Source organism: Lytechinus pictus, chromosome 2 (genome assembly GCF_037042905.1).
Source record: "Lytechinus pictus isolate F3 Inbred chromosome 2, Lp3.0, whole genome shotgun sequence".
NCBI lineage: Eukaryota > Metazoa > Echinodermata > Echinoidea > Temnopleuroida > Toxopneustidae > Lytechinus > Lytechinus pictus.
The window spans coordinates 38,198,185-38,270,273 of NC_087246.1; the positions used below are offsets into that span (position 1 = coordinate 38,198,185).

General features: G+C 35.5%; 2 protein-coding genes across 3 annotated transcripts; one reads left to right on the plus strand and one right to left on the minus strand.

Annotated features, from left to right (window-relative positions):
* The first annotated feature begins 20,121 nt into the window (after positions 1–20,121).
* LOC129254265 (basic salivary proline-rich protein 2-like) lies at positions 20,122–44,713 on the plus strand. 2 transcript variants are annotated; one of them, XM_054892718.2, is made up of 8 exons: positions 20,147–20,326; positions 25,587–25,663; positions 26,365–26,446; positions 27,870–28,242; positions 34,951–35,358; positions 37,226–37,669; positions 41,646–41,702; positions 42,476–44,713. In XM_054892718.2, exons 1-8 carry the CDS (start codon positions 20,258–20,260, stop codon positions 42,820–42,822), a joined length of 1,857 nt encoding a protein of 618 aa, XP_054748693.2. In that variant the 5' UTR covers positions 20,147–20,257; the 3' UTR covers positions 42,823–44,713. The 2 variants fall into 2 exon arrangements, with proteins under 2 accessions (XP_054748694.2, XP_054748693.2); XM_054892719.2 differs by lacking the exon at positions 41,646–41,702 and having other exon boundaries at positions 20,122–20,326.
* Positions 44,714–50,199: 5,486 nt separating this feature from the next.
* Positions 50,200–59,301, minus strand: LOC129254264 (nuclear transport factor 2-like). Its single transcript, XM_064115713.1, has 4 exons — positions 59,025–59,301; positions 55,250–55,321; positions 54,134–54,232; positions 50,200–53,202 (listed from the first exon to the last, which is right to left on the minus strand). The coding sequence occupies exons 1-4, from the start codon at positions 59,121–59,123 to the stop codon at positions 53,092–53,094; spliced, it is 381 nt and encodes a 126-aa protein (XP_063971783.1). The 5' UTR covers positions 59,124–59,301; the 3' UTR covers positions 50,200–53,091.
* Between the last annotated feature and the right edge of the window lie 12,788 nt (positions 59,302–72,089).

The window sequence follows — 72,089 nt, forward strand, 5'->3', positions numbered from 1 at the left end:
CACACACACACACACACCCTCTCGCTAACAACGCAAATACATTTGAACACAAATCCACACACACTTTTCTCCTACATGTGTCTATTCTTAGCTTTTTTCATATTTCCCTTTCTTTACTTTTTGACTCTTATTTGTAAAGTATTAAAAATATTATGTCTAGTGATAATATTCAAATCTGCCGGCAACTTTTTTTTCAAAAAATAACTTGTGTTTTCCCTGCCTGATAAATTGACACTGATTTAAACATTAAATATTTTCAAACTATTTTTCTTTGGTAGTGTAAGTAACATAATATATTTTCTTAATAACATAGTATTATTTCTACAAATGTATACATTGGTTTATATTTTTTTTTAATGGAAGTTTTCGGTCGCGGGCTGCGCGTTGAACGCGCAGTGCATGCGCTAGCCCAGCGCTAGCCATTCGTTCAACACGCTCGCAATACGTGATGCATTCGTTGGGAGGTTTTGTATATGCGCTCTGTGTACGGTCAATATGCGCCCAGTATACGCGCAGCGCGTTAGCAATATGTTATGTATTCGATGCAAGTTCGCTAACCTTTCAGAAATTCTGACAGGAGTTGAGCGCACAACGACGCACTGGTCCTATTTTCCAATTTTAAATGCGTGGGTCGTGCGTCGGGCTATATGTGACCGGGCCTTTAACGAGTCTACGCGCGGACCGCGTACAAAACTGAAAAAACACCCCTTTAAACGCGTTTTTTTTGGTCACGCGTGTGTACAGCAATATATTTGACTGGCCCCCCGGGGCTGCACTCTATAAGCTCCGCTTTTCAGCAGCCTCCTACATTTCCAACCTGTTTGAATAGTTATCTTGATTATTGTAATATACATTTTCCTTGTTCTATTGATTATGTTTCAAGATGTATGGAACAAAACATAATTGTAAATGTTGGAGATGTGAATAAATGAAATGAAATGAAAAAAAAAATGAATCCCCACTCTGCCATTGTCTCCTCTTTGATAAAAGGCCCGAGAGTAATATCTGTCGTCTATAAGGTCAGCCAAGGTAATTGGTTATACCAGCTTGGCGTTTACCAGCAACATGCTGTCCTGCCGAGTTCCTATATGGGAGTTACCATAAACAGAAACACATAAACAGAAATATCGGTATTACCGACGTCCGACGACCATGAGTTATTCTCCTCGGTTTTTTCCCCTCTTCTCTCCCACCCCCTTTCTTCTGTCTATCTCCATCTTCCCTCTTCCCTTGCTTTTCTCTTTTTTCTACATCTCACAATCCATCTCTCAGCTTTAGCTATCTCTCTATTTCTCTCTTTACAAACACACTCACTTAAAGGAATGGTCTGGGCTGAAAATATTTATACCTAAATAAATATAGTGAAATTAACAAAGCAAAATGCTGAAAATTTCATCAAAATCGGATAGCAAATAACGAAGTTATTGAATTTTAAAGTTTATCAATATTTTGTGAAAACAGTTATATGCACATCGTCATGAATATTCATGAGGTGGGCTGATGATGTCATATCCCCACTTTCCTTTTTCTTATGTTATACATGAAATCATAATTGTTTCATTTTTCATACATGTGTAAATCAAGTGTCTCCATTATGATGAAATAAGTTGCGGCAATACATAACTAATGCACTTAATCAGTTGTCAATCCAATTGTTTTAGTTGTTGGTATAAAAAAATTTGAATAAACCTAATTTCATACAAAAGAACAAGTGGGGATATGGCATCATCAGCCCACTTAATGAATATTCATGAAGACATACCTAGAAACATCATCAGCCTAGAAAGATCATTAGCCCACCTAATGAATATTGAAATTAAATAATTTCGTTATATTTTATCCGATTTTTGATCATATTCATAGCATTTTGCTCTGTGAATTTGTTGAGATATAAATATCTCCAGCCTGGACGATCCCTTTAAACCCACATCACATTTTTGTATTATTTTTTTAGATTTAGGTTTAAAATCGGACATTCCATGCAGTTTTTGTAATCGTGAATAGAAAAGGTATATCATTGAATGATGCGATTGTGAATCGCGAGCTTAACATTTTGGATATTTTTACTTGAAAACTAAATGTTTTTACACGTTTTCATTTAAAGAACAAACTCACACTCCGCGTATGTAATTGAACAAACTGTGATACCCACTAAACATATGAAGTGAGCGCGAAGCGCGATCTGAAATTTTTGATTTACTGACCCGAAAGGAAACATCATCCGCCCACCTAATGAATATTATGACATTTAGACCTCAAACTGGGACATTCATATCACTGTCGGTACAGAGAGCTCCCCACGTTCGCATTGCGAAAATAGTCAGTTATTTTTAACGATCAGAGTAGGCAATTTGATAATTATCGACAAAGATAATGGAACTCAAAGACCGAGCACGAACAAGGTACATGGAGCAGTTGGAACAGCCCTGCGTGACCCAACAGTTTGTCAATTTCCCGACAGGCGTCATTCTAACATTCATGTGCTTGCGTAACCATGGTAACATACAATTTGTCATTTTCGAACATCTCAGACTCCGCACCTTTGATCACACCGACACAAAACCTCGTCTACCCCGTGCCCTTCTCTCTCTGATTTTTTTCCTTCCTTTTGTTTTCCTCTCTCTCTTTGCCCCTTTCTTTCTTTTTTCTTTCTTTCTTTTTTCTTTCTTTCTTTCTTCCTTTCATTTTTTATTTTTCCCTTTCTATTCTCTCCATTTCTTCTTTCCTCTTTCTTCCTTCTTTTTTTGTCCTCTTTCCCTTTTCTTCATTTTTCCCGACGGCAGCAAAGATTTACCTGGCGCCATATTACAGGTCGTCATCAAAAGGCAAGAGTGCACCTGTTTATTCTTTTGTACTTCTTTAGAAATCGAAAACTACATGAATTAATATGCATTTCGTTGTCATTCCATCTTTTTTACCTCCATGGTTTAATCACTCAAAATGATTACGTAGGTTTATTTTTTACACATTTCCATTGACTGTAATATTATAATAGGGGATTCAGCGAATGTCCCTATTTGACTCTGTGATATTGGGACATTATGTTTAATTTGTTTTAAAGGTATGAATTGCTGTAACTGTGCTAAGTGCTTTTATTCTTTTCCCGCTAATATACAGTGCGTCCCACAAAAAACGAAACCGAGGTTTAGCGATGAATTATCATAACTTAGACCCCTGTTAAAATAGACAAATGTCCTGTCATTTTAAAGCTTAGAATCTCTTCTTTTAGATGGTATAATATACGAGATTTCTCATCCACGTATGACTGAGTAAAAACAATTGAAGAAAGGATAACAAAAAGTCATTTGGCGGGGGATATCAAAATTTCAAAAAGAAAATCACATGCCTAAAAAGTTAATTAACTTTAATTTGATAGCTAAATCGTAGAAAATGGTCAAGAAATAACAAAGCTATGTTTCTTCAAAGCAATGCATAATTTCATGAAACATACATGTTTTCACCGGTTTCTCACCTCTAGTAGGCTATCGCACGGTTAACATATTGTAGATAAACATGGTGAACTTAAATCAAGTACTTATTTTAGATCTATGGGTCTAAATGACGACGAAATAGTAACAATTAATGAAATATTTGCACATGTGCCTGTGCAATGGAAAGTTGAATTAAAAAATAATACTTTAGTTGATGGTTTGAAGATTGAATTTATTTTCTTTAAAAATGTTTTTAGTATGAGTCAGTTTGTTCAAAACAGTTGTATAGATCATTTATAAAAAAGATTGCCGACACTCCTGTCAGTTTTTACAATCTCGAATCGCCATATAACATGTCTGAAAAAAAAATCGAAAAAGTATTTTATCGTCCAAGATTTTGCACATTAGATAATAAGCTAAGAGAGTTTCAATATAAATTATTATACAATATTATCTTTGTTAACCACCATTTATATAGGTTTCGATTTATATAGAGTAATGAATGCTCTATTTGCGGTAAAGATGAAGAAACTTATAGACATATATTTTATGAATGTGAAATGGTTAAAGTATTATGGAGATTGTGTAGCAATATATTAAAATTTCCGATTCTTAAAAGCTTACAGTGGAAGGATATCCATGTTGGATTCATTCATTTCATTTAGGTTTTATTTCCACAAATCCGTTATGTTACAAAACTTTGATAACTTAACTGACATAAATAAGCTGAGCAACCATTACACACGTAGACTATATAAGTATAGATAGCAAGCATTCTTAATCACTACATATTAATACATGTTTAAGTACATAAAAAACGGAAAAGTGGAGGAAATCTTAGAAGCAGAATGCTTGTAGATAAGGATCCCTTTTTTATACATTACATTTGACATTACTACTTAGTAATAATAATACACGTGACAACATTTTATCAATTAAATTACACCCACAAAAACAACACAACACAGAAACGTGACAAAAAACAGAGAAAGAAAGAAACGAAGAAAAAAATAATAATAAAGAAATAAAGTAAGCAGCTGCCATCCAACAGAATTTAAGAAACTTGTGGATAATAAGCTCTGTGGACAAAAATGCAATAGAGCATGAAAAAAATGCAATAGAGCATGAAGAGACAACAGAGGATTAGAAGAGACAACAGAAAATAGACAATTATTAAATCATACTATTTTACTTATCAAATTTTTAATATATCACGGAAGGGGGAATCATAAACTACCAACTGCTGAACAGATACAAGTAAAGCTTTTTAAAAGTAAAGAAGAAGAAAAAAAAATTGCAATAGAGCCAACACAGCACTATAAAAAGTGGGAACACCTAAAAAGCAATTAATTAAGAAGGATGAGGAAGGGATGGCTTTACCCGGTTTGCACACGTGCGGGGTTGACTGATCTGTCTGTCACTATGAACTGTCCTCTTTTCTTTACTTTGCATGTTACTTCTCTTTTCCTTTCTTTCTTTTTCTTTTTTTCTTTCTTTTTTTTTTCTTTTTTTTTTTCTTTCTTTTTTTTCTGTCTCTCTCTCTCTCTTTCTTTCTTTCTTTCCTTCCTTCTGCTTTTCTTTCTTATTTGTTTTGTATTGTTTGTTTTTTATTACTGTCTAATTGTTTTGTGTCTTGTCTGTGTGGGGGGGGGGGGGGTCGGGTGTGAGAGCGATTTCGTTAGTGTGTGTGTGTGTGTGTGTGTATAGGGGCGTGTGTGGGGAGCGAGCACTCGAACCCTTTTCCGTTTTTTATATTATAACTTCATTCAGTTTCATCAATGTTGAGCAATGAATTTTTTGCATAACTATTGTATGATTTTGTGAATTTATGTTTACTCTTTGTTTATTTACTGTATATGAATATGTTAATACTATGACATTTTGTACGATTATTTGTATTATGGATAATTATTTGTCTTTTGTGAACAGTGTTTTGTTAATATTGATATTGTAATATTTTACAATGTACCATCACTTTGATTTTGAACTGAATGATTAATAAATATTATGACAAAACAAAAAAAAAGACTTTATGCATGGCTGATCGTTAACAAAACGTAGTGTCGAGTAAGTCTGAAAGTATCAAGTAAAACCTCTTAATTTTATGTAATTATTGGAATTCAAGCCTTATTTCAAATAAGCAGAACTTCGTTACTTCTTGACCGTTTTCTGTAATTGAGGTATATCAAATTAAAGAGCAGATATTGAACTTTTTAAAAATGTGATTTTCTTTTTGAAACTCAGATACCGCCCGCCAAATGACTTTTCGGTTTCCTTTCTTCAAGTTGTTTTTGCTCACTCATGCATGAATGATAAATAATCTAAGTTATTTTAGATGAAAGAGAAGACTCTCAGCTTTACAATGGTAGGTCATTTATCTATTGTAATGTATTCATGATTAAGTTATGACAAATCATCAATAAGTCCCGGTTTCGTTTTTTTTCTGGGAAGCACTGTATATCACTTTCGTACAGATGGGGGGCGCTTGGGGAACATGACTGCCAAAAAGTTCACGACCAAGATTTGAAAAAAGAGGAAAGGAAATTAAAGTACAGAACAGATTGAAATATTTCAAATCAGTGGTGTAATTACGGGGGACATGGGGGGAACGCTACGTGCCACCCCCCCACCATCGGCTGGCAAAACAAAAACAAACAAAAAGAGGGAGAAAGGAAGAGAAACGTAGTGGGAAAGAAGAAATTATTGTTCATTATAATTTTATATTACATTATAATTATGTTATGTTATATTACATAAGAAACCTTTTTTTCATAACTTTATGAAACATAATTTGCTCAGGGCCTATGTCTTCATTGTTCTTGGTGCTTGCATTGTCTGTTTAATGAGATATATAATCCTGTTGAACTAAAACCTCCTGTTTTCAAGTCAAAATACACCAAATATATTTCCTCGCACTTCGAGTTATTATTGTTTTATGTAGTGACATATGCTTCTATTTCATAATTGCCCCATTTTAGGGTCTTAATATAAAACATTTCCTGTCCGTGCTTACGGTCGCATGAGCATGATTAGTGGATTGGTGAGATATGTCTGCTCTTCATGAATTCCTAAAATCAGTCCTTAAAATGTCCCTTTTTCTGATCTGAATATAAAAAAATTTCAGCTCACGCATCGCGCTCGCATCATTTGGTTAGTGAAATGCGTATGATAATCGTGATTACAATGACTACAAAAAGTGCTTCATGTGTTTAGATGTAATTCTAACAAAATCAGCAAGCGCTTGGCACTCGCATTATATGACTATGGTGAGATATGTATACTCTTAATGGATTTCTTTATAAAAAAGTACAAAAATTTCAGCTCGCATCATTTAGTTAGTGAAATACGTATGGTCTTCGTGAATTCCTACAAACGAGCCTTAAAATGCCCCTCTTCAGGTCTGAATTTCCTAAATTTTCAGCTCGCGCTTCGCGCTAGCAATATTTGATTAGTGAGATGCGTATGTTAATCATGATTACAATGACTACAATTGCTTAATGTGTTAAGATGTAAATCTAACAAAGTCAGCAAGCGCTTGGCACTCGCATTAGATGACTATGGTGAGATATGTATGCTCTTAATGGATTCCTAAACTATAGTCCTTAAAATGTCCCTGTTCGGGATCAATATATACAAAAATTTCAGCTCGCATTGTTTGTTTAGCGAGACAGGTAGGTATCATGATTACAAAAAATGCTTATAATGTCCCTTTTTATGTCTGAATATCAAACAAATTTTAGCTCGCGCTTCGCGCTCGCATTATTTGATCAGTGAGATATAACATAGCACTGTCCTTCAAATTATTATTATCTATTAGGTCAGTATGCCTGGCAACAGCGCGCTCACTAAGTGACTCAAATTTTTTGCTGGTGCCCCCCCCCCCCCCATGCCGCGACCCACGGTACGCCACTGTGTCAAATACTATCCTGGACATGGGGGGAACGCTACGTGCCACCCCCCCCCCCCCCCATCGGCTGGCAAAACAAAAACAAACAAAAATAGGGAGAAAGGAAGAGAAACGTAGTGGGAAAGAAGAAATTATTGTTCATTATAATTTTATATTACATTATAATTATGTTATGTTATATTACATAAGAAACCTTTTTTTTCATAACTTTATGAAACATAATTTGCTCAGGGCCTATGTCTTCATTGTTCCTGGTGCTCGCATTGTATGTTTAACAAGATATATAATCCTGTTGTACTAAAACCTCCCGTTTTCAAGTCAATATACACCAAATATATTTCCTCGCACTTCGAATTATTATTGTTTATGTAGTGACATATGCTTCTATTTCATGACTACTTAAAGTGATTGTCCCATTTTAAGGTCTTAATATAAACCATTTCCTGTCCGTGCTTACGTTCGCATTCGTGGATTGGTGAGATATGTCTGTTCTTCATGAATTCCCAAAATCAGTCCTTAAAATGTCCCTTTTTCTGATCTGAATATCAAAAATTTTCAGCTTGCGCTTCGCGCTCGCATCATTTGGTTAGTGAGATGCGTATATGATAATGACTACAAATAGTGCTTCATGTGTCATTTACATGTAATTCTAACAAGATCAGCATGCGCTTTGCACTCGCATTAGATGACTATGGTGAGATATGTACTCTAAATGGATTCCTTAAAAAAAATAGTCCTTATATCCCTGTTTTGGGTCAATGATATGCAAAAATTTAAGCTTGCGCTTCGCGCTCGCATATGTTTGTTAGTGAAATACGTATGATCTTCGTGTATTCCTACAAACAAGCCTTAAAATGTCCCTCTTCAGGTCTGAATTTCCTAAATTTTCAGCTCGCGCTTCGCGCTCGCAATATTTGATTAGTGAGATGCGTATGTTAACCATGATTACAATGATTACAAAAAGTGCTTCATGTGTTTAGATGTATATTATTATAATAAAATCAGCAAGAGATTGGCACTCACAATAGATGACTATGGTGAGATATGTATACTCTTAATGGATTCCTAAAATATAGTCCTTAAAATGTCCCTGTTTGGGGTCAATATATACAAAAATTTCAGCTCGCGCTTCGCGCTCGCATGGTTTGTTTAGCGAGACAGGTATGCATTATGATTACAAAAATTTGCTTATAATGTCCTTTTTAGGTCTGAATTTCAAAAAATTTCAGCTCGCGCTTCGCGCTCGCATTATGTGATCAGTGAGATACATATCCGTTTAATGACACTGTCCTAAAAATGTCTCTATTGTGTCAGTATACCTGGCAACTGAGCGCACTTCGCGCGCTCTTTAAGTGACTCAAAATTTTTGCTGGTGCCCCCCCCCCCAATGCCGTGACCCACGGTACGCCACTGTTGGTACCCAGATCGTTGCCAAACTTGCAACTCCAAATAATTCTCAATACACGCGGAGTCCTTTCAGATGTTAAACTAATGTCTGATAAGTCTGCAGCAACCTCACTCCAGAATTTAGTTGTCACAGTGTTTGTAAATTGCAGTTTTAATTCAAGTGTAAGTCAACAAACAACAGAAAATCTTAAATCAACTGACTAAAAGTCTTCAAAATCTTAAGTCAATTAAATCAACTGCTCATATAAAAACAAAAAAAATATACATGCGATTTGTAGAGTGGCTTGATTTTGTGTACAATTCTCAATGACTGTATGAAAGCCCACCCCACCCCTCCTTCTAGAGAGTAATTTGATGTTGGACTAAGATTTCCGATATTTGTAATTAAATGTAGTTTAAATTAATTTTCTTTTATTGATTAAAAATCAAATGAATGAACAAAAGCTGCTTTATAATAAAGTGTGGTTTTAATCAAATAAATCAGATATTTTAAAGATTGTCAACCCTGCATTCCACCCATCAAAACAGTGGCATAAAGATGGGGGCTTGGGCCCTTACCCCCCCCCCCCCATTTTTAACGACAAAGTAAAAAAAAAGAGAAAAGGAAAGAGAGAAGGTTCAAATATATTTATTTTCAGAATATTGTGTTAAAATCTATCACAAAATTTGATTTTTGTAATAGAAATGTCGAATTTTTGTCACTGGCCTTGCTCGCTTGTAAATGTTTATAAATTTTGCCCGATGCGCCATATCTGGCTTCTAAATTTTTTTCTGCTCATTACGCCACTGCATTAAAGTAAATCTAAAATTAATTTCAAATTATTTTCTTGTTTTTCTTTTTATTTTTTTAAAGATCAACGCACTTGCTGGAGCGTGTCACTCTCAAAACTCTTGGCATTATTCTGGTACAGCAGTGGACTTCCAGATATATACTGGCGATCCTTATTCAACTTGGATGAGCTATTGTTCCGCCCATGGAGCTCAAGAGAACCTAGGTCCGGGTTACGCCGGGCATGACACTCATACCCACTGCGCCTTCTCATCATAAAATGGGCAAAGAGGCCTGCTGGCAAAGACCTTCATGAACGCTAAAACATCTAAAAATATAATCACGGATACAAGGTCCATGATATAATCAACAAATGCTTAACGATTCAGACGAGGATTCAGTCGTATTAGACAACAAATGGAAAATAATTCGTATCACCTTTATTCAAAATGATCATCATGATCAAACAATATAATTTCCTGTGATAGTTATTATCAATCCTATATCAATTGTGAATTATTCAAATGTGTTCTATCTTGGTTGGTATTTCTTGTACCAAAATCGTTTCCCAGTGAAGGAGGAAGGAAGAGGGGTGTACATTTTAATTATCATTGCTTGGGTTTAGGTAGTCCTGATTATGCTTATTCGGAAGAATTTCAAGGGGTTGCTCAATGTTCAAGACCAGAGCTCAGTCTTATGTAAATTGGCAATGACCACTTTTCCCCATTTTAGGGCATTTATATTGTCTCGTCGTTTTAAAGGGTTATGTTATGCCCTGTATACCAAAAGAATTCATCTTCTATATTGCAATGATCAAGGACTGTTAATTAATTATATAATTATTGCAAGATTGTAAGACTTTATTGACTCTATCGACCCCCTCTCGGGGTATAAGTGTACGAACCTAACGTGAATTAAAAAAAAACATAAGTGATAATAATATATACATGTACAACCTGTAAATGTGAAAATAACATACTTACAAGTCACGGTGTTTAGGACGTTTGACTACTCTATACCACTATACGTGTACACATATTCTCATCTACTTAACTTTCTATAAAACTACTGTCTGTCTTCTTTGGCTTTGAAGAAAAGTTGAACATAATTATGATATAGGACTGCCAATGCCTACTCTGATAGTTTACCAGACTACATGCAAGCCCCACCCAGGTGCAATATACATGTACTTTCAAAAGTATACAAATTATTAATATATGTGATTCCTTCTTTAATGATCTTACTATTCATAGTGATAATTTGTGAAAATTCCTGTATTTAATTTTAAATATTAATGATCATGATTAAAGAGTCAAAAGAAAATGATAATATTGAACGAGTGATATTAAATGAAGAGTCGCCTTCAAATAACATTTTAAGTAAGAAAGCAGTTTGAACGAAAAAAAAAAGTCAAGTCCACCCCCGATTAAAAGTTTATTTGAATGAAAAGAAATAATCAAACTAGCACAATATCGAATATTTCATCAAATTCGAGTGTATAATAGGAAAATTATGACAGTTTAGAATTTCGCTTATTTTCCACAAAACAGCTGCTTATGTACAACACAGTGATAAAATGAGAGAGACGATGATGTCACTATTTCTTTTGTATTTCATTGTTTAAATTATACATTATTTCATTTTTTTTTGGGTGCAAATATGGCAATAAAGAGACTCTTCCTCAAATCACAAAGGGTTACAACAATGGTATCAGGGAGGAATAACATTTTTTGTTTCACATTACAATGAGGAAAGAATGACAAATTTCATAATTTATGAAATAAAATACAAAAGAAGTATATTGGTTACCTCATCAGTTCCCCTATTCGAACACCGACTAGAACGCTTTGTAATATTCAGTTAAACTTTAAAATGTCATAACCTTCTTGTATGGAATGTACAGCTTGTTTGAATTTTCTCTTTCTATTTGAATATTTTTTTGTTGTTAAGGTGGGCTTGCACACCAGAGAGACAGTATTTTCTGGGGGGTATACCTTCAAGCCTCATCAACATCGAAGTAAATTAAACAGACGAGGATGTCAGAGAGAAGAGAGAGAGGGGGTAAGAGTAGGGTAGGGATGGGAGGGGAGATGGTGGTTAAAGAGAAAGAAAGACAGATACTGAAGGAGACTAGTGGATGAAACATTTTATTCAAAACAAGATCGTGAAAGGGAGTGAGAGTGGGGGTATAAGGAAAAAGGAGAGAGAGAGAGAGTGAAAATTGATAAAAGCCGAAGCTTGACAAGGAATAATGTAGAAAAATAGACAAAAAGCAGGATAAAGTTTAAAAGAAAGACAGAAGAGATTGAGAATTTGATAATAATAACGGTATAGGCATCATGTACATAAATTATTGATGATGACGACGATGATGATGACGATGGTGATGTTGAAGGTGATGATAATGATGATGGATGGTGATGAAGACGATTACGACGATGATTACGATAATGATAACGATGATAACGATGTTGGGGAATGTTGCACCCACAAATGTAATAACGCCCACAAATGTAATAACGCCCACAAATGTAATAACACTTTACCCACAAATGTAATAACGCCCACAAATGTAATAACACTTTACCCACAAATGTAATAATTTCACCCACAAATGTAATAATGCACTTTACCCACAAATGTAATAATTTTTGATCGCCCACAAATGTAATAATGACTTTACCCACAAATGTAATAAATTTGAAGGGATTTTTGGCGAATCCGTTCTAAACTAAAATCCTGTAGTAATGCGTTCATATAGCGATTGACCTATTGTAATAGGTGCATGATATAGCACAAATGTGCAAAGTCTTTTTCCAGACCTGGTTAATTAAAAGATTATAATATAAGTCCAAAGTCTTTTTTCCAGACCCGGTTGATTCAAATTATAATATAAGTCCAAAGTCTTTTTTCCAGACCTGGATATTTCAAAAATTATAATATGAGTCCAAAGTCTTTTTTCCAGACCCGGTTGTTTCAAAAATTATAATATAAGTCCACAGTCTTTTTTTTCAGACCCGGATGTTTCAAAAATTATAATATAAGTCCAAAGTCTTTTTTCCAGACCCGGTTGTTTCAAAAATTATAATATAAGTCCAAAGTCTTTTTTTCCAGACCTGGTTATTTCAAAAATTATAATATAAGTCCACAGTCTTTTTTCCAGACCCGGTAGGTTTCAAAAATTATAATATAAGTCCAAAGTCTTTTTTTCAGACCCGGTTGTTTCAAAAATTATAATATAAGTACAAAGTCTTTTTTCCAGACCCGGTTGTTTAAAAATATATAATATAAGTCCAAAGTCTTTTTTCCAGACCCGGTTGTTAAAAAAATTATAATATAAGTCCAAAGTCTTTTTTTACAGACCTGGTTATTTAAAAAATTATAATATAAGTCAAATGTCTTTTTTCCAGACCCGGTAGGTTTCAAAAATTATAATATAAGTCCAAAGTCTTTTTTTCAGACCCGGTTGTTTCAAAAATTATAATATAAGTCCAAAGTCTTTTTTTCCAGACCCGGTTGTTTCAAAAATTATAATACAAGTCCAAACTAAGATACGATAATGATATTCAAGTGGAATAAAAATGAGAATCAAGCTCAGTCTTTTCTCCAGACCCAGTTAATTAAAGCTGGAGGAATAAATGTCTTTGTTGTTGTTTGAACTTATATGGTGCGTATTGTGAATATATGCGCTCAGAGTAAATTCAGAACCAAGCGTAATCTTTTCTCCAGACCCGGTTACTTAAAACTACAAACTAAAACCCTATAGTAATGCGTTCATATAGCACAAAAGTGCAGTCTTTTTTCCAGACCCGGTTAATTCAAAAAGTATAATATAACTCAAAGTCTTTTTTCCAGACCCTTTTGAGTAAAAAAATTATAATACAAGTCCAAAGCCTTTTTTCCAGACCCGGTTGTTTCAAAAATTATACTATACGTCCAAAGTCTTTTTTCCAGACCCGGTTATTTAAAAAATCATAATATAAGTCCAAACTAAGATACCATAATGATATTCCAGTGGAATTAAAATGAAAATTGAGCTTAGTCTTTTCTCTTAACCCTGTTATTCCAAAATTATAAATAACAATACAACAACAAAAACAGTATAAAGACTCCATAATCTTGTTAATGCTGGATAACATGGATATATAGAGTAGTCTTTCAGCCAGACCCAGTTATTTTTTTCAAAATAACGCAAATAATAATAATAAATAAACTACAAATCTAAGACCAAGCAATCCTTCAACCTAAGAACCATTTTTAAAAAGAGGTTAAAAGCGTTTTCTTTATTCCAGACCTAATCATTGAAAAAATTACAAAAAAAATCTTCTAACGTAAGACCCTATCATATTCTTATTCTTGTGGAATAAGACGAGATTTAAAACGTACTCTTTCCTCCAGACACAGTTATTTAAAAATGAATTTATAAATACCTCAAATCTAAGACCAATTTTCAAAAGTTACGCCCAGAAAAAAATACCCCACTCCCATTTTTTTTAAATAATACTAAGACCCCTACAAAACATTGTAATAATGCATGGATAAAGCAATCATCTTTTCTCAAGACTTGGTTATTATTTGAAAAAATAAAATAGTTTTTACAAATATTCTAAAACGAATACCCAATAATCTAATTACTGTGGAATAACATGAAGATCGATTGTAGAATTTCCTCCAGACACAGTTATTTCAAGAATAAAAAAGCAATAAAAAATCCAACCCCCAACAACGAATCTAAGAACCAACAATCCTCCAAATTAAGACCATGTAGAAAAGCACATGTTTAAAGCGTTGTCTTTATTCCAGACCCAGTCATTTAAAATAATTTAACAAATCTTAAAAACTTTGTCATATTCCTATTCCTGTGGAATAACACGAGTATTATGCTTAGTCTTTCGTCTAAACCCGGTTATTTAAAAGATAAACAAATATTTTAAAAAAAATCAAGGCTAAGACCAATCTTCCAAATTAAACCCAGTTAAAATGCTTGGGTTTAGAGTGTTGTCTTTACCCCACACCCAGTTCTCTTAAAAATACAAATTAACCCAAACTATAAAAATCATGTGATAACGCATACCACAAAGACAACAAATTAATCATAGGCGTAAATATTCATATGATACGCGCCTTAAAATCCAAGATAACAACGTTATTCTACATCAATGATATTGTGGGGTCTTTACTGATACTGTTTGTTTGTTTTTATTGTTTCTTATGATTTCCTATTTTGAAATAACTGGGTCTGGAGCAAAGGCTACACCATATTTCCATGCTATTCAATATTGATAAGATTGCAGGGTTTTTGTTTTGTTGTTGTTGTTGTGTTTTTTAATGATTTTTATAACTGGGCCTGGAGAAAAGTTCACGCTATATTTCCATGCTATTCAACATGAATAGGATCGCTGGTCGTTGTTTTTTATTATTATTATTATTCATTTGTTATTTGAAAGATCTGGGTGAAAGACTACGCTATATTCCCATATTATATAACATTAATAAGATAGTGGGGGTCTTTGTTTCTCGTTGACTCTTTAAAAAATGATTTGTAATTTTGAAATAAGTGGGTCTGGAGGAAAGACTACGCTATATTTCTATGTTATTCAACAACAATAAGACTGTGGGGCTTTTGTTTTATTATTATTATATATCTTTTCTATGATTTGTTATTTTGAAATAACTGGGTCTTAAAGAAAGACTACGTTATATTTTCAAGTTATTCAACATCAGTGAGATAGTGGGGTTTTTGTAAATAGTGTTCTTTATGATATGCAATTGTGAAATAATCGGGGCTGGAACAAAGACTACACCATATTTCGATACTTACTGGGCGTTGTGGCGTGCGCCTGTAATCCAAGCTATGTGGGAAAGTTACAAATTGATGCAGAGGTTCGAGCCCTTGTCACGTGTTTCGGATGGTGACGTTAAAGGTCGATCCCAGACGTAAATAATCATATCTGATTGATACACGTCTGACAATATTCAAATACACACACACACATGCTATTCAATGAAAAGATTGCGGGGTCTGTTTTTGGATGTTGTTGTTGTTGTTCTTTTGTTTTTTTTAATGATTTTTTTTATAACTGGGTCTGGAGAAAAGACTATGCTATATTTACATTTTGTTCAAAATTAATAAAATCGTGGGGTCTTTGTTTTTTTTAATCATTATTTATTATTTGCTATTTGAAACATTTGGGTCTGGAGGAAAGACTACGCTAAACTTCTGTGTTATTCAACAATAAGAAGAATTTATTTTGGGATCTTTATTTGGAAGATTGTTTAAATGTTTTATATACCCGGGTCTAGAGAAAAAAGACTGTGACTTTGCACTAAATGAACGCATTACAATAGGGTTTTATTTTAGAACAGATTCGCCAAAAATCCCTTCAAATTTTGTAACATATGTGGGTAAAGTCATTATTACATTTGTGGGCGATCAAAAATTATTACATATGTGGGTAAAGTGCATTATTACATTTGTGGGGTGAAATTATTACATTTGTGGGTAAAGGGTTTTAGTTTTTAGTTTTAAGTAACTGGGTCTGGAGAAAAAACTACGCTTGATTCTCAATTTACTCTTAGCGCATATATTCACAATAAGCGCCGTTTAAGTCAAAACAACAACAAAGACATTTATTCCACCAGTTTTAATTAACTGGGTCTTGAGAAAAGACTAAGCTCGATTCTTATTTTTATTGGCGCAAATATTCACCACTGGATGATACGCGCCGTATAAGCTAAAACAACAACATTTTATTCCACTGGAATATCATTATCGTATCTTCGTTTGGACTTATATTATAATTTTTTAAACAACCAGGTCTGGAAAATAGGCTTTGGACTTATATTATTATTTTTTAATCAATCGGGTCTGGAAAAAAGACTTTGGACTTATATTATAATTTTTAAACAACCGGGTCTGGAAAAAAGACTTTGGACTTATATTATAATTTTATTAAACAACCGGGTCTGGAAAAAAGACTGGACTTATATCATAATTCTTTAAACAACCGGGTCTGGAAAAAAGACTTTGGACTTATATTATAATTTTTTTAAACAACCGGGTCTGGAAAAAAACCTGGACTTATATCATAATTTTTTAAACAACCGGGTCTGGAAAAAAGACTTTGGACTTATATTATAATTTTTGAAACAACCGGGTCTGGAAAAAAGACTTTGTACTTATATTATAATTTTTGAAACAACCGGGTCTGGAAAAAAGACTTTGTACTTATATTATAATTTTTGAAACAACCGGGTCTGGAAAAAAGACTTTGGACTTATATTCTAATTTTTGAAAAAACCAGGTCTGGAAAAAAGACTTTGGACTTATATTATAACTTTTTAATCAACCGGGTCTGGAAAAAAGACTTTGGAATTATATTATAATTTTTCAAACAACCGGGTCTGGAAAAAAGACTTTGGACTTACATTATAATTTTTTAATTAACCGGGTCTGGAAAAAAGACTTTGCACTTTCGTGCTATATCATGGACCTATTACAATAGGTCAATCGCTATATGAACGCATTACTACAGGATTTTAGTTTCGAACGAATTCGCCAAAAATCCCATCAAATTTATTACATTTGTGGGTAAAGTCATTATTACATTTGTGGGCGATCAAAAATTATTACATTTGTGGGTAAAGTGCATTATTACATTTGTGGGTGAAATTATTACATTTGTGGGTAAAGTGTTATTACATTTGTGGGCGTTATTACATTTGTGGGTAAAGTGTTATTACATTTGTGGGCGTTATTACATTTGTGGGCGATTATTACATTTGTGGGTGTAACAGGGAAGCTGAGGGTTGAGGAGGATGAGGAAAAAGATGATAATGCAAGGATGGTGAGAATTAAGGATGAGAAGGATTATGATCTAAGAGTAGAGCCTTTGGCAGGTTCACTTTAACTGATGACGTCCCCAACTTGTTGAAGGACTTTTTGTGATACGAGTAGAAAAACTATCCAGTCAACTGAATGGATGCACGAGCAACGATCTCGGGGGTGGGTGGTGGGGTTCTCCTTAGAACGGGGGTCCCAAAATAAAGGAAAAGGCCGCGCATGACATGGACAGCTCCATGCATGATAAGCGGTTCTTCGGTCGACTTGTCGAATAGGTTTTTGACGAGTACGAATTAAGTCTCAAAATGATGAAAATCGACCAATAACGATATATGGGTTATTATAATATTCCCATACCCTATACCTTCAAAGTAAATACATGGAATTTCAATATTAACCAATCAACAATAACTTGACAATACCGTCGTATATATTTGAGACAACAACCATGATCATGATAATGATAATAATGATAATATTAATAATAGTAAAGATAATAACAATAATAATAACGATAATAAAAACAATAATAAAAGAACAAAAAATAAAACAATAATAATAATCATAATGATAATAACAACAATAGTAATAAATAATAATAATAATAATAATAAAGACATAACTACATGGATTTTGTATATTGTTCGGACCCCAAGAACAGTAATACATTATTAATGTTACTGAATAGGGCTATCCTCATTTGTCGTCATTTTTTTCTTCTTGTTTGTATTTCGGCATCGGTAATGATATTATTTTGATTTGAAAAATTATTTGTCCCCATCCATATTGTCACGGGATTAATGTCAGTCATTTTGAATTTCAAAATACAGCATTTATCGCATATATGGCTTTATATGGAGTTAGAAAATCGTGTTTTCAGATAATATTGTTCTCAGAATCAAACAGTGCTCACTCTTGTGAAAATTATGTTTTTGCCATTCACATAAAAGGCCGGGGCCTATTATGGCAGCTATTTTGAATTAAGAAATACAGCATATAACATACACACGACGTGAAAATGATTTATTGCGTTAACAATCATGTTTTCAGATTTCACTCACACAGACATGGTCAATATGTGTTCAATTTTGTGATCTCCATGGCTAATTTGTATATTTTGGCGGCTAGCATGGATTTTGCCAATTGTGAAATAAAAGGTTCAATGTTAGACCTATACGCAAACCGCATCATACAGATTTGGAATCACCCCAATCGAATTAAAAAGAAAGAAAAATTATATCGAAAAACTAGGTTGGACCCCTTTTCTATAGGACATAGCCTGGACTAGTATGTCATTCATTACAACGCTTTACTCCTGAAAATGGGATGCATACTTTTTTCATAACTTATAAATATTAAATTTCTTTAAGAGATTTAACTTTGGCATTCCAAAATCATATCTATTAAATTCAAAATGTTGGTATAGAACCATCTTTAAGAAAATTATTCGAGTTAAACAATCTATCAGTATTTTAATTTTCCTTTATAAAGTAGCACAATTCCAAAGCCTCCAAAATGAGAAACTATCAACAATTTCATTAAAAAAAACTTTAGAGTAACATTAATTATAAATCAACCATTTTGAGGCCACCGTATATCGATAAATACTTCATACAATCTCATTTGTCCACTCCATAATGAATGAATACAGTAAAGAAGACAGTAAACATGGTAAACCCCTTTCTACATTTTCTTTCATTATAATCAGTTGAGTATTAGATATGATTTGAGAATGTTTTAATTATAAAAGTATTTGTCCTATTAATAAAAATACTCATTTTGATGACAGCTGCATAGTTAAGCTTGATTTTAAAATGATAACACGGAAAGCAGCCCCCTTTTTTGGCCTAGAAAGAGTTCTTTACAGGTAGATATCAGTAAAACACAATGATATAAGATTGCCATCATTGCCATATTTCTAAAATGCAGCTTTTTCTAAGCTGCCCTTATTTTTTATTATTTTTTTTGAGATACGAGATAATCAGTCCAGCCACCGTGACCAAAGCCTCTTCTCGGACAGACCAACACAGTTTTGAAGTTGCATGGTGTTTGAAAAATGAGCCAATACTCCCCAATATATGAGCCCTGTTCCTTGAATTGGACCAGCCATCTTGAAGAGGATGAACTGAATAAAGGGGCGCACATGTAATATGCCTGTGTACAGCGTGATTTTCCTCCTGTATCTTTTCTAACGTTAGATAGCTATTTCCTAGAAAAATAATAATGTGCTTAAAGGGGAAGTTCACTCTGACAAAAAGTTTATTATAAAAACAGCAATAAAAATAATTGAAACATATTGCCCAATTTATTTAAGGTTTGAGAAAAATCCATCAGATGTAAAAACGTAAGAAGTAAAAAGATATTAGAATTTTGATTATTCGATTTGTGACGTCATAAGCGAGCAGCATTCCTACATAGCGAATGGTAAAATATTAATGAATTGTCATTTTCTCAGAAAATTGAAAATGGTATTTACTGTACCTTTTGTATATCAATAGACAAATCTTTTCACACCCGATCATAAAAAAACAAAAATAATTGAGGCCTATAGAAGTCATCAGGAACCATTAAAAAGTAACATTCGTGCTTTTTGTATTACATAACATATGGGGCAGCTGCTCGTTTATGACATCACAATTCCAAAACTTTAATTTCTAATAACTTTCTTAATCTTTAACGGATTTTCCTAAAACCTTTTTTTTTTCTACTATTTTTTAAACAAACTTTTCTTCAGGGTGAACTTCCCCTTTAACGCTCTTTGCTCGATGAGGGCGGCACAATATATTTTTGCGCACAAAGAAAAACTTAACCACGGTCGCTCGCGGTCGAATCTGACTGAGAGAAGAAAAAATATCAAACTTTTTTTTAGTCTTTGGATGTGGAATAATTGAATCCTAGACATGTCTTTAGCATTCATGCCTCCCCGTCAGAGGGGAAAATCGGTTCCCGATCAAGCAACGATCCAGAAGGTGAGTGATTTGAATGTGGTATCTGTACTAACGTTAGGTGTAGGATGGTCTGTCTTACTCTTAGTGTCTAGTCCCATCTGTAGCTTTTCATGAAAGGAATCCAAACTTAGGTAGAGGCCACTCACACAATTAACATGCGAGGTTAGTATGGAAGTGGATCGTATTACCGAACACTTTTCATGAATTCAATCATATCAAACACATTATTCTAAAAAAATTCACCAAACTTTCACCATAAATACACAATTACCTACAAAATATAAATATGTAACAATTTTGCCGAAATCGTTTTTCTATTTTACAATATGAATATCAACTTCCAATCGGACCCCTCTTCGGACGTAAAATTTTTTGGTCACTTGAAAAGGTATCGTATTACCGAACGTGTGTTTTCTATGGGAAAAGTTAAGAAAACAACAAAATCACTAATGAGCTATTTTGACCATATTTTATTATTTTTAGAATATTAAGACTTTGAAAATGTGTATTTGAGCATTTTTCATCATCTTTCTATTCATGTTCCCTTTGGAAGGATGTTGCAAAGTTTTTAGCGTATGAAATTATTTTCTGATGCATACAATGCGCGCGTTCGGTAATACAAGGCCGGTCGGTAATACAATCCCTCACTATATACTAACCTCGCACAACGCATGTCATTTCATAATGAATTTTGACGTTTTCATTCATCACATGAATGTGAGAGAATGACACACGCCAAAATCTTCACAATATACTAAATTTATTCATCTAAATCTGTTCATTGAATTAATTTTCAAACTATGCTCCAAAATATTCATAAAAAGGGATTTTAAACGCTTACCTTCAAATCTCAGCCAAGATACTCCGTCGGATCCTTAATACTGCGGTGGAAATTACGCAAACAACAATCGAAATGCGAATTTTTCTTATCGAACAGTCTAGATTCAAGTCGCCGGCGCATAATGGGAAATTGTACCAAAAAAATCAACAGGCTTCTCACGTATAATCGCTGATGGCGCTACATCATAAAATAACGCTGAACAGCGAAAAAAATGCGGAGCGCCTAGAACGCAACCAGCAGTACAGCTGATCTGACGTAAACGACGTAAACAAGCAAGTTTATTGAATAATATCGCGCGCCCTCTCTGTGCGTATAGAGAAAACCAGCGAATTGGCCGCATGCCTGCTTTGACATCAAGTAAAATCATCGATATAAAGTACCAGAAAGACAGAGAGGAATTGAAATTGGCTTCATATCGTTTGGTAAGTTTCATATCCAAAGCTTACTTCATGTAAAATGTAGATAAATTTCACATTTTTACATAAGAATAAAAAACTTATTGCAAGTGCCGTGCCAGCGGTTATCCTGTGCACGGCGGCGGTAATGTACCCATAGGTGGGTAGAGGCACTCATCCTACGAACGAGGTTATAATATATAACCTAGTTTTGGGTGTATACACTAGCATGGCCAAAAAAATCATTGACTATTTTCCTCCCCTTCCCTCACCCAAACATCATGACCTTATCGAACTAGATCAAGTGTGATACTTAAATGAGTAATTGCTGAAAATAATATGAAAAATTACTAAAAACTCACCGATTTTTCCACCTCCGGTGACTTCTTCTTCTTATGTTGGTTTGAGTGGCGATTAGTCATAATTGACTATTGTCGCCATTAGTCATATTTGACCGTCACTACTCTTGATTCGTTCAATGGTGTTTGATCGTGACAAATCGAAAAAGAAAAAAATATCACGAAGCCATAGAGGTTCATCCACCCGGATGGATGACACACTACTCGTGATGCATTCTGGTAAACATGTCTCGATAGCCAGTCCGAAACTGCATTAGCGCCAAATATTGTTTTCAAAGTCAGCACTGCTGCTATTTTGGATCACGTAATGCATGCAAGAATGCCAGAGGCATTCGACTTGTCATAATGATTTAAACTAGGGAGTACTGTAATTATTAGGCAAACCACAGTGGCAAATTGTCCATGGACTGTGTACAACGGATAGACCATCTCTGCACAGCGGTTCGGAGACCGCTGATTGGCCCATATCCCAGATCACGTCTTGACTACATGGTCGGCAAAATAATTCCTTCGGACCACGTGTGAAAGTATCAATAGCGATAACAATATCAGGTCACATTGTCTATGCGTGACATGGTCTTGGTTCATGATCGGATCGCTCCAGTATCGATAAAAATTTATCTAGATTTGGCAATTTCATGCACATTCACGTGACGCTCTGAAACCCGGAAATCAATTGACGAACACGATGCCATATCGACGCTACTTCGTAAGATTTTGACAGAAAAGCAAGAAGTAATCGAAATTTGCTTTCCTGTGCGGTATGATATTGGTGAGAAAACAGATCCTCCAAGAATAGCTTTCATAATTCCTATAAAATATAGGAAAGTGAAATTCTAGGTTGATTTTGGTACGAGGTGATAGAGAATTGCACTCTTGTTTTGATGGAATACTGTGTGGGGGACTGGAAGGCTTGCATTGCGCATGCTTACTATATTTTCATTCATAAATTGGCTCTCGGCAGTGGCTAGATGACGTCATTTAATAATCAAAGTGTACACACCCGCTAGCGTTGAACGCTACGCTATCTATTCTATACAATTTGCCACTGTGCAAACAGTAGGCTACCTCTCTTCTGAAGTGGAAAGTTTCCTGACCAGACCCTATTTGAAAATCCCATGCCACAGAACACTGCATTTCATGTGCGAGGTTTATAGAATAGCACACCCAGAATTAGACATGGTACCTCCATTTGACATGGCAAACTTATTCATAAGCCAACACAGTCAATCACCACAACACACACTTAACGCAGATTTATACAAAGGCATTATCAATCACCACATGCAAGTCCCGATTCGAACTAAAAAATCCCCTTTAAAAAGTAAACATTTTCCATAAAAATGCAGATACTGCCATATTTCCAGAGCTTAGCTCAGATTTAAGAAGTGGGGTCACCGAAAAATGCGGTAAACGCGAAGAAATCTGTGAGTTTGTTCCAAGTTCACAAACTTTTTCACAAACTTAGGATCTTCAAAACGACCAATTGAAATAGAAAAAACTGAAAAACTCTACTGCATTGAATTTGCACAGAAATCAAGATGACGGCATGCTAGTGCCGTAGGCCTCCATTCGACACGTGGTCCGAGTGAATGCAGGAGCGAATGGCCGCTGCAACTTCCAGGTTGTGATTTAGTGGTGCTCGCGAGCATTGACTTTTTAAAGTATGTCGAACGGAGGCTGTCGAATGGCAGGCACAAAAAATGGCGATACATTTCAAGATTTTATGAAATATTGAGATCGAAGAAGAAAATAAACATTGCAATTAAAAAGAGGCAAATATTGGTGCAAATTTTCTTTTTTTTTAAAGATATTTTAAAACAAAAATATTGCAAAAAAAGCTTAACGTGTCAAATTATAGGCAGCTTACTCTATATGATCCTTGCGTTAGTGTGAGTGGATGCAGGTCTCTATTAAAGAAGCCTGAACTCAAGATTATGGACCCAGTGGCATTGCTCAAGTTTAAGATACATGTATAACCTTGTCCCCAGTGAGAAATAATTATAGTCCCCAGTGAATGAGAATGGCAATATTTTGACAAATTTGTTTTAGTACAAAAATCTGAAAAATAATTTAGTTCCAGTAAGAATATTGCATTGTCATTGAAACTACTGTAGATTTCATACAATTTTTATAGGGGAATTCCACCCTGACGATTAGTTGGTTTTTAAGCAGAAATTATATTGGTGAAGGGTCGTTGAATATTCCATCAAAGAATCAAGAGTTATGACTTTTTGAATTTTCTAATATGTATTGTTACATTATATGTGAGTAGATTACCCATAGGGCCCATACATTGTATATCATGTGATATGAATTCCATAAATTCAAAATATTTAATGGAACACAACAAAACTATTTCTTCTTATAGAAGAGCATACCAAATCACGTGTTTGATATATCCTCCGCACTGGTAAAACTGCTTTCAATTTTTTTAAGAAAAATGTAATTTTAGGGAATTCATATCATACAATGTATGAGGGAGCTGCTCATCTGTGGGGTCACAAAATCAAAGCTTTAGAAATTCATAACTCTGTTCTTAAATAGATTTTCATCAATCCTTCACCAATGTTTTTCTGCTTTTATTAAAACTTCCCCTTTATACAGGTGGCTAGGATTGTTTTAATAGATATAATAATGATACATTATTGTCTTCCAATTGTTTCACAACTCAGAAATGATGATTTTTGTCTCACCTGCATAGCAGAGTGAGACTATAGGCGCCGCTTTTCCGACGGCGGCGGCGGCGGCGACGGCGGCGGCGGCGTCAACACCAAATCTTAACCTGAGGTTAAGTTTTTGAAATGACAGCATAACTTAGAAAGTATATGGACCTAGTTCATGAAACTTGGCCATAAGGTTAATCAAGTATTACTGAACATCCTGCCTGAGTTTCATGTCACATGACCAAGGTCAAAGGTCATTTAGGGTCAATGAACTTAGACCATGTTGGGGGAATCAACATCAAAATCTTAACCTAAGGTTAAGTTTTTGAAATGTCATCATAACTTAGAAAATATATGGACCTAGTTCATGAAACTTATACATAAGGTTAATCAAGTATCACTGAACATCCTGCATGAGTTTCACGTCACATGACCAAGGTCAAAGGTCATTTAGGGTCAATGAACTTTGGCCGAATTGGGGGTATCTGTTGAATTACCATCATAACTTTGAAAGTTTATGGATCTGATTCATGAAACTTGGACATAATAGTAATCAAGTATTACTGAACATCCTGTGCAAGTTTCAGGTCACATGATCAAGGTCAAAGGTCATTTAGGGTCAATGAACTTTGGCCAAATTGGGGTATTTGTTGAATTACAGCCATAAATTTGAAAGTGTGTTGGTCTAGTTCATAAAACTTGGACATAATAGTAATCAAGTATCACTGAACATCATGTGCGAGTTTCAGGTCACATGATCAAGGTCAAAGGTCATGTAAGGTCAAAGAACTTTGGCCACGTTGGGGGTATTTGTTGAATTGCCATCATATCTCTATAAGTGTATTGGTCTAGTTCATAAAACGTGGAAATAAGAGTAACCAAGTATCACTGAACATCTTGTGCGAGTTATAGTAGTTTTCAAAATCAGCACTGCTGCTATATTGAATCGCGTGATGCAGGTGAGACGGCCAGAGGCATTCCACTTGTTTAATTATGAATCTATTTTTATTTTGATTCCAGATGTTAGATGAAAATAATCAGCTTATCCAGACAATCTGTGATTACCAGAATAAAGGAAGAGCATCTGAAGCTTCACAGTAAGTATCATATTCTCTTTTTTATTTACTATAATTTCCTATGTCATTTTGAGTACGGTAGGTTCTACACCAGGGGCAATACTGGGCATTTTAACACTCAGGGGTGTGAGAGTTCAGATTTTTTTGTTTTGATTTTCAGCTGAATTTCAGCTTATATTTGGCTCTCCTCTGTACAAAAACTATGGGAGCTCTTTCTATTTCAGAATTTTTCAATACTCTCAGCTTTTTCAGATCTTTTTATTTGTGACCACTCACACCCCTGAACACTACATGCATGTGCTGTCGACTAATTTGCTTTCAATATTGATATAGATGTAATCAAACCAGATTGTAAAGTAATTTCAAGACAGATCTGTTGTTGAATATGGAATGATTTGTTTCTTAATTCATATTGACAATCAATTTGCATTTCAAAAGTATTGCTTTTTTTATTGCTTGCTTTTATATTTTTATCAGAATCTCTGGTTTGAGCATCTTCTAGTACTGATGTTATGAAGAAGCAGAATTCAAATACATGTTCTTAGATTAGTTCCACCTTTACCATCAGTCCTATAACAATTAATGTGATATAGAAGTCAGCTATGAAATTATAGATTTCTAGCCCACTTTGAAACCTATTTTAAAGAAAATTGTGTACCTATTTTTTATTTTTACATATTATTTTATTTTGTTATTATCTCTTTTCCCCTCTCTCTGTACAGGTATCAGCAAATCCTCCATCGTAATCTTGTCTACCTTGCCACGATAGCTGACTCTAACCAAGGAATGCAGCAACTTCTTCCCGTAAGGATTATTGTTCCAGGTTTTTAAGTATTCTCTAAAGTCTACACCAAACGCATGTACATACACCGATGTGTTGGCTCAGTTGGCAGAGCATCCGTCTCACAACCGGGAGGTCAGACCCTGGCCGTGTCAGACCAAAAGACGTATAAAGATGGGAGTTGCTGCTACCTTGTTTTATGTTTAACATTCAAGGGATAGAGCCTCGTTGATCTGGCGCTGCACAGTGGCTGCCGGGTCCCCGATCAATTGGGCCAAAGTGAATTTTCAGAATATTTCTATTCTCAGATTTCTATTTTGAAAAATAAAATATGGATTTTTATTTTTCATGTATCTTCATGTAATGTGATTGTGTTGAGGCACAATCATTTGAAGGACATTTAAAAGACTAAAAATAAAATTACTAAAAGAGCATGGAATAAAAGTTATTAGATTGCATGTTATGTTTTTCCTGTTTGCAGGTGAAGCTAGTGAATACAATTTTATCAAAAAATTTGTCATTGAATTTGAGAAAACCTTTTTTGGGAGGGGGGTCAAGGAATATGATTTTCTCTCATGTTGGGTTGATATTTTATTGTCCTAATTTGCTAAACTTCACTTATCTCGGTCATTATACATGTATGTGATATTACAATAAGAGTATTAAAGGTACGCGTTCCCTGTATTCAGAGGGTGGTGTTGGACATACGTATTTGCTGCTGACAGAGCCAGCTACCCGATTGACACAAATGTTATGTGACGCTCACTCAGATGCCATGTTCCAAATGCCCGAGCCCTGACGATTCTCAGTTCACGCTTCAGCTACTGTTTGAAGATCTTGGAAGGTTGGCTCCGCCTCTTTCTGCTGTGTGAAGTGACGTCAGCAGATGTTTGGGTCAATGCCGATGTAGCCAAAAGCAGCATACCGTATGTTTAGTGTGAATGTGTGCACATGCTGTGCGATTGGCTGATCTTTGACAGTTGCATCAAATTATGTTGATGATCTTCATAATGAAGATGGCGGGGAGTAAAAAATCATTCAAGTCTATCTCTCCGGTGGGCGATTTCAAGTCCGGTGTTGGCATTGGTATTGGTGTTAGTGTTGGAATTTGGATTGCTTCCCCTAGCTCCAAAATCTATTCTGAGTTTGTAAAATGGATCCAGATCACATTATTGACATCTCAAAAACTAGTGAGTGACTTATCAGAACCATCTTCATTTTATGTTTGGTGTTATAATCGTGTAAAAATTGACCTAACACCAACACCAAAAGGTCAACACTGAACTTGAAATCACCCAGTATGCTCATTTTTTGTATCCAAAGCTATTATTTCTTAAGCATGCAAAATTAATACCTCTAATCTATTATTCATTTTCCTGTTCTCTTGTCATACCATCTCTTTATTTCTTTTGATTGTCCTTCTCTCTTTTCAAAACTTTGCTATAGGCTCCCAATCAAGGCAATATGCCTCCAAACCAACAGTACCCAAATTCAATGCAAGGAGGAGGAGGAGGCAGTAACACAAACATGCCACCTGGCCCTGGACCTATGGGAATGAGTGGTGGACCTGCTACTGGGGGTAATAATAGTAGTGGTGGAGGTGGTAGTGGAGGAAATAGTGGTGGTGGTGGACCCCCTACTAGTGGTGGACCTACACCCCCAGGTCGTACCCCTGTGAGTAGCCAGTCACCGTCTACCAGTAGCGCACCTCCACAAGGTGCTACTCTAATGCAGACACCGCCCCCGCAGCAGATGGCTAATGGACCCATGCAACCTCCACCAGTCACGTCAGCTAGCGTCAACTCGCCACAAATGCAAGGTAATCACCGCTTTGATCAGACATAACAAAAGTCACGGCAGTGTCTTTCACCTAGTAATCTTGAAGTCTTTCCATTGCTATTCCCCTTGTCAATCATATGAATGAAGATTGTGGGAATGACGGTGAGAGAAATGCATGTTACCTGAATATGAGTATGAAGTGTGCTGTGCATCTTTCACATTGACTTTCCGAATCTTTTGTTGTTGTTTTTTAATGGATGCCCGGTTTAGCAATGGAAAGACACCTTCAGGACTCGTGCAAGAACGATACAGTTCTGAATTTTGTCAAGTAGCATTGATTTTGCTGAGCTTAAGAATTCTCATAATATTTCATTGGGAGCAACTAGTATTGTAAAGCTTTATGATCCAGGAGCATAGTTTCCTTGAATATACTGTACTTAAGAATATATACATGTACAAAGAAATCACCTTTATTATTGAAAAAGGTTACATTTGTTTAATACTTCTAATAGCTCATACAATATAATTACTTTGTAAAATAAACATTATCTGGTTTAAAGGACGATGGAGATAAAATATCATTTGATCAAAACCCTTTAGCAATAAATAAACTTGTATTTCAACACAACTCAGAAAGTAAAAGTAATAAGTTTTATCCAGTATGATCACATTTTACTTCAGTTGTGTTTCAGTGGCCGATATTCTGAACTCGTGTTTAAATCAATCCCTGGTTTATTGTCTCGCCTGCATAGCAGAGCGAGACTATAGGCGCCGCTTTTCCGACGGCGACGGCGGCGGCGTCAACATCAAATCTTAACCTAAGGTTAAGTTTTTGAAATGACATCATAACTTAGAAAGTCTATGGACCTAGTTCATGAAACTTGGCCATAAGGTTAATCAAGTATTACTGAACATCCTGCCTGAGTTTCAGGTCACATGACCAAGGTCAAAGGTCATTTAGGGTCAATGAACTTTGACCATGTTGGGAGAATTATTTTCAAAATCTTAACCGAAGGTTAAGTTTTTGAAATGACATCATAACTTAGAAAATATATGGACCTAGTTCATGAAACTTGGGCATAAGGTTAATCAAGTAAAAGTGAACATCCTGCTTGAGTTTCAGGTCACGTGACCAAGGTCAAAGGTCATTTAGGGTCAATGAACTTTGGTCAAGATGGGGGTATTTGTTGAATTACCATCATAACTTTGAAAATTTATGAATCTAGTTCATGAAACTTGAACATTAGGTTAATTAAGTACCACTGAATATCCTGTGCGAGTTTCAGGTCACATGACTATGGTCAATGGTCATTTAAGGTCAATGAACTTTGGCCGTGTTGGGGGTATTTGTTAAATTACCATCCTAACTCTGAAAGTTTACGGATCTAGTTCATAAAACTTGGACAAAAGAGTAATCAAGTATCACTGAACATCCTGTACGAGTTTCAGGTCACATGACCATGGTCAAAGGTCATTAAAGGTCAATGAACTTTGGCCGAGTTGGGGGTATTTGTTGAATTACCATCGTAACTCTGAAAGTTTATGGATCTAGTTCATAAAACTTGGGATATAAGAGTAATCAAGTATCACTGAACATCCCCTGTGAGTTTCAGGTCACAAAACCAAGGTCAAAGGTCAGTTAAGGTCAATAAACTTAGGCAATGTTGGGGTAATTGTTGAATTGCCATCATAACTTTGAAAGTTTATAGATAGAGTGAATGAAATGTGGACATGGGTGTAGTTGACAGTCTTAAGTCTCCGTTCAAATGTCATTTATGGTCAATGAACGTGGTATTATGTCATTATATGAATGATGTTTTTGTGAATGATTATTTTATAGTAGTTTTCAAAGTTAGCACTGCTGCTATATTAAATTGCGTAATGCAGGCGAGACTGCCAGAGGCGTTCCACTTGTTAAGTTGTGGTTTAACTATGGAGAGCCAATTGGGACACAAATCTGTGAGAGTACACATCCAATTTATTAACTCACTGACACTCAAATTGTTCATAACTGTCTGGGAATAATAACTGAACTATTTTGAAGTATTGTTCTTTATTCTGAAAGCATCAGGAAAAACAAAATAGTAAGCATAAGAGATATACAATATAAACATAATTTTTTATCTGAATTAAACCTGACTTCAGAATAAGGGCCATTGGGTTATTTGTTGAGTTGGCGGTCGTTGTTTTATTATTTGTGGGGAAAGGGTCGTAATCCACTAAGAAGTTTACTTTACTAATGACTGAAACATGTTATTGTGCTAAATGACATACCCAAAATTATCCCTGGTGCTCTAATAAGGGAGAGCTGAATTTGCAACATTCCTCATCAATTTTCGGCAAATAATAAATTTTGCATTGAAGTGCTTGTTAAAGGTCAAGTCCACCCCAGAACATTGTTGATTTGAATCGATAGAGAAAAATCAAACAAACATAACGCTGCAAATTTCATCGAAATCGGATGTAAAATAAGAAAGTTATGACATTTTTAAGTTTCGCTTATTTTTCACAAAACAGTTAAATGCACAACTCAGTGATATGCAAATGAGAGAGTTGATGATGTCCATCACTCACTATTTCTTTTGTTTCTTCTTGTTTGAATAATACAATATTTCAATTTTTACAGATTTGACAATAAGGACCAACTTAACTTAACCATAAACTGTTAAAATAATGGTAATTCCACATGTTCAGGGAGAAATAAAACTTTGTTTCACTTGACAAGGAGGAGAAAATTAGAATATTTCATACAATAAAATACAAAAGAAATAGTGAGTGGATGACGTCATCAGGCTGCAAATTTGCATACCGACCAAGATGTGCATATAACTGTTTTGTGAAATTAAGCGAAACTTTAAAACGTCATAACTTTCTTATTTTACATCCGATTTTGATGAGATTTTCAGCGTTTTGCTAGTTTGATTTCAAATCAACATTTTTCTGGGGTGGACTTGACCTTTAACAACAAGAGCTTAGATTTACTCTTGGGCTATTTCATGGCTTAATGGCTTAATGCATGACTTGTCGTACAACTGGTGACCCTTTCTGGTGATAACAGACCTGCCAACCAGTACGTTTAGCCGTATTTAGTACGTTTTTGCAACCAAAATACGGCAGTACGTTTTTTCTTAGAAAAATACTTTTTTTTGTTTTTTTTACTAAATCGTAATTTATTGAGAAAAATAATCTCTCTATGTCTCTATTTCATAAAACGTACACAAGTATGGTTATTAGATCAATGTAATTTCAGGTAACTTGTTTTTTTTTCAATCATTTTGTTAAACCCAGGGTGAAGATATACACATGCTTTAATGTTTTTTTTTCATCTGCAAGAGCAGTGCGCATTTTAGCTTGCATGCAGCTTATGCCCCGTGATGAGCGAGTGCACAAAGCATTTTTGGGGGAAAAAACAGTTTTTTTATCACAGAATACAGTTTTTCATTCACAGAGGTTGGCAGGTCTGCATATTTATCTCACACGGTAAAAATACTGATTTTTTTTTGTCAAAATACTGATTTTGGGGGATAAGAATACTGAAAATGCAAAATACAACTTGGCAGCTCTGTGATAGATATTGTATTCCTATGTAAAAACATTTTCCAGTGAGTTGTGCGAAAAATTGTGCAGAACTTAACAAACGGCTTTCTGAAGCCCTGCCCAGGTCATATTTTAATTTTAGCTGATGGGAGTTGATCAAGAATCCGATTTAACGTACACCCTTTTTTGTAAAGTCATGCTAAGTTTTACAAACGGTATTACGAAACAGCCTCCAGTATTAAGAATAAGTATTAAAGGATAATCTATAGATTTCAGATAACTGTAAATATGGTTCCATGATATTTGCTCCTGCGACATTTGCTCCTACTGAAAATGCACGCATTAAGCCAAACATAATTCAGAGCTCCAAAACTTACCTTAACCTCAGTCCTTATCCTCGAATAATTCTGAATAAAAAACCCGATCAAAACTATAACTTTCCCCTTATACCTTCAAAGAAATTCGCGGAGGTGCAGTTGTCGTAAGAGCAAATGTCACTTCATTTGAAAACATGAGGATTTCTATTGACTTTGATGGTGGTATCCTGATGAATTACATACATCAGAGGAAATTTTCTTTCCCATTGATGATTCTATTTCTAGTACCTAGCACTCGCAATGATCATCTGACCACATCTAATGCAGTAAGCGGGACTAGTCAATCAAATACACCCAGTGAAAACTTTCTCTCTGCCAACACCGGAAGTACCAGTGGTGGTGAATCCAGCAGTACTTCTGGTGGTAGTGGCGGTAGCAATGTTTCTACCTCATCTTACAACACTTCACCATCCGGTGGCTACCATCCAAGCAGCAATGCAATCACCAGGCATCAATCTCAAGGCAGGACACAAAGTTGATGTTGTTGCTTGATTTATCTGTCGTGTTGCCTTTCAAAAGCCCATTATGTTATCCTGCAATAATTGGACTCCCAGCTACTTCTAATTGTCAATAGTTGCTCCCAGTTTTCTATGTGTGTATTTATTGAGATACATGTATTACAATGTAGGAATGTCAGTTTTAATGCCAAGGCAAGTCAGTAATGTATACACACCTGTTGCAGAAAGCTTTTTATCTGCTAGGATTATATAAAGAAAAAATTCAACCAATCATATTCCACAATTTCACGAGCATCTAGCTGGAGATTTTAAATTGGTATCAATAACAAGTTTAATGAAACAGAATGTAGGGTTGGTATTCTTGGGAATATCACATCTTTTGTCACAACTTCTGCTACAACTCTTTGATTGTCATAAATCAGTATTATGGAAATTGTCTTTTTCTCTTTTCTTTAGAATCTATACATCTGCAAGTATTTCCTTTTTATTCAGAGATATGCTTAAATATCTCTCCCTTCGTCGAAATACAAAGTGTTAGAGTAAGAATCATTTTAGATTCTATTAGGAGCCTAAACCATGGTCTGCATTCTTAGAGTAGAAATTGAAAAAATTTGAAGTTTATTGAAGTAGAAATTAACAAAAAAGTGTTAAACCTTGTTACAGCCCAAAGGACGCATCCTGATCATTTTTAGAATCCATACAAATTAAGGTCAAGTCCACCCCAGTGAAAAGTTGATCTTACAATTAAAAAAATATATATATATATTCAAGCATAACATTGAAAATTTCATCAAATCCCATGTGAAATAAGAAAGTTCTGATATTTAAAAATTGGGCTTGTTTTTCATAAATACACTGTATGCACAACACAGTGATTTATGTAGGTGCTAATGAGAAAGTTGATGATGTCACCTTTTTTTTATAGATATTGCAGATTTGAAATTAAAGAGACTCTTCACAAGAGGTTACAACAGTGGTAGTGCCACATTTTCAGAGAGGACTAAAACTTTTTTTGCATTATAAAGAGGAGAAAATAAAAATATTTCATATTTTACAAAATAAAAAGGAAATAGTGAGAGGGTGACGTTTTGGGTTCCCATATTTACATTATGAGCAGGATTTGCATGTAAATGTTTTGGGAAATTCAGAAAAACTCTTAAATGTTTTTTTACATCCGATTTTGATGAACTATTCAGTGTTATGCTTGTTTGATATTTCTTTTATACAAATCAACTTTTTGTTTGGATAGATTTGCCCTTTGAAGATTCTCTAACTTTAGCATTTCCATCTGATTTCAATCAAAATTTGCTATTTTATTTATTTATTCATTCATTCATTCATTCATTGCTTTGATGTTGGTCTTCTCTAGATTCGTTCTGGAGGTAGATTAACCCTATCTATCCCCTTTGGTCTCTAATTTTTGTGTTAAAAAATCTTGTTTCATTTTCTGAAAAGTAAACATATATTTTGCTTTATTTTTTATATTATTTTTAATACATTGTAGATTGATTAATTTTGTTAATAGAATTGTATATTGTACTAGGACTGTGGTATTTTATTTTAATGAATTCCTTTCTTTTTTCAGAATTCTATTATCTCGTCATGAATTTTATGCTTTCCTTTCTTCACATGATTTTTTTCTTCAATCATGTTATGAATAAATTGTTGTGGGTTTTTTTGTGTGTAGCAGTTAGTGTATCTACTCCATGTACTTTTGTCCCCTTCAGTCAAAGATGGCTTTTACCAATCCTCTTTTCTTTCAACTTTTCTAAATATTTAGATTTCATTTGACAACGAAGTCATTATTTTTCATTTTTTGTGTAATTGTGTTTAAGTATCCTTAAAACCTAATTTTATGAAATTTTAATAGCTGCATTGCATAAATTATATGCGTCCATGTATGAACAATAATTTCAGTGATTATTAGTTATTAATTTGATAGTGATGTGATTGTTACCCCTATGGAGTAATTGTGAAGATTGGTTTCCTTGGCAATTTCTAATTTTTATTGAATTGTACATTTCATTTTTCACAATGGCCTCATATTCGTCATTTTAGCCTCTTCCATTACACAAATTAATGAAAATGAACCAGAAATATAGATCTGAATTTTTTTAAATACATATCTTGTGAAAAAAATAAACCAGAAGCCTATGAACTTATTGATAATGTATTTATCTCAGATGAGAAAGAATTGCATAAAACTACATTGTAGCTCTGTCTGTAGTAACTGAATAAGATGTCATTATATACAAGATTTTTTTTTATCAATTTATCATAAGAGCAATTCTTTCCCCAGTTTCAATTCGCATACTGAACAATGGGGGATCATGGTTTGATTTAATGTTTTAAGTATCAAACCATATATTTTCACAGGAGGAATGATGCCACCAGGTCCAGCACCACCTCCACAGTCTCAGGTTGAGCAGCCACCCCAGCAGCAACAGCAAATGCCACAACAACAACAGTTGCCCCAGCAACCACAACAGGCACCTCAGTCCAACATGGGTCCACCCCAGTCAATGGCACCACCAACGCCAAACCAGCAGCCACAACAACAACAACAGCAGCAGCAACAACAACAACATGCACAGCAATCCAACATGGGTCCACCCCAGTCAATGGCACCACCAACGTCCACCCAGCAGCAGCAGCAGCAACAACAGCCACAGTCCGGTATGGCTCCACCTCAACCACCACAACAGCAGAGCATGGGACCACCAAGTCAACAACAGCAGCAAACACATCCCAACCAGCAACCCAATATGGGCTACTCACAACAAGGTGATGATTAGGATTGTGGTATTATTCTATTGGTTAAATATGCCTCCTTCAGGATTGAAGATTCTTGCAGATGGTTTATTTGGCATGTGTGTATGGCCAGGTTTAGGTGTGCAGTGCAAAATATATACAGGTGCAAGTAAAAAGTCCCATTTGATTTAGCTCTGGCCTTCCGCCAATCTCAGGCGGAAGGCTTTTGGAGAAGAGGCATTGATTTTGTTGGGAGGAGTATTCCATGCCTTGATCGTCCTCGGAAAGAAGGATTGACAATGGTGCTCTGTCCTGCAGTGTGGTAGCTGGTAGCCGTTCCCTTGTTGCTACGATCAAATTCTTGTTGATCCTGGGGAGTCCTTTTCAGCCCCCCCCCCCCCCCCCTTCAACATTTTTTGCGATATATCTGCGCCGCTCGCTGACTTTTTACCTTCTAGTCTCGCCCAACTTTTGAGATAAAATTTGTGATGCCCGGGCACGAGGTTAAGAAATAAAACTTTTTTATAAAAAAATTATGATAAGTGCATGTCAGACCAAAATTGCTCAAAAGTGTATATGTCATGTACAAAGTCAATACAAAATCTGTTTCATCTAAAATTCGTAAATGAGTGATAATTTTCTCTTTAATTGATAACAGTTATTTGATTTGATGCTATTTATGACTGAAATAATGTCCTTAATGAATTTCGTCGAAAAGAAACGAAAATAAGATATAAAAAGAAAGAAATACAAAAATTTTAAAAACAATAAGATATGGTACATAAATTGATTTTGGTAGCAGATTTTTTCATTTTTAGATGTTACTTGTTAGGAATGCCACAAATAATATTTTCACCAAAAAAATTAGCTTTCTAGGAGCTCTTTTTTAGTGAATTAGAGCAAAAAGTATGATTTTATGAATAAATAAGCATAATTAATTAATATAAAAAAATATTTGAATTTTGTGCAATTTATCTATGCAGTGGCATAGATTATATCATTCTCTACCTTCATGCAAATTTTCATCGCGATCACACAATCCGCGGCTGAGATCTTAAGGAGGACTTAAAAGGCCCCTCCCCCCCTTCAGGACTTTCAGCTCACTTAGTGGCAGACAGTAAACACCAATTTTATTAGAGAGTTTGTAAAAACAAGGTTAATTGTCACTAGGTCATCATAGATCTAGATCTGGTACAGTTGAAATTTGTGACATCATGAAATCTTAGCTGTTAAACAATCAAACTGAATATCACCAACACACTTGGGCACATGTGGGACAGTGTTATTATTGCTTGGGAAAAAAACCTAATATCATTTTTAGTCTCGCCTGCATAGCAGAGCGAGACTATAGGCGCCGTTTTTCCGACAACGGCGTCGTCAACATTGAAATCTTAACCAAGGTTAAGTTTTTGTAATGTCATCATAACTTAGAAAGTATATGGACCTAGTTCATGAAACTTGGACATAAGGGTAATCAAGTATTGGGTCAATGGACATAGTATTTAATCATTTAAGTGTTTTATGTCTGAATGATTATTTAATAGCTGTTTTCAAAGTCAGCACTGCTGCTATATCAAAGGGTTTAATGCAGGCGAGACTGCCAGAGGTGCTCCACTTGTTTTTTAAATATACCTACAGACATCTGTATTATTGATCTACTGATTGCATGCTATTACACACAATTCTTGAAATGCACCATTCACAATATATATATATATAATAATACATACATTTACAAAGGTAAAAAACAACATATAATAAAGCATAAGTGTTAAATTTGATAAATACAGTACCATTAGATTAATTCTTTGTTTATTCAGTACAATGAAGAATATACCCATTATTGGGGTGTTTGTTTGGTGTGTTAATCTTAATTGAATGCATGTATTTATGTTCAAAGGAAACATGGGAGTGCCACCTCAACCGAGTATGGGACCTCCACAACCACCCAACCAGCCCCAACACCCCCAGCAACAAGGCAACATGGGTCCACCACAACCTTCTAACATGGGACCTCCGCCACCACAACAGGGCAGCATGGGACCGCCTCAGTCTATGGGACCCCCAAGCCAGCAGCAGCAGACACCGCCCCATCAACAACAGGCACCGCAGCACGCCGTCATGCCACCACCTCCCCAGCAACAGCAGCAGCCAGGCGGACCACAAGGACCGTCACCACCACAGTATCCAGGCAACATGCCACCCCAACGTTACCCATCCCACCACCAGCAGGGTATGATGGGTGGACCACAGGGCCCAGGAGGAGGAGGGGGGCAAGGTGGTCAGATGATGATGGGTGGAGGGGGGCAACAACAGATGGCAGGTTACAGACAACCATCACAAGGTAAGTCTCTCTTTCTCCTATTCACTCAGTATACCCCTAGTTTAGCATCCACCATTTCAAGAATCATTTTATTTTCAGTGATTTCCATCCATTGTCACTAACAACTGTTATAAACTACTGAAATCCTTGCCCTGTTACATAACATTTCCATTCAATAGTGATCTTCCGTGGAATCCATTATTTTGATTGGCAGTTGAGCCCTGTTAACATGGTAGTTACTATTGGATGGCAGAGTTACTGTAAAAGATACATTTATGCAATGAGACCCCCAACCTCTTGATTCGCCAAGAGTAACTTTATATATTTTTTTTCATGAAGCGCTCCATAGACAATTATATTCAAATGTCATTATTGATCAAACTTGATGGAACTGTTTATATGGATTTTTTAGATTTGAGGACACTAATTGATCAAAGCTACTGGCAAGATATGCATGCGATTGCAAGGGTGTTTTAATTGAACTGCATTTCTTATTGAATGGTGCAGTTGGATGTTCATAGGGTTTTAATTAGTGATACAGTATATGTATCACAGACTCGCATGTCACGTCTGAGACCAATAAATGTATATAGACTCTAGAGTGTTGAAAACAATGCATACATGTATTTGTGTATGATTTATCAGTGAATTAAAAAAAGAAACAGATATAGATAATGCAAGAAAATTTGTTTAGGGGTTTATACATATGGCTTGAAGTACTCGTACTTCTATGAAAAAATTTTAATTCCCTTTCCTATATATAAATTTCTATTCTGATAAATAGAACAATAATTTTATAGTGTTTGGTCAAATTGAATCCTTCAAGAATGCTTGATTATTTTTTCATACGCCTGTTTTTCAAAGCTACATACAAGTGTAAGAAATAAATTGAATATGCTTATAATTAGGAAGCTTAAGACATTTTCTTAAATTATTCTATTGTACTCATAGGAGTACACGTGCAATCATTCTCCTCAATTTGGCAGGTCTAATTGATTAGATTTCATGCTCATATCTATGTGATATTAACCAGTTTGTGAGTGTTTGTTTTATTACCGTTACTATATTAATTTGAATCTCTTTCTTTCTTCTCTTTGTGTGAATCTGTTTAATAGAGAAATAATTAATTCTGTTACATTTGCATGAATTTTCAGTTATATTGTTTGTCCTTATTCTCTTACATACATGTAGTTTAATTGCATGTAATTTGTTTGTGAACTCTTTTTGGGCAAACAACAAAAACATGCACATTATTTAGAAGGTTTGGGTTTTCTTTTCTGATCCCTGCTTCCACCCACCCCTGCCCTTCTCTCTCTCCGTCTCTCTCTCTATCTGTCTCTCCTTTCCTCTACATCAAATCCAAAGTTTCCAAGTTTCTGTGGAAAATCCCAAGTGTTTCTTTTGCATGAATATGGTTAATAACAACCCCTGTACTTTCATTGTAGGACTTGTTTGTTATAAAAGGTTGGTTGAGTTCCAGGTTAATTCCTTGTGAATGTCTGAAGCTAGCCAGCCAAGTTTTTCTATGGTATTTTTCAAAGAACAAAGCTAACAAGAAATCACACAAACACAAGGGTTGGCTCGTCACATCACTGGCCCTGATGCCTAGCTCCCACACTACATACGTACTGTATAGTGCTCAGTGTCAATGTGGGCACTTGCCAGGAACGGAATGAAGACAATCTTGGGCTCAGCTGGGATTGAGCTGAGCTATAGGCTACCAATCACTACACTACCACAAAAGTGCACTACAGAATGTATCTGGGTGAAAATATAATATAATATAATTAACAACTTACATCATCTTCAGAGTCTTATTCCATGATGGTGGGCATTGCATCAGTGATATGTGCTGTTTGTGCATGCATAACCGCGCTGCACCATTTCTAATTCTGTATACATTATTGAATAGATGTGAATTCTTTTTTAGCTTTAAAGTTCTTTGAAAGACACCAGAGGAAAAACTTGTCTGGCTAGCTTCAGACATCCATGTGGTTTTTTACCTGAAACGTACATGGAACTCACCCAAACTTTTATAACAAGCCCCTTATAGAGAGTACTCAAATGGCAAATAATTAGAAGCACAAATATTTTATACACCCTTTTCGTTTGTTTTTCCTCTGATTACGTTTGAGCTGTTGCTGTGATATCATTGTGTGATTTAGGAGATCCAATTCTCTTTCATCTTTCCAGCTGCTATCCAGAACCAACCATTTGTGGTCAAAGGAAACCAGCTAGATGCATTACCTATCACACTTTCCCATTCTCACATATAATTGTATGCAGTAGGGTACACCTCTCATTTTTTTTTCTTCTCTTCAATGCTTACTGGGTATTTTTCAGAGAATTCTCAAAACTACTGTTGCAGTTTAGGAAAGCGTATTTAAGCTCTTTTTATTTCACCAGAGTTACTTGTAACATGCCCTTAGCCCCTGTGCATATTTCACTTGGCTAGTGCGATTACATTGGGGATATCGCGTCAGGTCAGGTAACCGCGTAACCCCATCATTAAAAAAAAGGGCCCCCTAAATTTCTGAAACATCAGGTTCAGTTTATCCGCCCATTCGAGAATCTTGCAATGATTTTTTACAAAACATCAGGTAAATTGGACCTGTCATTTTGGGAATGTTGGGGGGCCCTTTTCTCGAAAGGTCGGGTAAAGTGGACACATTTTGGGAATTAAGGGGGCCATTTTCTCGAATGGTCAGGTTCCGTGATTGCCCGACCCTACATGATAACCAGATGAAATGGAACAAGCCTTTCACTCGGCACTTCTCTCAAGAATGTTGAATGCAATAACCTATAGTATCTGCTTGCATGGATCTACATAAGTTGATTTTCAAAATTATAAGCACTTTAAATACAAATACTACGCAAACACGATGCATGTCACTGTAAGCCGGTCTTACTGTCTTTCCTGCCTTTCTTTTGTGAATAAAAGAATAAATTGTGACAGTTCAGTTACATACAAGTTTGCCACACATTGTATATACAAGTTGTTTCACTTTGTGGACACCTTATCAGCTACCTCCTTTTTCAGTTGTTGTAAAATACAATGATGCTTTAAATCATTCTTATATTGCTTCTTTTAAATTTCAAAAGTAATGCAAATTTATATGGAAAATGGCAGACTTATATATGCTGACATAAAGGTAGCATTGTTTATTTGCAAAAAGGCCAAGTGATGATTATTTTTTAAATCTAATTCTGTTGGCTGTTGATATCCATTTGTGAGAATAAAAACTGATTTATTGTTTGGCATACATGTACCTGTAGATTTTTTAAGCTACATGTGATCATAGTCTAATTTGGAGTAATGTAGTGCATTATTCATAAGCATTTCTCAGGAAAGATATGATTGTATTGATTAAACATAGAGTATGTTCATTTCAATGTGTTGTCTGAGCTATCAAAGTATTCATTGGGAATGCTGTTGATAAAATTTTGGATAAAAATGATGCAAAATTGCAAAAATAACAGCTGTGTCATTTGATATACATGTACATGTATGCCTTTTCTCATTGTAATCAAAGCAACAGAAATGATCAATAGTGACACCTTTGCAAATGAGCGTTGCTACCTGTAATGTCTTTTTAATCCATTCATGAATTTGATTATTCAAGTTTGATTTGATAATTTTTAATCCTTTAAATTGGCAACTTCAGTGGGTTTTGGTAACCTGTTATTCATTGGTGCATTTTCTTCTATACAATTTTGTTACTACAAATGTAACATTTTTGTGCATGCATAGAAAGGAATTTGAAAAATGAAAGAAGTTGCCAATTCACATTAAAAAAAAGTAATTTGAAAATTCCATCATTTTTTTTGTCAAACAAAACCAGTGATGCAGACGAAGGGCACCATATTTTGTTCTTATTGCTTTTTTTGGTACATCTTTTAGTGATTTGCATCAGTGATGATGGGTCAAACCAAACAATTCTATCATGAATGGATTAATCTATCATCAAAATATTTGAATCTTTGTGATATTCTGCAGGATCAACTAAAAGCAAAGAACGGAAAGGAGATTCAAGGACCGCAAGCAGATTACAAAGTGACGAAACATTTTCATTAATAATTCTAAAAAGGAAGGCATTCAATGCCTTGACAACAATTGGATAATTCCATGCAAGCTCAAACCCTAGATACAACCATTCCTAAGAAAGTTTACAAAGCGAAAATTTAAAAGAATTACTTGATTAAATTTCATCAAGGTTCACATGTAGAAAACTGTTTTTCTCTTTTGACTTTTTTATAATCCAAATCTACCTCTGTTTTCCCTCTCCTTTGTTAGATCTCTAAACCCTTCTCTAGAATCGTTTGCATGGAATTCCCCATATATTAACCCACAGACCATTAACATTCATCTAGAAATGTTTGTAGTTCTTTGTCCTTCAATGCCTGTTGTTAGCTTTAGTTTACATGTGGGGATTTAGATATAAGTGTACTTATTCATCTTTATTTTTCCTGTTTTGTGGTTGACTAAGCGTAAAGACCAGTTTGTACAGTACAGTATGTATGTTGTTATGAGTAACCTTGCCATAGGTTGTTCATGTTTCAGAAAACGCAAGCAATTGTGTACTATTTTTAAAACTATTTAAACAAAATCATTCAATTGAATAAACAAGATTTCCAAACCATATGGAACCAAAGGTGTAAAGCCTTGTCTTTATACACATCTTGATTTTTACAAATATTTTCAAGGGTCTCCCCTCCCCTTTACATTTTACTATTTATTGTTTCATGATTAATTTATTTTTGGTGTCTTTCGATGCTGGTTGATACTAACTTTCAAACATGTTGTCTGAATGATATTCCTATCCACAGGTCAGCCAATGTACAATCAGATGCCTAACTACAATCAGCAGTACCCATCCAATGGACCTCCTCCTGGTGGATACTCCCAGATGGGTCAAAGACAACCGTATCCTCAGCAGAACAACATGCCACCACCTACCAGTCAGTACGGTAACCCACAGCAGGGAGGAGGCTATGGCAACTACCCAGGACAGGGTCAGGGTCCACCTGCACCCCATCAGGCTAGGTATGGCTACCAGCAAGGAGGACAACCTGGACCCCCGCCCCCACAGAGCCAAGGTGGTGGTGGTGGCGGTGGTGGAGGGGGGTATGGAGGGTATACCCAAGGCCAATATCCCGGAGGATATCAGCAGTAGAGGACTTACAAGAGGATGTCACCTGTTCATCCATTCTTCCATTGTAACTCTTGTCGGAGCTGCTAAGGGCTATGGGATTATCGAGAAGACTCCTGGAATATCAAACAGTTTTAGCATCAAAGCTATGCATTTCAAAAAATTTCATTATTTATTGACTGATTTCCTTGATTGGATTGTGTGAAATTGAGAAAGATGTACCTGATTTCCTAATAGATTCTCCCTTCCAGCAACTCTGAAATAACTATTTAAAGTGTTCACGAGGATGGAATTGGATGGAATTAATTGATCCAATGCGCATGAATGGTCATATTAATCATCATGTATCCTGGTTGAAAAGTACATACACTGAACAGGATGAAGGAAAATGTTTAGGATGTAACATTAATACCAAGTTCATACCAGTAATGCATGATGGTTTTGCAGGAGCCATGACCTTACATGAGATCACCAGGTGTTGTGCGTTAAGTTAATGGGATGTGATGAGCTCTAAGAGAAAATATCAATGGAAGAGCAAGGACCCCAGTGCTAGAGTTTCACACCTTATGGCTGAGACTTGGCATGTCTGACATTACAATGTGAAACAATCTGCAGGGCCGTGGAAACGGGGCTGAGTGGGCTTCAGCCCCCCCCCCCTCATTTTTTCCCCAAAACCAGGTACAAAAACGTAAAAATAACCATCTGATTGTGATTTTTTGCATGGTCAGCCCCCCCCCCCCCCCCCCACTTTCAAAACAGTTCCGTGGCCCCTGATCTGTGTGGGCAGGTTGTGATCTTTGATTTCAAACAATACTTCAAGTAGCCCCAGATAATCCTTGACATAACCATTGATCCTTTCCTGTTGATAGTCACAATGAAAAGCTAATGAAGGATGGCACACATCTGGAAGCTACTGTTGATTTATGGTCAACTTTTTTATTTACTGTTCAATATTAAATGTTGAAATAAAGCTGATTGATTTAGAAAGAAATAATGATTAATCTTGTCTTCACTTTGACTTATGACATCATGTATATATTTTTTTTTTCATACACTTAAACTGACAATCCATGTCTTTGTTGAATACACAAATTCACTAGGTGATATTCTTACATGGATATGCAAGTAGTGGTTATTTTTTGTTCCTTCCTTACTTTCTTATATATCTTTCTTTCTTTCCATATTTCTTTCATTTTCATCCATTGATTTATTAGTTTGGTTTTTTTTTTTCTTGTTCATAAAAAAATTGTATTTGTCACTTACATTTAGGGTACATTTCATTTGAATTGTGCTTGTATTAATGATGAAAGATATTTATGCTTGAAGGTAAATGGAGTACATTTCTAGATGTAATTTAGCATAACTTAGCTCAAGATGTAATTTAGCATAACTTAGCTCAAGATGTGAATATAATTTCTCTGACCTCAGCAGCTTAGCCCATCTATCATTATGAAAATAGATTGTGGAACAGTTGGAGATGACATGTAAAACTATTTGTAGTGGGTATTAAACTCACTGATGCATTTGAGTGTTATGGTTTCATACTCATAAGAGACATTTTTTTGTATCATGAGTTGGAGAAAAGAGGTTGAAACTTGATAATTTTCAATTAGAGTGAATGTAAATAACATATGTAAATAAATGTGTAAATACCAATTGATGTACATGGTCATGGACTTGGCAATGAATCAAATGGTGCATGTAAATAGTGAGATTGGTGGTGAAAACTGTAATTATTACATTTTCAAAATTTACTACAAGTTACAAGAATCTTTGATGTATGGTATGTTAGGGTCATTCATTTGTGCATGCATATCATGAAGAAAGTGTGTTGACTGTATTTTCTTTATCATTATTATCATTGTCATCCAAAGAAAGAAATATATATACATGCTATTGTTTGATTTATACATTCCTTATTGGTGGTAACTTGTGTGCTTGTTATTTGTACAGTATTCAATGTTGTAAGGTATATTTGTTTGAACGAAATAACTTAAATAGGAAGGAATGTGGTGTTTGTTTTCATTGTTTTAGGCTTTATTGGATCAGTTAATCCCAATCCAGGAACCACAAGGTTCCAATGAAATATATATTATCCTCATTTGAAGTGCGTATTAGTCCACCCCCCCCCCCAGAAATCTGCGCTAATTGTGACAAAAACTATGTATAATTTGTAATATCTCTTATTGCAAAAATGTAAAAATGACTCTTGACAGATACCTGTTTTTTAATGGAATATCACAAATTCAATTGAAAAATGAAATAAAAGTCTACCTCCATTCCCCCAAAATATCAAAAGGCATGGCAATCTATGATGTGATGAACGTTCTTTCAATATTATACAATTGCCACATGTAATTTTAGGAAAATCAGCACCTTTTTAATAGATTCAAATATCATATTACTATATGTAAAGTTAAAAAAGGAGTATTAATAAAAGGAAGTATGCCATTTGTAAGACTTGAGAAATTTTCATCATAGCTAGTGCACAGAAGAATGCCTGTACTCCAAACTAGGCCTTAAATTTTGATATTTTTAGGGCAAGCTGACCCCTATTCTGTAGCTTTGGGAAAATTAAAAAGGGCACAAGAAATTTGTAAGGCCATTGAGGTCAATCAAAAGGGCATCGACTGCCATGGTGTTTGATGGCCTTGACTTAATATAAGCCTTGCTGATAGGCCTTGCTTGTCTCTTGTTTAACTTGACTTTTTGTTTTTTATTTGAATGGCAAAGATAACTTGCACTAGACTTGTGTACCAGCAATTTCATCTGGTGAATTATTGGTTTTATAAATGCCATTTCAGTCTTGTCGTGAATATGAAGCAAACTTATTTTGAGAGTTTTTATTAAAATATCACCGAAGTATTGATATTGTTTTCTTATTGTTATAATTCCAATGGGAAATGGAAGGGGTGGGGTATAATGTAAAGCATGTCAACAGGTATCAAACTGCTGTCTACATAATATAACAATAACAAGGAGCCTGAAGTTCACCAAAAAAAAAAAAAAAAACTTAGGTTGGTGATTAAACTTTGATTGGTCTGTAGATTTGTATTTTAAACTATTTCCTATGAGTTTGGTATAGGATAAGAGTTTGTACAGAACATGTTTATTGAAACAAATGTACAGGTAAACAGATGCTTCAAAGAAGAATTTTGAAAAAAAAAAGGAATTAGAGAGCTGATTCTTGTTGTGTTCATGGCATTAATAAAGTGAACTGTTGAAAATGGTGAGAAAATTATTTGAAAGTTTGCAACAATGTGCCAAACTAAGTGAGTGTGTAATTTACGATGCAATGGAGAAATTTGCACTTATTGTCAATGACCTTTATGTACTTATTGTACATGAATAACAAGAGATTAGATTTGTAGATTTGAAGAGATGTCACATTAGAGTAAGTTAGAGTAACAGGAAGGACTACATGTATATGGGCTTCAATTCCGTACCAACGCGATAAAATAATAGGGTTTATTTAGCCAGTAACTCTTGCGAATACTCATGGGCACACGAAATGTAAGGATATAGCATAGTTTTCAACACATCAGTCAGCTCAAATTTTATGGCGCAATCAGCAAGCCAACTGCATTCAAGACCATCGACAACAATCTGAAAAAAATACAAGTCCAGGTTGGGTATATATGAATATTCACAACTACGTCAATTGTGTCAGTACCGAATTGGAGCCCATACAGTCCTTAGCATTTGTAGCATGTCATAGTCTCATAGCAAGGTCATTTTGTAGAGGTAATAAATCAGAAATTTAGCATTTAAGTTTAGAGACAGGCATCAGATGTATAAGATAATGAGCAGAATTTTATAATCTATTTTACAAAGGAATTTTCTTGTACATTTATATTTCATCACCTTCTTTGTAGAGAGTAAGAAAACTCAAAGCATGAGTATTCCTGTCATTTCTTTTTTTATTAATATTGAAAGTTAAGTGTGTCAAGCTGTTCTTGCTGATATCTTTGTCTTTTCTTTTTACTAAGTTCTTTTAGAACTTAAATCTCCTCTATGGTTTCATATGTACAATGATATTTTGACTGAGATATGTATATAAGAAGATACAGAGAAATTTCAGGCCTTTTTCTTGTTTATTATAATGGCTCATCCACTTTTATTTCAAGCTGATATTGTATGTAAGCTTCATTCAAATTATGCTTCAACAAAATTAAGTTCAAATTGGTAAAAATTTCTTAACTGGACACTAGACCGAATACCTTTTCACAAACCAAGGAAAATTTAGCTACATTTCAATGATTAAACGATGGACCAAGTAGTTAATGCCCGTTTGTCATTTAATTTTGTATTTATATGTAACAAAAAGAAATCCTATCCATTAAAGGAGAATAAAACTCTTGGAGCAAGTTAGCTTTTGTGAAAGCAGAAAAATCAAAGAATAAGATCAACAAAAGTTTGAGTAAAATAGGACTAGCAATAGAAGAGTTATGAGCATTTGAATGTCGAGATCACTAATGCTATGGAGATCCTCCCATTGGCAATGCGACCAAGATCTATGATGTCACAGATGAACAACTCTCCCCTTTTGGACACTGAAAATATACCCCAAAACATCTATTTTTGCTCATTCTAATCATAATAGCTCCATGTTCTAATCATATGACAAACGATTCATCAATGATATAATGTTGTGAAACCTCTGTACTTGTCCTCTCATAAAGAGAACACCTCACCTTGTGATAGACTCTATAAAAGTGAGAATATAAGTGAAATAAGTACTAAAGTAATGAGGGAGTTGTACGTGTGTGACATCACAGATCTTGGTCGCATTGCCAATGGGAGGAACTACATGGCATTAGTGATCTCAATATTCAAATGCTCATAACTTTCTTATTATTCATTCAATCTTCCTCAAACTTTCAACAATATGTTTCTTTGATTTTTCTCTTGATATGATTCAGCTGGTTTCAAGGGTTTCATTCTCCTTTAACGAGATTGGTAACTTACAACTCTTAGATGATCTTTTAACTTTCAGTTGGTGTAGGAAAGGCTGGATTAAGTCTGTACATGCCATAGTAAAAGGACCATGACTTATGCCTGTTTTTTGTATGATAAAGCACTGTGTATATAATGTGAAAGAACACAATAAAATGCAGAGACTATAAAATGAGTGTGTTCCGCCTCATGTTTGAGAAGTTCCTAGACTGCACCATCCCCTCCTCTTCCCACAATACACACAGCCTCATGATTTTTTTTTCAAATAGTAAAGAAGAAAGAGGAAAGGAAAATGCAAACAAAAAGAAATAACATAAATAAGTGATTTGGATTGTTGGACTAGAATGGCCCTATCATTCAATAAGAAAAAAAAAAGATGTCATTGTCACTCCTAGGACATATTCCCCCCCCCCCCCCATATCAAAATTAACAAGGCACAGGTGTACAGTTGTGCTCAAAAGCTAGTGAACCCCACCACAAAATGCGCTCCTTCATGCATAGAGTTGAATGTAGACAACAACACTACAATGTTTGGCGAGTCCAGAGAAACAAACTTTATTGAATGTAATATTTGATCACCCAATTTCACCATTAAATAGCTAAAACATGGCAGAACTTGAACTAAATGTTCATTTTCTGGTGGGATTCAACTTTTGAGCACCACTGTACATCCTCGTCTCCCGGGGGCCGCTAACATTGACAAGTGGATACCATGTGCGACCAAAAAACACGTAGAAAGGATGTCTTTTTCAAGAGGGGTGCATTTTCAGAATATGTTTAGGGTGCTTTGGTCGCGCATGGTATCCACTCGTCAATGGAAGTGCCCCCCCCCCCCCAGTCCTTGTCTACCATCTTTCTGATTGTTATTTCTATTTTATATATCACACCCTCTCTTGAATCTTGTAATGGACTGAACAGACACCAATGGTTGTTGGACTTGTGTCCACCATAGTCTTTCCCTCTTCTATGGTCTTTCAGTCTCTGTACATCCTCTTCTCAAAGCACACTGTTTCTTTGTTATAATAGTTTGCATCCTCGGCTCTCTTCATCACACTTACTCGGCAAAGGGGGAAACAGAGAACCACTCTGTCCTTAAAATCTGAGATTCCTGATACATGACATTTGCTCCGGCGACAATTACTCCGCTCTTAATTCCACACACTAATCAAATGACCAACTTCAACCCTGGGTTTGACACTATACCATACCCCTAAGCCCAACAAAAAACCCTATTGCAACCCTAATTTTGTCACAGTGCACCAAATGGACGCCCGTTGCCGTGGTTATGCAAAGCTATTTCATTAAACCACGAGTCCACTGTTTTGATTCCACTCTTCAAAACAGTGGACTCGTGAATAATTTATACAGTAAATCTGTATAAACCATAAATTCAACCGATGGTTTTCAAAACCATCTTTGTGAATTTGGGCCATTTGTTGTATCGATTTGGACTAATATTCCTGTTTGGTCCAATCATCACTTATACCTAAGTCACATTTGCTCTACGGCGAGATGAAAACAGCAGTTTTAACATTTTTTGTACTAGCTACATATAGGTGGTTTGAAAAACAATGAATAAAACAGCCGCCGTAGAGCAAATGTGACCGAGGTCTATTAGTCTTATAATTGTTCTACAATGCCAGATGGTCTCATTTTCATATCGTCTACTTGCATGTATTCGTTTTGCACTTTGTTGAATGAGAAAATGGTTCAAGAACAGTTTGACTCAGAATGCTTTGTGCATCACCTAACGGGAAATTGGACAAAATGGTAAAAGGGCTAAATGGCAATTATACCAAATGGTACGTAGATGAAAACTGATTGTAGATGAACTAGGATTAAACTACATGGGATGAGACCATCCAGTAATAGAGTACCGAAGTGTGACATCATTAATTTTCACTTTTTGCATATCAGCGTTTTTGATACCATATTTTGGTAGAGCATGATGAAAAACCCCCACAACCCAAATTTGGTGGGAATCTGTCCATGGGGCCCTAAGATATGACCTCATGAATACATAATTAGCCCCATTGAAGTCAATGTATTATTGGCCTGGTTCCTAACATTTAGTAGCAGGCCCAATAATACACTGACTGATTATGTACATGTATTCATGAGGTCATATCTAAGGCCCCCATGGACCGATTCCCATCAAATTTTGGTAGTGGGAGTTTTTCATCATGTTCTACCAAAATATGGTGTAAAAAACGCTGAAATGCTAAAAAAGTTATCACTTCTGTACTCTGTAGACAAAGTGGGGTGTAGAATATGAGGATATTTTTCATGACCACATATGATCTCATTTGATGGCTATCATATTACAATCCATATACTGGATAAACTCTAACACATTTTATCTTACATGGATAATAATACTGATAAAAGGAAGCTTAATGACAAATCAATCCATAATTACTATAAAAAAACACAGAAATAATTGGATTTCCTTTTTCTTAAACAGTATTTGTTTTAAGTTTTATTACAAAAAGTGGTGAAAACGCAAGTAGGGCACAATCATTGATATAGTTAGTATAATAAAACTTGCCTACCTGTCGGTGCAAATAAACTCAAAACTTAAGATAATAGCCAGTATACATTGAATATCATAAAGCCTTTTGAGGGATTTAGTTTACTCTGCCAATAACATTCTTATCACATGTTGTTAACATAAGTATAATTTAAACCACAACAATCAATGAGTTTACACAATATTACACAATTATGGTGTATGCTTCATTTGGATTGTTTTCTTGGGACATTGATTTAGCAGGTATGTACACACTTGCAGGTATTACATTCTGGTCAAGGGGGGGGGGGGGGGTTGCATACGAAATTAAAGACTGGTCCTGTTCTAAGGTTCCAACTGCATAATGACATTTGGTGTGAATTGAAATGACACTTTGTTTACAGAAAGCCCATAGCATTATATTCTTCATTCCTACTATTCAATAAGCTCTTTGAGATATAAGGTGGGGCCAACTTGGCAACTTTGTCCGGCTTGTAACAAGTTTAACAAGGTATCCACTTAAATGACCCTGAAAAGTATGGTAATATGTATTCATATACAGTACATATGCATACATGAAGTATGCTATTTTTTTTCTCTTCGTATCAAAATCCATTCAACATTATACTGTCATATGATCCATATGATAGCATGATGTTGAATGGATATGGTGACGGACTGAATATGTATAAAAGGATTTTTTTTAGAATATCTGTGTTCCTCTTTTACTAATAATACAAGAATCATCTCAACACTTCATCATATAAATACACCCTTTCTGACAAGGGTCAATAATGTACAAATGATACTCATCGATAAAGGCATCGTCACATCGTTCCGTGCAAGCCTTGCGGGTGATTGCCCGCAACTCACCCGCAAAAATGTTTTGAGCATGTCCAAAATTTGTCTGCGTGTGAGACACGTGCGTGATACTGTCAATGCGGGCAACTCCCTGCAGCTTACCCGCAAGGCTTGCACGAAACGATGTTATAGGGCGTTAAGGGTATTAGTAAGAAATGCATTGGGAACAGTTCTAACATGCCAGAGGCCGAGGGCGTGTAGATGGTTTCAAAGGTAGCAAGTGTGTATAATTATACTAATGCCCAGGCAAATTGATGTGATTATTTGTTTTATAAGAATATGATGTGGATCCTTGTTATTTGATAAAACATCCACATCTCAAAACCATGACCGGTCAATGAAACGAGTCATTGGTACCCATCAATAGCAGCTTTTTTTGTGAGCCTAAAATAAATGACTGGTCACATGATTTCAGCAAATCATGTGATTAGGAAACATATCACAATTTCAAAAACAAAGATATAAACATCAGTAGGTATCCATTTCACAAAACTCACTAACACAGTTTCTTGTGGAAACAAGAATATACATGGAATTCCAGACACATCATCTGTGAAAATTCTGCCAAGTTTTGAGCTGTTTTGTTATTTCAAATATGAAGGCATTTTATTTTGAGAGCAGTTTTGTTAAGGGAAATCATGATATTCTTCTTTTTTTTCAAAGATTCCTTTTTATTTCAAAGCTAATATCTGTCTAAGAACTCATGCTTGTGACATATTAATATATTTGAATTTAAAAAACAGCTTTACAATTATCAAATGAGATTCATATTTCACCCTCCCCATATTAACTATTCTGCAAATTACAATTTTAGCTAATGGATAAACTAACTCTTTGGGAAAGATTAATAGAGAACTTGTGACATCTGCATGTACAAGTAAAATTGGGAGGGGGGGGGGTTCGAGTAAGAAAAATTGATTAATTACAAAAAGCCATGAAACACAGCATTCATATTAATTTTGCTCAGATAAAATATCAATGTACATGTTCTCTACTGTATTCGAAGAGTCAATAATGTGTAACAATTATAATTACATACATGTCATTACTCAATCTGAATAAATGAAATGTTACATGTTCTAGTAAGAATTCAAAAATGTGAGAAATATTGAAAGTAGCACAATTCAAATACAAATATTGTAAGCCCCAAGGTATGAATTATAAATCCAGAACTGGTTTTTTTTAAACCTGTAAATCAATCCTCATCGGAAAATACAAAAACTAACTTTTTTTCCAATATTATCAAGCTTCAAAGATCGATGCATACTACATCAGACAAAGGATTTAACATAGATACAAAAAAAAACTAATACAAAATCATGTACTTTGGGAAGAACAAGAAATTCATATTCATCAAACAAAATTTTAAAAAATAAAGAGATCCCACAGATGTTTTTAGCATGCCCCATTAAGTTAAACATACCCCTTAAAAATCTCCCTTCCCCCATAAAATCATACATTTGATGGTTTAGATAGATTGTACATGTATGTTATTTACAAGTGCAGCAGCTTTATAGCCTTCAATACCAATGGAAGTCCAGTCCAATTAAAAGTCACATAGAACTTTCAAAGTGTGAAATCAGAGAAAGATCACATCTCACATTGTTGTTGGAAACACCCAATGCATGTTTTAGTTTTAGAAAGGAAATATGATATCTGGCGGTTGGTTGACAATTGTAAATCTACCTTTTTTCTTCTAAACTTGAGAACATCCACCCCCCCATGACCCCACTAGCCTTATAAAATCTGAACCCTCAATAACAAAAAGCAGTCACGGCAGTTATGTACCTTTAATATAGTATCGTTGTTTATACATATATGAATAGGCTCTTCTTACACAGCTAGTTTTACTTTTAAATGAAAAAAAATGTAGTCAACCATATGTTCTTTAAGATGAAAAGAAGGAAAACTCAAATGATAATAAAGCCTACAAAAACATAAATGTACACAGTTGGACAGCATATCTTTCACATATTATGGACAAGTAGTCTGAATATATCATGAAAAACCATGAGGTTGTCCCCAACTGGTGCTAATATGAAAGTCTGGGCAAAGCCATGTGGAGGATCTTCATCCGTCTAGAGAAGAAAGAAAACAAAAAGCCAAAATGGTAATATCATGTAAACATGTACTTGTAATATAAATAAATAAAATGAAATAGAAGATACATTAGATGAATAGAAAGATAAATAGATAGACAGATAGATGAATATATTGATACATAGACTGATATATAAATCTTGCCAGATAACAACTCTGTGTAATGTATGCAGACTTGATTTCAAGTGTGTATTTTAAATACTAGCAGCTACATGTATATACCTGTTAATACATGTAGTCCGTTAGTCACTGATATTATGTCCTGAATTAAAGCTCCCATGGACACAAAAAATTATGCTCTATACGCAGAGAGCATATAAATGTCTGTTTGGTTTTAATCTTTATTTGAGCTTTCCCAAAATATCAACATGAAAAGATAAACTTTACCTCACTAATCATCAAAGTACAGATTGCCAAATTTTATTCTCTCTCTCTTTTTTTTTGTTTTCACCATCTTATTCCACCAAAATTCTTGCAGCAGATTATGGGGCAACAAATTTTACAGGTAGAGCCTATGCCTCGATTCCATTTCATAAGTCAAAAAGAACAATAAGCAGTTGGTAATTCAATGTTATGTCCGGGAATTTAATGATTACTTGCCTGTTATCATCCTACAAGCCATGTAAACGACTGAAGTAATAAGATCCGCTTTATTACATTATTTGTTTTATTTCAGTCAGGGTCGTCGACAATGAATTCTGTTAAATTGATCTCTTAAGCTACATGTATTTAGGCCTATTTGTCTATGGCGGGTGTTGCGTATGTTATAAACCAAAGGAAGCACTCTGAAAATCAGGAGCAAAAATTCATGACTTACAATGAGGTGTGCACGACAACAGATACATATCATGCATGAAGTGAACAACAAATGTGCCTAAACACTAACCGGTACATACAATTGATTCTCACCTTTAATTGTCCAATGACAGAAATAAGAAGTTTGGACTCTTCAATCAATAGACTATCCATTACAGTTACCACATGGGCCACCTTCTGAAATGGCAAAGACTGCGAAACAAACAATTTTAATTAGGGTGAATCATTTTTAACAATCATCATGACAGTTTTTTACCAATAACATGAATTGATCATTTATCTATCAAAAGAAACACAAGTTAGGTTGTTTGGATTATGATGTAACACCCTCTTTTCTTACCCACACAAAATTTGAGTGCTATATTGCCCTTAACATGTATAGGCTATCTTGTCATGTATGGTAAAATTACTAACATCTGTATTACTTACAACACATGTAACATACTAGAGCTGCAAACAATGATCTCTAAAATTCTGATTTCATTCAATTTAAATTCATCTGAGAATTTTCTTTCTAAAATTTGTTTTGATTCTAGATTATTTTCACTTTGCATACATAAAAAGTCAGAATTTATGTTAAAGCTCAATTGCACTTGTCAGACACAGCAGAAATCAAGCAGAATCAGCTGGAAGTTTTTTTTTATTGAAACTTAGGGGGATTTCGAATTCACACAACTGCAGTTCAGATTCAGTAAATTGACCAGGTTCTAAACACCAAGTGGTGTTTAGAACCAAATGGGTTTAGACCACATGTTTAATAGACCAAATGGTTTTAGACAACTTGGCTTTGGATGAAGTGGTACATTGTACTCATTAGATGAAGTGCTCATTAGACCAAATGGATATTAGACCAAACAATGTACAACCAATTCTTATTAGACCAACTGGCTGTAGACCAAGTGGTAATATACCAACCTGGATAATAGCCTCCTAGAAATGGCCGTTTCAATGTTAAATAAAAATCCAAAAGGGGGGGGTCTTTGGATGAAAAGTGGGGTTCACTTTTAATAGAGATGTGCCATCACCCACCCTTTCTATACAAGCCAGTGATCTCAATATTCAAATGCTTAAAACTTTCTTTACATATTCAAACTTTGTTTGTTACTTTGATTTTTCTCTTTTATACATATCCAACTGGTTTCAAGTGTTTCATTTTCCTTTAAAGGACACAATATTTGCAAGATTTGAAAGTAAAAGACTCATACTTACTACCAGCTTTTTGCCTATTTGTTCATCTCCTTGGCACACGCTTCCTTCAAAACACATTACGCTTGCAGGAGTCTGGAACGGAGAAGTAGAAAAATAGTAAAAAGGAAAATGAATAATCATCACTAAAAAATATTGGCAAAATTTTAAATCAATTCCTAGCTCTACTTGAGGATAATTCTAGAAGAACAGACTTTTATCCACCACCCCTAATAGATAGGGCCTATTTTCTAATGTCCAGGATAATTTTTGGCACAATTCTATAGTGCCAATTTGTGACAATGCGGATAGTGTTTACAAATAGTTCACTGTCAGCTCATTCACTTCATGGTTCATTGGGGCACAAATCAGAATTCTTTGCCCCGTTATAGCCAAGCAGCGCATGCATAAGCCTTTTTATGCTAATAATTCTGAGACTTGCGAGACTTATGCGTACCGTAAGTAACGGTGTATTAACCGCACCCGTGTATTAACCGCACCCCCCATTTTCGGATGGAACACAAAAAAAAAATAATTTAAAAAAAAAAAAAAAAAAAAAAAAAAAAAATGTAATCAAACTTACTTTCTATCTCTAATATGCGTATTTAAGAAAGAGTCAAGAACCAAAAAATATCGAAGAATTACTGGTAAAAAATGATGGGAAATCAGCGCTTCGTCACTTATCTGCAAGTTGCCGATATTATTGGCCACTTCCACACTCCGAGTCACCTCACACACACACATATGGTACCGGTGTTCATTGCAAGTACCGATACCAGCATCAACATGGGGGCTCACCCATACGAGAAGATCGTTCATATCATATTTTCTGCATCACAGCCCCACTTTTGCTTTCAGAATTCTGTCTAGCATTCAATGTCTCAATGTCTTGACATGAATTTTAGACAAGGGAATACGGGAAGGTTCAAGATACGAGAAATTTGCGATTTTGTTCAGGTGTTTTTCTTGTCTGCTTTGAACCACTACCGGTAGTTCTCAGTACGTGTGTGGCGGTATCTTACAGACAGCAAAATAGGAGAAAAAAATGCTAGTACCGGTATACCGTATTTTCAATGGGAGCTCTGGGCGGGAATAAAGTGAATAATAATTAAAGATAAAAAGTCGGAAGGAGTGAAGATGGGGATTGAAGATTGATTTTGAGATGATGGATGATAGAGAGAAATGAAGGAAAGGCAAATGAAAGAAATTAATTGTCAAATAATACCAATAATTTGTCAAACAAAATAACTTCCACGGAAAGGTAAAGCGCCAGCTTACGTTGACGTTGCGATAAACATTACACATGCATGTCTTATTCGGCTAGCTGCACCGCGCTGTGCGATCGATTGGCGTCTGAACTTTGCCGCGATGACTAAAAAATGACAACAAAGACAGAGTCACACCATTAAAAAAAGTCAGTTTCATGAAGGTAGGTGCGTTTGTTACCGTGATATAACTTTGAGGGACATTTACGGTAGATACCGGTAGTCATAGTTGCTTCCCTTTTATACCCGCGGCTCATACCCCTCTAAACGGGATTGCCCCAAGCGGCTACGCTCGGCCACCCGACGCGAGTTGAAAACTGGTAGTGGTATCGGGCTGAGATTGGCTTGGCTCAGACCTGTCACCGTGTATAAACCGCACCCCCGACTTTTGATTCTGTCCCGCCGAGAAAAAGGTGCGGTTAATACACCGTTACTTACGGTAACCTATTCGTGAACTTGTTTTGAACTAGCCATAAATATTCGTAAACTAGTCAGATACTAGTCGTGAACTAGTCATGAAATGCGTCCCACTCCTGCCATGGAAGATTTGGCTCGACAAGGTTGCACACAGTTTACGAATATTTCACGCATTTGTCCCTGAAATTTGTTGTGCCAAAATGTTAACAGTTCTAAAATTTTGGCACGACACTTCAACCACTGTTCTGGACTGGCCCGCACAGTTCATGACATGGAACGATGGTCTATGTAGCCAGATGGCTTCTAGAGAGTAAAAATCATTTACTAACGTAAGGTCACTCTCATACGAAGCCAGGGCTTCCGTCATATACTTTTGCGTGTACCACCAAAAAACCTGAAACTTTCGCCCCCGAGATTTCTACTTTCTTTCTAAAAGATCTAGCCCTAAATCATGTACATGGGATAAAACTTCATTTCCGACATTTCTACGCTATGGATTTTATTTTTAGACAAGAATTCATCAAAAAAAATGAGAAAAATATCATGAATAGACGGAAGAGACTTGCCCGATGTTTACGCCGCCATCTTGTTTTCTATTGTTCTTCACCCACGATACGGACGCTTGCGTCGCGTAACGTTGGGGAAGAACAATAGAAAACAAGATGGCGGCGTAAACAATGGTAAACATCGGGCAAGTCTCTTCCGTCTATTCATGATATTTTTCTCATTTTTTTTAATGAATTCTTGTCTAAAAATAAAATCCATAGCGTAGAAATGTCGGAAATTTAGTTGTATCCCATGATAAAACATGTAGGCCTACATGATTTAGGGCTAACAAGTTAGATCTTTTTTTAGAAAGAAAGTAGAAATCTCGGGGGCGAAAGTTTCAGGTTTTTTGGTGGTTGGCAGCACTCCTAGTACCAATGAGGTCCAAACATTAACATGTATGGACCTCATAGGCGACAATGCGTTAAAAACAGGTTAGAACTTCTAAACGTACTGTTTCCTGCACCCAAGTATGATATTACTCCCAAAATATGAGTTTTGTCCTCGTTTGTTTATCATTTATTAAAAGATTGCCCATTAAATATATTCCTATTCCTAATTTGAATTTAATAAAATAAAGGGAAACTTACATTTGAGTCATTTTTCGATCTTTTTTTGGCAGTCAGTCCGGTCACCGTCGAGTGCGATCAAAGCGGTATGAAGCTGATTTTCAGATCACGTGATACGTGTGGTCATCACCTGATCAATCGACTATCCTTTTTTAAAGACCGCAACAATTATAAATTTTATTATAAAATATATATAGAATAAATAATTGCATGATATTATATATATTTCTACAATTAAAAATATTTTGTGATATGAATTTAATATTTGACGTAAAAATTGCTATTTAACAAAATATTTATTAAAAATAAAAAATCAAACAAAATAAAAACGCCTTGGACACAGTGCAAAAAACCTAACAATTTGGCCGCGTTCTTAACAACTATCGTAAGGGGCGCTCTATTTATAAATAAAGTTGCATATGTAGCTGTCTACCGCGACAGGAACAGCCGCAGAATTGAAGCCAGAAGCGTGGGAAATTGCCAGAAAATTCAAGAAAAGAACCGGTGAGTACCGATTTAACAGTACTAATTTATTAAGTAACATTTATTGAATCATTACAAGATTTATTTTTTAGTAAAACAAAGCTTAGTTCTAAGCTAGGGCGGCCCAAATGCGCGTGAGTGGAGTCCCAGTTTATTAGCACGGGTAGTCATGGGTAAGTATTTGGGGTGTCGCCTAGACTGGTTGGCAGTGGTACACGCAAAAGTATATGACGGAAGATCTGGCTTCATATGAGAGTGACCTTACGTTAGTAAATGATTTTTACTCTCTAGAAGCCGCCTGGCTAGGTCTATGGTCTTGTGGAGCTCGGAGTCGGAGCGTGCACGATCTATCACCTGATCCGAGGTATGGTACAGGGAGTTGCCGGCCCGGCCCGCCCGTCCGGCAAGCGCAAGTGTAGTGCCAGCGGCAGTGGGGGGCAGACAGTCAGTTTGCCTTGGCCATGATGATGGTGGCCGTGTGCAACTGCAAGTTAGGTCAGAGTATTTCTAAATACTTACATATAAAGACTGAAGTTGAGATCTATCTGTATCAAATTTTTGGTAGTAATGGTGCACAAACTGTTGCGCGATCATGTCTGCCTGGCTGGGGTTAGCCATTGTTCGTTGTAATATCAGTCAAAAGATTGGTAATTCGCGTTGGCGATCCACATTCATCGGCGAAGACCTCAGCTGCAACATGCATGACGTATGGTACGTACGGTAGCTCCAAATTCCAAAATACATATTCTTCCATTGATACTTTCTACAGACTTCTCCTGTACCATAGAAATATATTGATTGATTGATTGATGGATGGATGGATGGATGGATGGATTGATTGATTGATTGATTGATTTTATTTGGCAAGTCACCATAACATATATACAGTAGCATTAAAAACAACTTGCACAGGATGACCCACGAAAGCTCGAAAGCTTATTTCCAGTGGGGTCCTCGACATATAGAATTAAGATAATAAAATGCTAAAACTATACTACTTACATATTTAAAAAAATGAAGAAAAAAAAATCAGAATTACTATACGGGCGTTGGATTTGGAGCTATGATTTTCCAGTATCATCTCCCACCTAAAGTTTCTATATTTTCAGTAAAAGCACCATAAGCAAGTATTTTCAATTTTCTGAAAATGCACCCCTTAACAAGTATTGGCGTGTGAAACCTTACTGCCCTTAAGCATGGACCTGGGAAGCGGGGGTGCTGGGGGTGCTGCGTGTATTATTTTCCACAGGGCAGCACCCCCACGAAATCAGGTTCCCACCTGTATTTTTTTTTAAATATGTTATAATGTACACAATTATCACATCCGACGATCACAAATCACTACTGTCTTTCACATATTCAATCAAATTTTACAGTCTTTTTAGTCCTGCCCATGCATGGTCAGTCAGTTTTAACGTTTCACCAGAGTGAATTAATGCAATCGTAAGTAAACTATTTCTCAATTATTGATACAAACGTAAGTTAAAAAATCGTAAAACCATCAGTGGCCCTGGGAAGCGGAGGTGCTGGGGGGGGGGCCGGGGGGGGGGGCTTCAGCACCCAAAAATTTTTACATGGGATGCACGCTGCGTGTGTTATTTTCCATAGGCAGCACCCCCTAGAAATCTGGTAGGTATAATAAATGACAGCCAATGTAATGATGATGAACGACGTTTTGTAGAACACCCCCCCCCCCCCCCCCCACTTAAGAATTTTCCTACACAGTGCTTGAAATTGTGTTTAAAATCACCCTTTTCCAGATCGGAATATCAAATATTCTCTGCCTGTGCTTCGCGTTCGCATTAATCAATTTTCATGATTAAAAATGTATTTAGAATGCCAAGATTCTAGGTCTAAATTCAAACACGCGCACGCACACTGTAAAAAATGAAGTGCTAATTTAGCACTTACAGTGCTTGTATAGTGACTCACTACGAGTGCTGATTTTCTTGTTTAAATTTGAACTAGAAATTCAGCACTCATAGTGCAGTCACTATACAAGTACTGTAAAAGTGCTAAATTATTACTTTCTTTTTTACAGTGCATGTTTATTAAGATACGCAGCTTGTTTTTTACAATTATTATTTATTTAAAGGGGCACTCCGGGCTGAAAATATTGAAATCTAAATAAATTTTATCAAAATCTGATTACAAATAGTTAAGTGATTTAATTTTGAATATTTTGTGAAAACAGTGATATGCACGTCGTCATTAATATTTAATAGGTGGGTTGATGTTGTCACATCCCAACTATCCTTTTTCTTATGTTATTACAAGTTTATTGCAAGGAATCAAAATTGTTTCAGTGTGAATGATGTCTCCCTTGTAATGAAATAAGTTGCAGCAAAGAATATTTAAAGCACTAAATTAGTTGTCTATTCAATTGTTTTGGTTCTTGAAGGGAAAATGTTGAATATACCTAATTTCATATATACAAAAGAACAAGCGGGGATATGACATCATCATTTTGCCCATTGAATATTCATGAAAAATATGCCTAAAACTGTTATATCGGAATAATGCAAATCTTTAAAATGCAATAACTTTGATATCCCTTGTCTGATTTTGATCAAATTTTCATTCTTTTGTTCGTCTGATTTTTTAAAATCTGTTTAAACCATATTACATTCAGTCTGGAGTACCCCTTTAAACGTGCTAAAATTAAGTTTCAGATCAGAATATAAAAAAATTACTGCTCGCGCTTCGCACTCACATTACTAAAGTAGTAAGATATCCAATTACCCATCATTTTCTTGATTTACAAAACATGAATAGAATGTCGTTTCTAGGTCTGAAATCTCAATTTTGCTTCCGCTCGCGCTTCGCGCTCGCATCAATTGTATAGTTATATACCTATCCTGTTCATGATTAGAAAAGTTCTTAAAATGTCCCGCTTTTAGGTCTGAAATCTCAATTTTATGTCCGCTCGCGATTCGCGCTCGCATCAATTGCATATTTTTTTGTTATATACCTTTCCTGCATGTTCATGATTAGAAAAGTTCTTAAAATGCCCGCTTTTAGGTCTGAAATCTCAATTTTGTTTCCGCTCGCATCAATTATATGAATATATACCTATACTGTTTCTGATAAAAAAAAGTGCTTAGAATGTCCCGTTTTTAGGTCTGAAATCTCAATTTTGTTTCCGCTCGCGCTTCGCGCTCGCATCAATTCAATTCAATCTTTATTTCGCAAATAGGATAAAACTACAAAGAAACATCAAATAATTTGATTAAATAATAAAATAAATTGCATTGCTTTCCATAAAGGTTATAAGAAACCTGTAAGGCTGGATCGCATCAATATATAGTTATATACCTATCCTGTTCATGATTACAAAATGTGCGTAGAATGTCCAGTTTTTACGTCGGAATGTCAAAATTTTCAGCTCGCGCTTCGCGCTCGCATTATTTGATTGTTGAAATATGTATCGTCTTTATGGGTAACTGCAAACAGTCCATACAGGTCTCTTTTAGATCAGGCCAGAACGAATATTAAAAGACATCTGCTTGCGCTGATCACGCATGCAGTTTTTATTGGTTACATAATTATGCATCTTGTTCAGGACCACAAATATTGCTCAAAATGTTAAATTTTCAGGACAAAATACATGAAATTTCCAAAAAATTTAGCTCGCGCTTCGCGCTCGCGTTATCTAATTATATATCTATCTATCTAGTTACTGCGAGCGCGAGCGACATTTTGAATCTTATATAATAACCTGAAAGATTTATGTTAGTGACAAAAATTGTTGGGAGCTAACAGTGAATATAAAGAACGAAAAAGCTGTTTTGGAGCACTCTGCAGCTTTAGTTTGATGCTTTTGACAATATTTACTATACATTTTTTTTATTTTTCAAAATTTCGGGGGTGGGGCCAAACAGGAAAGCGAGTCAGAATAAAATTTGGCATTTTAAAATGATTTTAAAATTAAATTCTATTTATGTGATAGTATAATATAGCTTTGGAAATTTAGCCAAAATAAAACATCAAGAGGCTTTTTACGGTAAATCTAGCCAGCGTAATGCTTTACTTAGGTTAATTAGGACATAGCCCCTGGCTTTGTCCTGATTGCGACCATTGTTGCATAAAATTTAGTATCCACTTTTCTTCCCGTTCTTTATATTTTTCAATCCTCGGCAGCCCGATCGTGTTATTAAGTTCTTTTTTTCTTCTTGTCCCTTTTCTTCATATTCTGATTTTCCAATTTAGCTTTTGTTGACTCTACCTTCATTTCCCGTTTCTTTTTGCCTCTTTCTCCCATTACCCGCCATTCTTACCCGTGTCATTGAGTCATCATCTTTTGATTTTATATCCCTCTCTTGCTGATCATGCTAATGTAGGCCTATTAGTATTTCAGGATATTTTGTACTTCCTCACATGTTCTACTTTCCTTCCTTTCCCCGCTTTCCTTCCATTTTCCATATTATGTTCTTTCTTTCTTTCCATTTCTTTTCATTTTCATTTTCCCTTCCCCTTTCCTCTTTTCTTTCTTTCTTTCTTTCTTTCTTTCTTTCTTTCTTTCTTTCTTTCTTTCTTTCTTTCTTTCTTTCTTTCTTTCTTTCTTTCTTTCTTTCTTTCTTTCTTTCTTTCTTTCTTTCTTTCTTTCTTTCCCTTTCTCTCTTCCCCCCTTTTCTCCTTTTCCCGTTTTTTTTTTTTCTCGGTGAAATCTGCAAGGGGGGCAGCTTGCCCCCCCTGCCCCCCTCCTGTTACGCCACTGGGCCTATTATGATACCGTATTCAGTATAACTGAATGGTCCGCACCGGGGTCCGCACCAAGCCTGCACTAAAATAGTCTGCACCCGACAAGCGTTCAGTACGATGGCGATGGTCTGCATGGTGCTGAAAAAAAAAACCGGTGACCCGACAATTACTAGTACGCAAAATGCGACAAATGCTCCGCCGATAATTGCTCCAGACAACTGCTCCACCGATATTAGCTCCGCCGACGATTTCTCCCCCGCCATTTACTCGGCCGATATTTGCTCCGCGGACAACTGCTCCGATTGAATTGCTCCGCAACAAATGCTCCGCCGACCATTGCTCCGCCGACAATTGCTCCGCCGACCATTGCTCCACCGACAATTGCTCCGCCGACCGTTGCTCCGCAAAATACGACCGATATTTGCTCCGCGGACATTTGACATGATTGTTTAATCCGCAAAATGCGACAATTGCTCTGAAAATGCAACAACTGCACCACGGACATGACAAATGAGATTTGGATTTCATTTGGAATATCATTGTTATTTATTAAGGGCGCCAAATCGATACTTAATATCAGGGTGCTATATTCATGCTATAGATTTCAAGCTATATACCACAGTACCCACTCGAAAGGGTTGGGCACCGAATTCTAGTTTTCATTATTTTATTTCGTGAGATATGCATCATGTACATACGGATCTTGTTAATAATTGAAAAGAATGTTTAAAATGTCCCAATTCAAGTCTGACAATAATATGTCCCATTTCAAGTCCTTGAAAATGTTTCTGAAACAAAATTCTTGGGTGTACTTATTGATAATAAATTATCATGGAAACCACACATCGACAATATATGCAAAACAATTTCAAGAAATATTGGAATTATCAACAAGCTCAAATTTTTTCTTCCATATCGTACACTACTTACACTATATCACACCTTAATATTACCATACATTAATTACGGTATTTTGGCATGGGGTTGTGCAATCCAAACACAATTACATAGGATACTTTTGTTACAGAAAAAAGCACTTAGGATAATATTTCATACACATTTCAGATGCCACACAGATAAATTATTTTTTGAAAATAAAATCCTTAAATTTAATGATATATATTTGTTCCAACTCGGCCAATTTATGTACAAACTAAATAAAGATGATCTCCCCGCAATTTTTTCAATTATGTTCTGCAAAAACTCCTCTGTACACGATTATCCTACAAGACAACGAAACTCCTATCACCTACCTCCAACCCGAACTTTACTTGCAAAAAATTCTTTTGTCTTTTCTGGTCCCGTATATTGGAATTCCTTGCCCAACGCCTTTAAGGAATCCCCAAGCATCACAGTTTTTAAACATAACCTTAAAAAGATGCTTATTAGCCAATACTTTACACAAACAAGTCAATCTACCATATAACCAAAACTATATACAACAAAAACTTTTTGTTTAAACCTCCCAGGATACAACTTGCCTGCCGACCTTTTCCCGCACCTGCCATGCTCCTCTTTGCACCTCCAATTGTACCTGCACCCCCCCCCCTCTCTCCCTACATTTGCTTCTCAGTTCCTCCCTCATTATCACAATTATTGTAACCATACTGTTATTATTTTTTTATTATTATTATTACTATTATCACTTATTCTGATTTGTGTTACTCTTTCGTTGTTACCTTTGATATTTTGTATAGCCTCCTTTTCCCTCCTTTTAAACTGTCTCCCGTCTCTCCTTTATATTATAATTTTGTAATATACGTACTGAAACTAAGTTACGGGGGCTTGCCTCTCATACAAGCTTTGCTTTTCTTGGCAAGCCCCTCCGTTCTGTTTTATATAGTCATTATAGTCAAAGTTACTTTAGTTCGCATTAGTTCTCATTGTTTATACCTTACTCCGATTGATGTTGTACTTCAAATTTGACTATGTATTGTTTGATTTTGTTGTGCTTTGTGAACGGAAAATGAATAAATCTAAATCTAAAATCTAAATCTAAAATCTAAAGTCTGCATATAAAATGTAAAATCACCTTGCGTTTCGCGCTCGCATTATTTGATTAGTGAGATCACATAACCTCCTCACGAATATCTCTGCACACGATCCTTAAAATAATCATTTTCTGGTCAGTACAATTATGAAAACAAATTCAGCTCGTGCTTCTCGCTTGCATTCATTGCATATTTAGGCCCGCATCCTGCTCATGATTCCAAAAAATTGCTTAGGATGTCATATTTTGATGTCTTGGTATGTGGCGGAGCAGTTGTCGGCGGAGCAAATATCGGTGGAGCAATTGTCGCAGAGCAATTGTCGTACAATCGGAGCAGTTGTCGGTGGAGCAAATATCGGCGGAGCTATTGTCGGCGGAGCAAATATCGGCGGAGAAATTGTCAGAGGAGCAAATTGTCATGGAACCGATAAAAGCAGCACAAATTAGCCCGGGCATGGCGCGGTTAGCACCCGACGGCACCAAGTAAAGGAGTGAAAGTACGCCCTCCCCAGAAACAACATGATCAGGATTTTGATTTGCGTATAATATGATTGGTGATTGGTGGGGATTTTTTTACCTGATTGCTAAGAAAGCATGAATGCTTGTGTAACACTGTATATTTTTATAATTGTTGATATATATATTTGTAGTTGCAGTAGCGTTCGATGGCGTATCGAGGCCAGTGTTACCAACGAAGAAAGATGACAAGAAGGCGATGAATATTCAGTTCCGATATAATATATTTATTCACCCTTTCTTGATGGTAGAAAGGATATAATAATGAAGCACAAAAGGAATATCGATGAGAAGTATACAAATAAAGAAATATGGAACGCTATAGGACTCCTTTGTTTACGTCCATGCATGGGATGGGCCAGGAGAACAAACTGTGTGATTTTATGCGGGGTGGAGCGGTAGCTCAATAACCCCAAAATCTCTCTCCGATATATATTTTGTGCTCTGTATTTATAGTTATACTCTGGACTTGATATAACAATCACAATGTTTCTATATTCTTGGGGCAAATTGACTCATACCATTTCTGGATAAGAAGGAAATGGGTGTGTTAAGAAAGACCACAGTGAGTGAGAGTAAGAGAGAGAGAGACTGGGAGAGAGAAAGAGAGAACCAAGTATGAAGAAGAAACCTTGAGTCCTTAATGGTCATTTTCATGGAAGAAACCTTGTGAGTGTGACGTTTTTAGTGAACAAGTGGACATAAACAAGTATTGGGTTAGTGAACTCTTTCGATTACAGTTCAACTTATGTTTCTTAATATAAATCATATATTGATTATTTCTACTCTTACACTTGTAAGCAAGCAACCAGAGGACCGACGGCCTTAGGTCCTCTCCGAAGGACCTGGTAATGAGGATTAATGCCTTACCAAAGGGCACTAGCGCACCAAGTGGGAATCGAACCCGGGTCACCGGAATACGAATCCCCCGCTCTACCGACTGAGCTATCGCGCCTATATAGGCCTATATACATAGGCCTATATACATCAATATAATATGTCTCAGTGATGGAACCACATGAACGGAAGGTAGTGGGTTCGATCCCCGGCTGAGTCATTATAAAGACTTATAAAAACCAAACCCGCCTTCTCGCTATATAGGCGCCCAGCATTTAGATTGGGAAGACTTAAGTAAAGATAACTCGCCTTATAGGCAAGGCCCACTGGTAGAGCAATTTTCTAACTTAAGTGACAAGGGTCTGGGAACGATTTTTGAAAAAGAGGTGCTGATTTGGCGAAAAAATGGCAAGCCTTCGAAAGGGTTTTCACTCCAAAAGGAAGGCGATTTTGTTCAAATTTGTACATTTTTGGCACACCAACCTGATTTCCATGCAGGGGTACTGCCGATAATTATAACGTATACGCAGCACCCCCAGAAAAGTCTTGGAAGTGCTGGAGGGAAGTGAAATCTACTAGTATTGGTCAAACATTGGCACTGGTGTATCCCTACTGGACAGTATACAGTGTGATCACAGTGTGTTCACATAGTGGACTAAATTTAAAAAAAAAATATTATTCACAATGTTCACGTGCCCAAATTCAACAGTGTGAAGATTTTGTTCACACTATGGACACCTCGAAAGTGTGACTGTTCACAGCATGTTCGCATGGTCGACTTCGTGAATACGTACGGGATTCACACTGACTGTTGAAATGCCCAAACTTAACAGTATGAAAGGTGATTTCACATTTTTTTTCCACACTGTGAACATACTGTGGCACGCCCTGTGGCACGCTGTGTTATTTCCATATCATTCTTTATCATTTGTATTGAGGGATCTCAAAATGGCAAAGAGGATATATAAGGAATCAAGGGTAGGAATTTTTAAAAAGTCTTGAAAGTTAATTTAATTAAGAATCAAAGAAGCTGTATATAACATACCTGTGCCTGAAAATGGAATAGGTGTGATTTTAAGTACTTAAAGCCATTGTCAGATGTTGGAAGGAAGCCTGTTTATCAGCCACGGGCGATGTGAGATACGTCACTGTACATGAGGATCCATCACAAGACTAGCCTAGGATTGAGGCAGTAAGTAATCAAGTTAGTAACTATGTAAGTAAGTATGCAAGTAAGTAAATAGGTAAGTGAGTGAGTAAGAAAGTGAGTGGGTATGGAAATAAATTGAATATAAGTATATAGGTAAGTAAGTAGGTAAGTGAGTGAGTAAGAAAGTGAGTAGGTATGGAAATAAATTGAATATAAATTGAGTAAGTAAATTGAATAAGTGAATGAGTAGGTAAGTAAGTAGGTATGATTATGATGTAAATAGGTAAGAAAGTAAATAAGTAAATTGGGTAAGAAAGTAAATTGAGTAAGAAAAGTAAATTTAGCAAGTAAATTCGTACGTAAGCAAGTAATTATTACCAATTTTCCCCACTTTCTATATACAATTTTATCGACTGACCAGCTGACCGGTTATAAGTAAACACCTCCATCACCGGCCATATCTCACAATCTTAAATATATTAATTTGTTATCTATCACATCATAATTTCTCTTAATCTGCAAATAAAAACGAACCATCGGTTACAATTATGCTATTTTAATTTTCTGTTCGGGAATGGAGAAATATGAAGGAAAGGAAGAAGGCAATGAATGTATGATATCGAACAAAAAGGGAGAGGGCAAACAGAAGACTTGAGAACCCCAAAATCTTTGACAGTCGTTCTTCTGCAAAGCATTGCATCATAATTTATGAAAGAAAAAGCATCCTGATTTGCAACTTTTATCGTTTTTTATTTCTGTTACTTTACCCGAATCCACGTTTTTAAAGAGGGAGTGAACTGTGTATGGTCTCTCATTGACTGTGTTTACTAAATACATAGTCTTAAAATATAAGTTTTCAGATATCTACTAATACTACAGAGAATAAATTGACCTATAGTTGTATTTGTATATAGAGAAACTGAAATGTTGTGAGAGGAAAATTAATTGTTTTGCTACTTGGTAACATAATTATTGCGGTATAAATGTATCGAGTATAGTTAATTAGCATGCTATTATTCAAGCGGGTCGATATTACTAGACTACACTAGCATTATGGGTCAGAAAACTGGCCAGGTATGAGTAGTTGAGGACTCGAGATGGCGCTATCGGTTCGTATCTGCTTTAAAGGAAAGAAAAATCTGAAACCTGCGAATTATTCACTAACATCGATTGCTTTATCCCTCTCGGGTTCGCTCAATTGCCATTTTCAAATAGTCCGGGCTCCCGTTTCTTCTTTCTAATCCCTAATTACGCATTGGTGGGGATTTTAAAGAGAATGTACTTCACACAATATCTATCTTTAATATGCTAATGTGAGTTTAGGAAGGTTTCGTTCATGGTTGAAAGGTTGCGTTGTCATGCTTTGATAAAAGAAGACAACATGGCGGTCGGGCCCCCGGGCGCTCAAGTCTGTTTCCACCTCAAGAGAGTGAGCCCATCCGGCTATAAATGGCAATAAAGATGTCATTCTCGCCACTTAATAACTAGATGTCATGTAATTTACTGTCATTAATTTTAAGAAACATTATTAACGAGTGGAGGAAATCTCTTACAATGCGCTTGTTTCCCTGTTGATTTTCAAGGAGGCGAAACACGAAAAAGGCTGTGAGAAATTAAAGTTGGAGGATACAGGAGACTCGTAAACGTCTCTAGTTGTTAGTTCTGTCAGTCTAACGACAGTGCTGATGCCAATACCTTCATGATTTCGTGATGGAATTATGACGTAAATGACCCGAGCTTTTTATCTGAAAAGGAAATGTATTTAAACAATTATTCTTTGTGCAAAATAATAATACTTGTTTTATTCACAAAGTGCGGAAAACAATAAAATCGTTTGCAATTCTATAAAACCTTCAATAATAGATTCCAAATTGTTCAGTAGAGAATTAAGGGAAAGGGTGATAATTTCCTCTCGGCATTGTTAAAATAATTTAACAAAAGAAAGAAAATTTGATTTTTTTTTTTCTTTGAGGAAATGGCAATAGGAATTGAAATTATCGCTGGCAATAATTTCAGTTATTTTTTTGACCTTCCAAAATTTTTCAACATGCAATATAATTATATCTAAAGAGAAGTGACAGCTTTCACAAAAAGGAAGAGCTTTTATTTGCATCCCTCGTGGCCATTTCATTTATTAGGATACATTTAAGATAATTGAAAGCAGACAGAATGCGAATTAAGTGTGATAAAAACGATGTTTGTTCCAGCTGTAGTCTCCAGGTTTGAGGGGAAACGTTTTCTGACAGAAATTATTTTATTTCTTTACAAATCTTGATAATGCTCATGAATTATGAGCCCCAGGAGTGGCACATCAGCGTAAAACTGACCGGATTAAAACGTCCAAATCAAAATACACTTTTCTTCCGAGAATATGCACGGGAAATTATCTCAAAATCAATGGGACTGAACTGAAAAATCGAGAAGCACAGAATATCATATCAAATTGATTGTTAAACTGTTTAAGTGCAGTTATTGGATACACTCTAAAAACACTGATTGAAATTTTACCTAATATTTGATAAAAAGGGAACATGCATGCTTGCTTCTTTTTAAACCCCATATTGGGCTAAATGCATGTTTTGGGGGTAAATTTCAATGCAACATTGCGTAAAATTTACAAAATATTGGGTATCTTTTTATCCAACCAACATGTCTGTTCCTATTTTAGCCATTATTGGGTAAACCTTTTTTAGAGTGTATTAACCCACCTTCTTGTGTCACAGGAACACAAATCTTTATGGCTTGTAGATATGATTTCATATCTCATATTTCTCTGTCTGTTGTGGATATAGTTTGATCCGAGCTAACAACTCGTTAATTAGACTTTGGTCAACCGCTTGTTTCTTTCCTACATGCTGACATGTAAGCTTGTCAGGGAGTGAAACAATGGAGGATCTGATCGGTTCACACGAAAGGAAAGAATATGATTTGATTTGATTTGATTTGAATTATTGTTTCACATTCCACAAAAACATACATCTTGAACAAAATTATTAGAAGAAGATGACAAAAAATACATAATTGTAGTGTTTTACAAGGAAATACAATATCGTGAAATATGAGGAACCTATTAAAAAGCAAAGCTTGTAGACATATAGGTTCCCAGAAGAAAATAATCAAGGATTAAAAACTCCTAACGCAATGAAGCGAGATAAATCAAATGAAAAATAATCAATACATTATAAGAGATCTACATGACAGCAGGCGCGTAGCCAGGGGGGCGGTTGGGGCGGTCGCCCCCCAAAAAAAACGCCCCCAAAAAGAAAAAAAAGAAGGGGAAAAGGGAGAAAAAGAAAAAGCGAAGGGAGAAAAGGGAAGAAGGGTATAGCTTTATTTTTTTTCTTACTTTTTTTGTCAAAAGAATAAAGACCTAAACGAGATGTTCTTCTCTCTCTTCTTACAAAATTTTGCTTCCGCGCTCCGCGGAACACAGTCAATGAAATGTTAAAATACATGATCTTAATAATGTTGATTTCCTTCTAAACGGGCATAAAACGCAAGATCCTTCCGAAATTGCTAATGCATTCAATTTTTTTTTCACCAATGTTGGCCCTAACCTTTCATCTAACATAGTAACTAATGCAAAATATTTAGACAACCATACTGAACATTCCTTCTTTTTAAATCCCACTAATATTTATGAAATTTTTGAAATAGTTCGATCATTTAAACCTACTAAATCTAGTGGTCATGACAGTATCAGTGTACATTTACTTAAACAAATAATTCATTTTGTGGCTTCTCCACTTTCACATATATTCAATTTATCTCTCACAAATTGAATTTTCCCGGATCAACTTAAAATTGCAAAAATAATTCCCATATACAAAAAAGAAGACCATTGTCAAATCGCCAACTACCGCCCTATTTCATTATTACCAAGCATATCTAAAATACTTGAAAAAATAATTTACAAACGACTATATTCTTTTTTGGACACAAATAAATTATCAATTCCTAATCAATACGGTTTCAGGTCAAATCTTTCAACTGACTATGCAATTTTACAACTATACGACAAAATAACAGATTCACTTTCAAAAAAAGAGTACACTGTCGGGATTTTCATGGATCTATCGAAAGCATTCGATACTATCGATCATCAAATACTATTGAATAAATTGAAAACATATGGAATCAGAAGGATTGTTTTATCATTGTTTAAAGATTATCTATACAATATATATCAATATGTTAATTTTAACTCTAAATCTTCTGAAGTTTGTAATGTAAAGTGTGGAGTACCACAGGGTTCTATCTTAGGCCCTTTGTTATTTTTAATTTATATGAATGATATAATCAATGCTTGACCCTTACTTACTTATGTTCTTTTCGCAGATGATACCAATGTATTTTTTCACACATTAACTTAGACACGCTTGTAGCAGTA

What these genes read in the sequence shown, in the direction of transcription:
- LOC129254265 (XM_054892718.2), top strand. Translation starts at nt 20,258, where the DNA reads ATGTCTTTAGCATTCATGCCTCCCCGTCAGAGGGGAAAATCGGTTCCC. An exon ending in ATCAAGCAACGATCCAGAAG is followed by an intron (nt 20,327 to 25,586) that starts GTGAGTGATTTG and finishes TTTTGATTCCAG; the next exon opens with ATGTTAGATGAAAATAATCA. An exon ending in TATGGGCTACTCACAACAAG is followed by an intron (nt 35,359 to 37,225) that starts GTGATGATTAGG and finishes TTATGTTCAAAG; the next exon opens with GAAACATGGGAGTGCCACCT.
- LOC129254264 (XM_064115713.1), bottom strand. Translation starts at nt 59,123, where the DNA reads ATGGCTAACCCCAGCCAGGCAGACATGATCGCGCAACAGTTTGTGCAC. An exon ending in CTCAACTTCAGTCTTTATAT is followed by an intron (nt 55,322 to 59,024) that starts GTAAGTATTTAG and finishes TCTCCGTTCCAG; the next exon opens with ACTCCTGCAAGCGTAATGTG. An exon ending in CTGTCATTGGACAATTAAAG is followed by an intron (nt 53,203 to 54,133) that starts GTGAGAATCAAT and finishes TTTCTTCTCTAG; the next exon opens with ACGGATGAAGATCCTCCACA.